This window comes from Archocentrus centrarchus, unplaced genomic scaffold (genome assembly GCF_007364275.1).
Source record: "Archocentrus centrarchus isolate MPI-CPG fArcCen1 unplaced genomic scaffold, fArcCen1 scaffold_41_ctg1, whole genome shotgun sequence".
Classification (NCBI taxonomy): Eukaryota; Metazoa; Chordata; class Actinopteri; order Cichliformes; family Cichlidae; genus Archocentrus; species Archocentrus centrarchus.
In genome coordinates, this window is record NW_022060267.1 from 1,292,526 (window position 1) to 1,364,614 (window position 72,089).

A 72,089-nucleotide genomic window follows, 5' to 3' on the forward strand; every position below is an offset into this window, starting at 1 on the left:
TGCTCCAGGAATGGAGGCATTTGGAGGCTGAAATCGGCTCTCTGGGACACTTTTTGTAGTGAACTGATGAAAGCTGTGTCTCACATGGAGTGGATGTTAGTCCAACACATCAGACATGAGCTCTGCAGCTGTCAGTTGATGTGAGCATCAATGATGTGTGTTTCCTCTGCAGGTGAAGGTAGAAAGTGTGTGTGAGCTGATGTGAATTCAGCAGCATGGATCAGTGTGAGGACAGAGAGGAGGGAGTCCCTCCCTCTAAAACCACTCTGTGTGGGGAACATGAGAGCCAGACCAAAGCTCAGAGGTGAGATGACCATCTCTAACTGTCCATGACTCTTCTCCATGTCACAGCTCAGCACTCACATCACTGCTGCATCATTATTCACAGGAAAAGACGAGGAACTAAACGTAAACACAAACCTGGACCTGGACCTGGACCTGGACCCAAACCTGGACCTGGACCCAGCTGTGTGTCCTTAAAGAGTGACCGGTCTAAAGGTGGCGTCCCTGATTTTAAAGGTCAGTGTGCGTCTGCTGCAGAGAGGTGAGCTGTCAGTAACATGAACTCTTTGATTTAACTGCTTGATGTTGTTGGATAGAAACTGCAGTGCAAACACGTCGTTCCCTCAATCCCATTGAAACTGTCTCTGAAAAACAAGCCTTTGGTTTCTAAAGAGCTGCAAATCCACTTCAGCAAACAGGAAGTGAAACCTGTTCCAGGTGGGCGGTCCCACCACCTGTCAGTCTCAGAAGACATCAGTCAGTTTAAGGCTCAGAGTCCAAACACTCTGTGCAGGAAGTGTTGGACTCTAACAGGAAGTGTGTGAGACGCCTCTGAGGGGCTTTGCTTGGTAAGGAAACACTTCACATCACAAATATTAATGGTGCAGAAAATGCACAGATCTGAGAACAGAAACATGTGAGATTGAGCCGCTCATTAAATGGAGACATTAACCTTCCAATGTGAACATTACAATAGTAGAAACAGATGTGAATCTGGTTTAAATGTGTGTAAACAGCAGCGTGAGTGAACATGAATGAATGAATGTGATTCAGAGTTCAGCTTCGTACCTGCCTGTTCATTTATGAAGCTACGAGGAGTTTTTGGTGCCAGTTTTCCTCCAATAAACTGTGATGATGATTTCAAAGGATTCATATGAAATCAGGGACGGCTGTGCTGGACTTCAGGAGGCGTTCCCAACAAACAGGAAGTAAAGACTGAGCTGAATATTTGCTCTGTAAAATCATTTCTTTGTTGTTGTTCTCTAACAGCACACAGCAGTCTTCTGTTGTGTTGTTGTTGGCACACAAAGCACCTGTGAGTTTACCTGCTGAGGCTCCAACACTAAAGAAGGATGCAGGTGGCCGCACTGATCTCAGTTATAGCAGCAACTCAGAGCAGCTGGATGTGAACTGAGTCTCAGGAGGAAGCAGAGCAGGAAACTGTGAAGGTTGTAGAGGAGGAGGGCAGACATGTCAATCATCTGTCAGAGGGAACATGTGGGAGGACATGATGACCTCTGAGTGAGGCTAGCCAACAGCTAATGTAGCTCATGCTCACTGCTGTCTGTGTGAATCTGTAACTGTGCAGCCTGCATGTTGTGTGCTTCTTGAAGGGTTAAGTTGTACTGATTGTGTTCTGGTTTGTGTGCAGTTGTGAGTCCTGGTTGGTGTTGTTAGCTGTAGTTGTGTTGAGGCCTACTCCTGCTACAGCTGCAGCTTCACATCATTCAGTTTCCTGCAGGTTCTCATCTTCTTGTAGCTTGGTAGCATCTCTTGTTAGCACACTGCATTGCCTTGTTTGGTAGGCTAGTGTGTCTGTGTGCGACTGTGACTGAATAAGGTGAGTCTTTCTTTGAGTTGTGGTCATGGTGTGTGATTTGGACAGGTCTGTGACAGATGCTGACACCAGTATGGTGCTGGTGTTCAGGCTCATTGGAGGAAAGAAGAACTGAGAGTTCAAATCATGAATGCTCTGGTTGAACAGGAGATACTGGCTGAAGAGTCTGATTGGCTCTGTGGATCAGGTGACTCAGCCACTGAAGGAGGAGAGAGAGCTGCAGCAGAGTGAAAGGACAGAGCTGGAGGATCCAAAGAGCTGCACCTCACTCTTACTCTGAGCTCTAGATGGTAAAGCTCTGGAGGCTCATTGATCACTGAGCTTAGAGCAGAGCTCAGACTCTCACAGTGTTGTTGAAGCTGCTGTCTCACCACTTTATGAGTTTGTGGCAGAAAAGTACAGGCAGCATTTTCATGGTGTCTCTAAAAGTGACCATCAATCTTCTGTGGAAGACGTGTGTCCACTAAACACAGAGAGAAACAAAGGCTGCAGGAAAAACCCTCCAGACCAAAGATATGTTCTCCTCTCTGGAAATCATTGTTCTTTGGAGGTGACAGTGCTAACCACTGATTCATGATCATTATTGAAGGTCAGGGCAAATTTAAAGGCATGAAGGCAGGCAGGAAATAAATGAGCTTCCACTGTGGCAGCGCCCCCTGGTGCAAACACAAGACATTATGCCTGGTATTCCTGCACACTCCTTGAGGGTGTTACCACCTGTGGCTGCATTAAGGACGTCATTGAAGGGGGTCCTGATTATAGTCATGGACCAGGCGAGGATCCCCCAGGGTCCTGTCATGGACCAGCTGCTGTAATTAGTGACTGTATCTATGTAACAGGGAAGGTTTTAGGACCCAGGGGAGAGCAGGGAGAGTATAAAAGGGGAAGTAGTAGTGGCTGCTGACCTTTCTTCTCTGTGCTGAAGTGCTGACAGATGAGTAGCTGCAGGATGCTGCAACACTGTGGTGAGCAGTATGGCAGCTAAAAACTTAAACTGCTCTGGTTGATAGTAGTGATGAGGAAATGAAGCTTTTGTGAACCACTTGGACCAATTGTTTTGAAAATAGGTTCATTACTGGAAGCTTCAATTATAGCGCCCTCTCCTGGAAAAGTGCAATGCTTTCAATTACACACCTGCACGCACACGCTCACACACCTCAATGATCTGAAGCATCTTTGCATTGTTTGAGGCACACAGGTTATGACCAATTATCATGATATCAGGTTCTATTACAAATAAAGATGGATGAATGTGTGTGTTGTGTTATTGAGCAGAGTGCTGGGAAAACATGGCATTAACTGGCTGTGCTTGTGTAACTACTGCTTTAGTGTTAATCTTGATACGACAGCGTCCGTCATCGGTTGAAAGGACGAGCCAGCAAAGACTGTCTTTAATTCATAACTCAGCAGTAACTGTTGGTCATAACAAGCTAAAACTGTGCGAGTATGAACCTGCTGACTGTCTCGCTCCTTCACTGGTAACCAGCGAATCACCTGAACCAGTCATGTGATTCATTCCATGAATGAAGCAGTTGCTGCTTCGGACGTCATGTGTCACGTGATTTTTTTCGCTCTGAAGCTTCGAAGCAGAGGTTCTCTGGAGATGTAAGCCCAGGGTTCGAAGCACGTATTAAAGCTTCAGTTTCACACGCTCATCACTAGTTGATAGCAGGAGTATTGCTCATGCCTTTTTTACTCTTAGGAGTGTGAAAAATAAGAGAGGTGGAGGATTTGGGTGTCACTCGTATACCATGGGAATATGCTGTCCACCATAACAATGAAGGTATGAACAGAATAATTCCAGCTTTTGAACTGAGTAAAATTTTTTACTGTCCCCTTTTCTTTCATTTTGTTATTTTTGATTTTGTTTTCTTCCCTCCTCCCATTTTTATTGCTGCTCCTCTCTAGTTGGGTTTTAGCTGCTTTTAGCCTGGTATTTTATCATCTATGTTATGTATATGGTTGTAGTGCAGTACTATCGGGCAATGTGCAGTCCCTGAGTGAAGGCTGCTAACTATTAAGAAGCTGATCTTTTAAAGGTGTGTGCACACTAACTTGTTGTGTATAAAAGTGGTTGCAGTGTGCCAGTTAGTTTTAGCAGGACACTTAGTGCGTGCAGTGTCCTTGTGGGGTTGTGTTCATAGCAGATTGGTTTTTAGGGATCCTTTGTTACGCCTCCTGTTGGTGAGATTGAGTCATTGCTCTCAGGTACTTGCTACTTGCCTGGTTTGGTTCACCACTGTAAGTACTTAGAAGTTGCTAGAGTCAGTGCCAGACTTTATTTTTATTATAAATTATTTTAAACAATAAAGCCTTGTTTATTTTTCTGAGACCGACCTCTTGTCCCGTTTATTCTGGACTTATTCCTGCATCATTGTATTTAGGGGTCGCACCAGTAGAATCCAGGCTTTAATTGCCGCAGTGCTTCTCTTTTGAATCACTACATCTATAAAAGTGAAAGCAGCGCCCTGTGGAATCAATTGTGTGTTAGGTTTTGGTCCGATCATGTATATTATAGCAAATAATCCTGATCTCAGTACTGAACAAAATAATGGTGGTTATCATTTTGGCCATAATGGTGCAGCTGTAGTTCCCAGAAAGTGGAGACTAAAGAGCAGCTCCAGGAGCTGATCCTTCTGGAAGAGCTGGAAAACCAAATGAATTGTTGTTATTGGAAGAAGCCACGTTGTAGCTGTCTGACCCAGTTTAGGTAAAAAGCAGGAAGCCTGACCTGTGGACCTGATTGTGTACAGTACCAACTCCTACTGCTGATGAAGAGGAGATGCCACGCTCCTCTGAGAGTCCTGACTCACAGTTTAAACTATTGACCCTCAGTGGCTTTGTAGCAGCTCACAGTCTGATCCAGGTCACATTTTGTGTTGCTCTTATCCAATGAAACCTTTGTGAGTGGTAATGCTTTAATACAGGGATGTGAAACCTCCTGATTGGTTGGTTTGGTCACAGGAGGGGAGAAGTCTGATCCTGGCAGTGACCTTGATGGTAAAAAGGTGTTCCTACACCCAGAGCATCAGACAGCTCTGTGGGGTCTGAACCAGGTAATCATATGGATTCAGCCTCTGTAGTGTAGCTGCCTCTGTCATGACAAACAGCTGAGACTTGAAGCTCTCACATACATGCATGGTTTACTATCAGGAAACAGCTGAATCAGAGCTAGTTAGCAGCTCTGTAGTCGAGTCCTGAAGGGCAGATGATGAAGTTTGGGAGCTAAAATCATCTCATTGATCTGAGGATGTTGAGCTGAGGGAGGAACTAATCACATCTCAGAGGGCTGAGTCTTCCTGAGCTAAATGATTTCCAGCTGTTGATGCTAAAGAGGACCTGTTAGCACTTCATTTGGGCTTTTCCTCATTCATAACTGGGCTTTTGCTCCCAATGATCCTGATTGGAATTCAGCTTTATGTCAAAGGTATTCCATCAAGTGCTCGAGGTTCTGTCTGTAAAACATCAGGTTTCCAACATGAGATTTTGAAGCTTTTGGCTCAGAAGTTGTTGATGCTCAGCAGAGCTCTGAGACTCAAAGCAGCACACTAAGCTGAGCTGTTGGTTCTCAGTGGGATCAGCTGGATGAAGAACATTTACAGCTACAGGGAGTCACTGAGTCACTGTTTCTGTCCAAATATCACTGACTGCATCTTTACCCTGTGCTTGAACTCATTCTTGATGGTTCCTCCACAGAGTGGACCAGCAGAGCTCAGAGGGTCCCAGTGGTCAGTCTGCCCAGCAGCATCAAACACAGCTGGACTCCATATTTATGGTCTGTACATGTACAACAACTACTGTTCCATCTATTCTGCTCACAGTCATCTCCATGCTGCTCTTTGGAGACCAGTGGACTGTCAGTGTGTCCAACATGGATCTGATGTTTGGCTCCATGATTTCAGTCTGATTGGCTCATTCATAAAGTTTTCTGTTCCAGCTGCTGGAGGACAACATCATCACTTTTGTGAAGGACGAGCTGAAGAAGATCCAGAAGATCCTGAGTCCAGATTACCCAGAATGCTTAGAGAGGGAGGATGAAGAGCAGAGGAGGAGCAGCAGAGAGGCATTAGTGAAGATCACAGTGGACTTCCTGAGGAGAATGAAGCAGGAGGAGCTGGCTGAGCGTCTGCAGAGCAGTAAGAGGATTTCTCTAAAGATTGAAGCTGCTGGATGAATGAGACATTTACTGAAGTTTAAAGAGATTAAACAGCATGGATTCAAACAGGCATTCTTTATGGAGATGAAAAAGTCACATCTATTTGGTAAAACATTAACCGATGTTCTTTATTCATTCAGAACGTCGTGCTGCAGTTTGTGGACGTGAACTTAAATCTGCTCTGAAGAAGAAGTTCCAGTGTGTGTTTGAGGGCATCGCTAAAGCAGGAAACCCAACCCTCCTGAATCAGATCTACACAGAGCTCTACATCACAGAGGGAGGGGCTGCAGAGGTCAATGAGGAACATGAGGTCAGACAGATTGAAACAGCATCCAGGAAACCAGACAGAGCACAAACAACAATCAGACAAGAAGACATCTTTAAAGGCTCACCTGGAAGAGATGAACCAATCAGAACAGTGCTGACAAAGGGAGTGGCTGGCATTGGGAAAACAGTCCTAACACAGAAATACACCCTCGACTGGGCTGAAGACAAAGCCAACCAGGACATCCAGTTGATGTTTCCATTGACTTTCAGAGAGCTGAATGTGCTGAAAGAGGAAAAGTTCAGCTTGGTGGAACTTGTTCATCACTTCTTCACTGAAACCAAAGAAGCAGGAATCTGCAGCTTTGAACACTTCCAGGTTGTGTACATCTTTGATGGTCTGGATGAGTGTCGACTTCCTCTGGACTTCCACAAAACTACAATCCTGACTGACCCTAGAAAGTCCACCTCAGTGGATGTGCTGCTGACAAACCTCATCAGGGGGAACCTGCTTCCCTCTGCTCGCCTCTGGATAACCACACGACCTGCAGCAGCCAATCAGATCCCTCCATGGTGTGTTAGCAGGGTAACAGAGGTCAGAGGGTTCACTGACCCTCAGAAGGAGGAGTACTTCAGGAAGAGATTCAGAGATGAGGAACAGGCCAGCAGGATCATCTCCCACATCAAGACATCACGAAGCCTCCACATCATTGCCACATCCCAGTCTTCTGCTGGATCACTGCTACAGTTCTGGAGGATGTGCTGAAGACCAGAGAGGGAGGAGAGCTGCCCAAGATCCTGACTGAGATGTACATCCACTTCCTGGTGGTTCAGGCCAAAGTGAAGAAGGTCAAGTATGATGGAGGAGCTGAGACAGATCCACACTGGAGTCCAGAGAGCAGGAAGATGATTGAGTCTCTGGGAAAACTGGCTTTGGATCAGCTGCAGAAAGGAAACCTGATCTTCTATGAATCAGACCTGACAGAGTGTGGCATCGATATCAGAGCAGCCTCAGTGTACTCAGGAGTGTTCACACAGAACTTTAAAGAGGAGAGAGGGCTGTACCAGGACAAGGTGTTCTGCTTCATCCATCTGAGTGTTCAGGAGTTTCTGGCTGCTCTTCATGTCCATCTGACCTTCATCAAGTCTGGAGTCAATCTGCTGGAAGAACAAACAACCTCCAAGAAGTCTCAATTATTTAATAAACCAAAGCTACAAGCTCTCCATCAGAGTGCTGTGAACAAGGCCTTACAGAGTCCAAATGGACACCTAGACTTGTTCCTCCGCTTCCTCCTGGGTCTTTCACTGCAGACAAATCAGAGTCTCCTACGAGGCCTGCTGACACAGACAGGAAGTAGCTCACAGACCAATCAGGAAACAGTCCAGTACATCAAGTGGAAGCTCAATGAGAATCTGTCTGCAGAATCTGTCTGAATGAACTGAATGATGGTTCTCTAGTGGAGAAAATCCAACAGTCCCTGAGATCAGGACGTCTCTCCACAGATGAACTGTCTCCTGCTCAGTGGTCAGCTCTGGTCTTCATCTTACTGTCATCAGAAGAAGATCTGGATGTGTTTGACCTGCAGAAATACTCTGCTTCAGAGGAGGCTCTGCTGAGGCTGCTGCCAGTGGTCAAAGCTTCCAACAAAGCTCTGTGAGTAAATATGTCATCATCCCTTTATTTCTATCATAAACAGTGTGATGGGTGCTGTTCTTTTAAAAACTTAAGAATATGAATTCAATGATCATCAGCTATAATCAAGCTTATGATACTTTTAATGTCCCAAAGCAGCAGAAAGTGTTTCTGAGACATTTGTGTGTCTAACTCTTATCAAAGTACCATCCAGACCCATAGGTCATTAACTCCCATCATTAATCTCTCAAAAACAAAAACCCATAATAAGAAAAATCTGTGGCATGTTCTGTTCATCCCAAAGGATCCAATCAATGTTCTTTCTGTACTGTTCTCTCTTCAGTTCTCAGTAACTCTGTATCATATACCCAGGCTCTGCAGCTGCTGCTGAGCTCAATCTTATTCCTTATGTTTCTTGTACCTTCATGTTGTCAAATCTCAGTCACTGGTTCATAAAAATGTCCTTGTCCACCCACTCAGTATAGATGACCTTCGGTTTGTCAGGCCCTCTGGCAGCTTTACTGGCCTCAGGTTGTTCACAGCAGACTGTAACTACATCTTCTTCTGATGTTGCTAATCCAAGCTCTGGCTTGTGTCCCACCTTCAGTGCAGTCCCTTATTTCCTCTGTAATCTCTGCTATGGCTGCTCTAATTGCATCCAGCATGGAGGACAAACTGGCTCCACTAAGGTTCCTGTTAGTTGTCAGAAAGCATGTCTTACTGTAAGGCTGCCATAACCAGAGTTCCCACAGAATTACATTTGACTCCCAGCTTTATCTTTGGGATTTCCTGAGTCAGCATTTCAGCTCATCTCCTTCACAGACACCTTTAACAGGAACACTGTTTTCTACAGCTAGTGTTTAAATCCAGTGTTCCTCACATTAAGCAGGTAATGAGGGGAATACTTCCCAAACAGAGACGTCCTGCTGTAATCTTTGTTGCTGTGGATGTTCCTGTTTCCACTGTCATATTCCAGAATCAGGCTCTAAAATGTACAGATGGATCTGAGAAGATCTGATTCCCGGTCATGAGACAGAAATCAGGTTTTTGGTAGGTTTACAGTTTTTCAGGATTCCTAAATCAGCAGGTGGATGTGGAGCTCACAATGACTGCTGCTCTTCAGCAGGCTTCATGAAACTAGCCAATCAGAAGAAAGTAGACTTTTAGGGAGGGTGACCTTAAAGGGGGAGGAGCTAAAGCAGCTTGTTTTAGTTAGAGGATAGAATGAGAGGCTACACCAGGGTCCAGTAATGTGATACATAAAGATTACTGTGAACTGCATTAAGCAACAATAATCAAAGATATTCAAACAGGCCTGTGCCAGCAGGGACTGAAATAATGTCATTAAATCTATCAGCTCTTCACTGGTTTCCATTTAAACATGTTGGTATAATTGTGTTTCTACTGAGCAAATTTAAAGTGCTTTATTTTTCCAGTCTTAACAGTTGTTTCTCATGAATTGTAGAGGGGACACACTTTTTTGTTGTGGTTTTTGTTGAGGTCCAACATATAAACTGATTTTCAGCTGATCACAAACATTATTTTTCAGACTGAGCAGCTGTAACCTCTCAGAGAGAAGCTGTGAAGCTCTGTCCTCAGTTCTCAGCTCCCAGTCCTCTAGTCTGAGAGAGCTGGACCTGAATAACAACAACCTGCAGGATTCTGGACTGAAGCTTCTGTCTGCTGGACTGCAGAGCCCACACTGCAAACTGGAAACTCTCAGGTCAGCATTCAGACTTTTACCCTGATGATTATTTAAAATCTGATTTTTATTATTGTACAAATAGCTAATCTTCATGGAACTGTTAAATGACCTTTTATTTATCTCCTGATGGATTATTAGTCTGAATTACTGTCTAAAGACTTATAGTCACATTTTTTTTAAAGGAAAATGTCATTTTTTCACTGGTTAGTTTAGATATTTAGGTCTGTTTTACTTCAATAACATAACCAATTTCTTTTCATACTGGCAGGATGAAAATGTCCAAATGACTTGTTTAGGCATCTGTAGGACATTAATGAAGATGACTGAATGACTGGGTATCTAATAAGATTTCAGGAAACTTATGATAGAAATGTCTTAATGTAGATGATCAGTTTAAGAGGTTATTGGTGATATTGGTTAACTGTTTGCTTTTCATTGCAATTGTTACGTTCCCCCCCGAAAAAGTCTAGGAAATTCGGGGTAAGTAACATACGATTAAAAAGAGGAAAACTCCACACTGCTAAAATCCAAAATGGAGATGCTATCTGTCCCGTTATGGGGCTAAAAGCAGGAAATGGCACTAAACCCCCCCCCCCCCCCCCCCCCCCACACACACACACACACACACACACACACACACCTCAAAGAAAACCCATTTCTCCGGATCCCCGGACCACGTTTGTTGTCGGCCAACAGATATGCCACCCTCCCACCGGGAGTAACACAACCCTCATACGGGCACTTGTCCGCGGCACCTGGCCCTCGCCACGCTTTTTCCCCTCCCCTTCCGCGTCTCGCATCCACCTCTTTATACCAGGTGTCCCTAATCGGAAGTGGACACACCTTGAGTTTGGCCTAGGCTGGAGAGAGAGACAGCGATCCCACGCACACCAACGCAACAGGGCACACAGCCGTAACACAATGAAGGAATTTTACACATATTTTAAAAGACAGATAAAGTGTTCCACTGTCTGTCCAGTAGTTATTATCCACAGCCATTCCCCATCACTACAGTCATCAGAATGAAACCTGCTTCAGTTGATGGAGGAATCCAATCTATTTTTTTTCTTCAGGTACATTAGTGTCTCACAGCTGGTTCGTGTGTTCTCCCTGTTCCTGTGTTGGTTCTCTGACTGTAACCTAATATAAATGGTCCATAGGTGTGAATGTGGCTGTGAGTGGTTGTCTCCCTGGTAGAGCTCTCTGTCTACGTCTACACTCAGTGTCACTGAGATAGGCTTCATAATGATGGACCAGCTGATCATTGATGAAAACAATCAACACAATAAACAAAGTGGAGCAGATCATGGAAATGAAAAGGTTTCCATTTCATGGCAGAACCTGCTGATAGATTTTTGAGTTTAACAACAGCTGAACTCTGAACATCCCTCACACAGTGAGAATGATTCGATTATCTGGATCTTTACCAAACATGTGACTGGGTGTTGTAGAACTGCAGCTGCATTGAATGCTTAAATGCTATTCACTGTAATATACTGGCCATTCAATACTGAGCTACTGTTTGGTTGCTTTGGGGTTTCTTAGTTTATCTTTGCTCATAGCTTTGATTTTCAGTCATTCTGAGCCTTCAGTTCTTGTTAGTTTTACTTCCTGTTTGTATTTGTGAGGTTTATTTAGTTCCCTCACTGCTCCTCTTCCTCTCTTTGCTAAGGTCACTCAGGTTTCTGTGTTTCAGTCATGCTTCCTCTTTTACTTTGGTAGGCATCGTCTCTGGTGTCTTAGGTTTAGTTTGACTTCCTCTCCTGTAGTTGTCTAATTATTTTCAGCTGTGTCTCGTTACCTGCTGTGTTCAGTTTCCTGATTACCTCAGGTGTATAAATATCCCTGTCCTTCCTCTCAGTCTGTGAGTGCTTCCCAATGATCCATTTTGCTGAGGAAGGTTCCTCACTGAGAGAAGTGGCCCAGAAATCTCTGCATGGAGGCCATAATAAGAGCAGTTTGAATTCTCCTGATACTCATCACTTTGACAAACACATTTTAATGAGCACTGACTCACTGTAATGTTTCCTCTCCACAATAATGAGTTAACACAATAAAACACATCTTTGAGCTTTTTATGGACTCTGAAACTGGACTTTTTTGGAGACCAGGGCCCTGCACTATGAAGCCAGCTCAGCATACCCAGGGTCTCTTTGGGGGATCTGGGTTCACTGAGCCTAACACTGGTGATCAGGATAAACCATGGTTATCAGGTTAAGTTAACCCAGGGTTTCTGCTGCAGGGTCACATGAAAGGGGCGGGGCTGGCAGCATCTAACCAATCTAACAGAGGCGTTTCACAGGTCACATGACTCTTCTTCCACAGACAATGATCCCTATGAGTGCCGCCTGCTCCTGAGACATTATCACATAAATGAGATAAAAATATCCCAGTAAAGTGGAACACTGCTGTGAAAAAGGACCCAGATTAATGCAGAGCAAATCATTAATGTGCTGATTCAGTGCACAGAGGCTAACATCAGCATTTTTATTGCTCTTAATTATTGTATTAGTGAGTGCACTCTGACTGCTGCTGAACATCAGAGCTGTGAAACTTTAAAGGGCAGCATTGAAACATTTGCTGTCCCACAGCCTGATAAAGGAGACGTAGGAATGGCTGCAGTTTGTCACAGATCAAAGTGAGATGAATGTGATTAACAGCTGTTCTTGGTGTGTCTTTGTGTTTCCATCAAAGAGACTCACAGCAGATCAGAATCAAGGAGAACAACATTTTCTACATTTGCTGAATCACCAAATGAATACACACACATTCCTGTGATGAGGCCACACACAGTTTGTGCTTCATTCAGGGTTTTAGTAGGTCCAGATTAACAAGCTGCACATATAAACGTGTTCCCAGCAGAGAGTCTGTACTGCACTTTAGACCTGCTTCAAAATGAATGTGTGAAATCGTGGAGCTTCCAGCTGATTATAAACTGAAACTGTGAACATAACCTGATTCACTGTAACAATCATAGACTTAGTGTAGTAACAATGTGATGAGTCAGCACAAAGGGTCAGTCTGAATGGAATAATGTAACAGAGTTTAGTGGACTGAAGCCTGTCTGAATGTAGTCTGTAGGAAATGAGAGCTGCAGTAACAGCTGAGATGAGCAGTTCCACTTTAACATGAACTAATGCTGAAGAAGCCACATGATGATGACTGAAACATCACTTTGACCTCTGTATGAGCTACCTGGATATTCTTTGGCTCTCTGACTGTGACCTCTGACCTCTGTGCTGGGGTCAGTGCCGCTGAGTCACGTGACTGCAGACAGCTAATCAGAGCAGAGCAGGGAGGAGGGGGCGGAGCAAAGAAGGCCAGTGTTTGCACAGACATGCCTGCTTTCTGATGAAGGGGAGAAACGCTCTGAACTTCCAGGAGACAAACAAACTGAAGCATCGATCTTATCGCGCTAGCATTGATCTGATATGATCGATATTTAGATCGATCCGCACACCACTGTAATTCTGACGGTGGAATGAAGCTTTTCACAGGCTGCTCTCCTTTAAATGAGCTGCATCAAACAGCAGGGGAAGAACACACTGTGCTGAAGGAAGATGTGGGTTTTGTAGTCCATCTTCTGCACATAGTAGTTCCAACACATCCAGCATCACGTTGTTAAGGAGAGACGAGTGTGAAGCGGTTCAGATTCTCAGCGCTCTTCTCTTTTCCTGAGTCCTTATTAATTCTCCTGCCACCTCCCAGCTTAGGAAAAGGAGATAGGAGACACTTTTAGGATGTCCACTTTGTCTCAGGCTCAGTTTGTCCTCCTCAGGTGCTGCCTGCCTCTCTGGATCCTACTTCTAGTTTTTCATGGCTTTTTCTTCTGCACTTTGTTTCCATCAAACTAATCAAAGGTTCAGTCAGTCTGCTTCTGCATCTGGATTTGGCTTCTCTCCTCCTCAACACTCCAGGACATGACAGGATACCAAGGCCAGATGTTGTTGTGCAGCACAAACACTTTTTCAAAGCTTTTTCCAAATGTTGAACTTGCTGTGGAAGCAGCTCCCAGTTTGAGTCCAGGAGACAGACCCCCTCTCTGCTTTAAGATCAGCTTCAAACTTTCCTTTTGGATCAAGCTTCTAGTTGGAGCTGGATCAGGTGACCCTGAAGCCTCCCTTAGTTCTGCTGCTATAGGCTCAGGCTGCTGCTGGACTTCCCATGATGCATTTCTTCTGCACTCCCCTCTTTTCCCTCCTGATGCTTTGATCTGCCACTACTGCAGCTCCTTAACTTTGCTCTTCTCTCTCCTTAGTTTGTGTTTGGTTCTTGTCTCTCTGAGCTCATCTCTGCTCTCTTCTCTTTGCCCTCACACTGAAACCAGTCATGGTCCGAGCTCCTCCTGGAGCCTGTTTTCATTGGAAGCATCTTTCTGTCAGAGGGAGTTCTTCCTTCCCACCATCACCAAGTGCTGCTCACAGTGGATTGTCTGATGGTTGGGGCTTTCTCTCTAAGATTGGAGGCTGTTACCTTACACTGTTACACAACCTGAGATGATGCTGTTGTCTGTTGGCAATTGTCACTTATAAATAAAGCTGCATTAAATTGAATGGATGGAAATGGATAGATGTTATTGTATGTGACAAACAGGAAATGATTGCTCACAGATGGATTGTTGTTTTGTGTGTCTGCAGTCTGTCAGGCTGTCTGATCACAGAGGAAGGCTGTACTTCTCTGGCCTCAGCTCTGAGCTCCAACCCCTCCCATCTGAGAGAGCTGGACCTGAGCTACAATCATCCAGGAGACTCAGGAATGAAGCTGCTGTCGGCCGCACTGAAGGATCCACGCTGGAGACTGGACACTCTCAGGTATGGAGAGGATGTCTGATAGAGGAGGAAGAGCTGGAAGCATTTCCTGTGTCCTTCACTCACTTCCTGTTTGTTTCATGCACATGTGACATCAACAATCACACATGCAGGAACATTTTTCCTTTGCTCACAACAAAAACACTCTTGGAAGTGAACAATAAGGGATATTAATGTAGGGGGTCTCCAAGGAGAACGTCTCCAGGAACAAGTTGTAGATATCTCAGGATATTTAACAGTGCAGGATTTTGGGAAAACTAATTTTTCCCTCTGAGCCTGATTCAGATCAGATGAATGTGTGCACAGAGAGGCCGAGGACATATTGATGCTAGCTTCCTACAAACACTGGAAGCAGGAAACTGTTAGCCTAGCTTGATCCAAAGAAGAACAAACTGATCAAAGTTTTCTAATCAGAGCTGTGGTAGAAGCTGACAGCTACAGGGAGATGTTTTCATTTAAAGGCAGCAGCCCTGCACAAATGCATTTCTGCATTTCTTTCAGAGACAAAGGTCACAGTGTGCTTTGAAAAGCCAACACACACTATAAAATAATGGAAGTGACAACAATGCAATAAATCAGTGCATTTAGAGAGGAGCCAGGTGCAGATCCAGAGGCAGGAAGGAAGTGAGAAAAAGGAGCGTTTATTGGGCCAAATGCAAAAGTCCAAAATGAGGAAACACAAAGTCCATCAAAGAGAAATCCAAAGCAGGCAGGAAAAGAGGACAGGATATCCACTGGGAGCTACCTGCAAACCAGAGACAGGTGGGAGCAAAGCACAGGTGCAGACGCTGAGAGACGAGCTGATTGGACGGTGTGTCCGTGTCAGGATTGGTGGGCTTTTGGAATTCTTCCTGGATGCTGTTGCTGCTGTCGCTTGTTCTTGGATGAAGGATTACACACTTGGGACTGTGAAGGAACGGTGGGAGGGGTCCTGACCCACAGCCTGGATAGGCCCGCTCTGGTACCCTTACCTGTTTCTGGAAGCTTCTGACCAGGGCCGCTGCTAGGCTCTGAAACATTGGGGGCGGAGCCTAAAAGTTTTTGCTCTCTCTTCTTCATGTCCGCCCCTGAGCTCCGCCCCTGAGCTCCACAGAGGAAGTTGTTCTTCTTGGTGTGATTATTCTGCGTGATGTAGTCTCAGATTTCAGAGCCAGTTTTCCATTTTGAGCTCATTTCCAGCTTCAAGTCTTTTAACAACCTTGTGCAGTTTGCAGATCTTCTAAGTTCTCAGCTGGAAGACAAAAGCTGCAAATTCCCTTCAATGAGTCATTTTGAATTGATGTTCAAATGAAGATTCAAATGTTGTTCCAGTGTGAAAACAATGTGTAACTGGAAGATCCTGTGAAGCACTGCTGAAAGACAAAGAGCCCAACACGTGGACATCCTCTGTTCTAACATCATTTCAGCTGTTGGGTTAAATCCTCTTGACTTTTGTGCCTTTCTGACTGTATAAAGGACACTTTGAGACAAAAACAGGAAAACAATCTGATGGTGCTGCAGACTAATCCACAGGATCTGATCTCCTTGATCCGTGGATCATTTTCCTATACTTGTCATATTCAAAGGTCAGACATCTTCAAGTGTGTGTGTGCCTCTGAAGCACAGCTGTGACTCTGTCACTTCTTTTCCTCTACTTAATGATGGAGAAGAAGGTTGATGAGCCCAGTGCTGCATTTGAATGCTTTCTTTCTCATCAACAACATCCAGACTGAAAGCTTCAAAGAATGAACTCCAAAGTGTTCAAACAGGCTCCCACTGGCCATCACTGCCTCTGCCTGTAGCCGGGTCAGACCTGCAGCTGCAGGGTTTTGATGCTGATCTGAGAACAGTTCAATGATGCGGTCATCCCTCGTGGTGCTCGCAGCTTCACTTTCATCGGCCCTAAAGGGAAATTAGCCGTGCGGCCGAGCCAGAACAAAAACATGTAGAAAACAGAGACGCAGACGCTCAGAGGAAGACAGGAAATAACCTCTGACCCCCCTCCTCCTTTCAGGGCGGAGCCTGCTGGAGTGCGATGGCTGATCCCAGGTCTGAGGAAGTGTAAGTGTGTTTTTAATGTGATTGATGAAAACAAAGCAGCACACATTCAACCATCTTCAAACTGTCACATCACTCATTCACATCTCTGATGTCAGGAGTCATCATCAAAGTGTCAATCAATGAACAGATGATGGATCAATAACTGCAGCTGGATTGTGTTTGTTCTCTCCATCAGATTCCTGTCAACTCACAATCGACACAAACACAGTGAACACACAGCTACAACTGTCTGACAACAACAGGAAGGTGACACATGTGAAGGAGGTTCAGTCATATCCAGATCATCCAGACAGGTTTGATTATTATCAGCTGCTGTGTAGAAATGGTCTGACTGGTCACTGTTACTGGGAGGTCGAGTGGAGAGGAAACATTTATATATCAGTGAGTTACAGAAGAATCAGAAGGAAAGGAGGCGGTGAAGACTGTTGGTTTGGAAGGAATGATCAGTCCTGGAGTCTGGACTGCTCTGATGATGGTCCTCGTTCTGTCTGTCACAATAACAGAGGAACATCCATCTCCTCCTCCTCCTCCTCCTCCATCTCCTTCTCCTCCTCCTCCTCCTCTGGCTCTAACAGAGTAGCAGTGTATGTGGACTGTCCTGCTGGCACTCTGTCCTTCTACAGAGTCTCCTCTGACACTCTGATCCACCTCCACACCTTCAACACCACATTCACTGAACCTCTTTATCCTGGGTTTAGGTTCTGGTCTCCTGGTTCCTCAGTGTGTGTGTGCTGAGCTGAGTGTAAAGAGCGTCCTCCTGTTAGAGAAACACTCTGACTGTTGAACAGATAGTTCAGTCTGTACATGTCTGTCTCTTTCACTCACAAACACGTTTTCACATTCATGGATTCAATCAGTTGATGTTTGAAACTGTTCTCAATGATTCCTTGTAAACTTCTTCCTCTTCAGTCCTTTAAAGATGGAAGCTGCCATTATTCCAGGATCCACATGTTGTTTTTCTGTCTTTTTCCACTCAAAGCTTCACAGTGAATATCAGGATGTTGTGTTTCTCTGAAGCTCACTTCACAACCAGCTCCTCTGCATTTTCAACAAGTCTGAGCGCATTCAAATCCATCCAAATCTTTGATTTCTCTTTCTTAATGCCATTTTTCCAACCTCTCCACATGCTCTTACTGTTGGACTCATTGATGGAAGCAGGACAGGAAGGAAGCTCTCAGCAGGAGCACCTTTTCACAATAAGAGCACATTTGCATGCTTTGTGCTTTTGAACAGACAGAAACATGAACTTCCATATTGATCAGATGTTGATGTGCAGCTCTGATGTCACTAACATCTCCTCCTCCCAGCACGTGAGGCTGGGGAAGAATGTCTCGGACTCCCGGACCATCAGCACCGGCACTCCTCAGGGCTGTGTCCTCTCTCCTCTGCTCTTCTCCCTGTACACCAACTGCTGCACCTCTGACCACCAGTCTGTCAAGCTTATTAAGTTTGCAGACGACATGACTCTCATCGGACTCATCTCAGACGGGGACGAGTCGGCCTACAGGATGGAGGTCAAACGTCTGGTGTCCTGGTGCAGCCACAATAACCTGGTACTGAACGCCCAGAAGACAGTGGAGATTATAGTGGACTTTAGGAAGCACACAGCCCCTCTACCCTCCATCATCCTGACTGGCACCCCCATCACCACAGTGGACTCTTTTCGCTTCCTGGGAACTACCATCACCCAGGACCTCAAGTGGGAGCCCACCATCACCTCTGTCATCAAAAAGGCCCAGCAGAGGATGTACTTCCTGCGGCAGTTGAAGAAATTCAACTTGCCAGCAAGGACCATGGTGCAGTTCTATACTGCCATCATCGAGTCCATCCTCACCTCCTCCATCACTGTGTGGTACGCTGGAGCCACCACTAGGGACAAACAGAGACTACAGCGCGTTGTGCACTCTGCTGAGAAGGTGATTGGCTGTAACCTCCCATCTCTCCAGGACCTGTACACCTCCAGGACACTGGGGCGTGCAGGTCGGATCACAGCCGACCACTCTCACCCTGGGCACAGACTTTTTGACCCTCTCCCCTCAGGCAGGAGGCTACGGTCCATACGGACCAGAACCTCCCGCCATAAGAACAGTTTCTTCCCCTCTGCTGTTGGACTCATGAACAATAACCCTAAGACTGGTACCACCACCCTCCACAAACGCTGATGACCCTATGTCTATGCACCTGTCTGATTGCACTGATGTACATATTACTGGACTATAGTTTACATTCTTTTATCTTTTAATTAGTCTCTGCACTGTATATTTTGTAGTTTTGTAATATTGTGTTATAGTTATAGCTCTAATATCTCTGTATATTTGCAATTTGTATACTTGTATATTGTCTTATAGTTTTTATACTTATTTGTTTTTTCTGTAAGCACGAAGTACCGCAGCAATTTCCTAATGCTGTGAACCTGTTCACCCATATGGCAATAAAAACCTTCTGATTCTGATTCTGATTGAAGTCTTCATTGATGGTGATTTGTGGCCCTCTGCTGGTGAGAAGATGAACTGCATGAAGTGTTTGAAATGAGCTTTTTCTAATTGGACTGCTGACTGCTGTTAACCACACTGAGACCAACACTGATGTCTTCAACACAAACACTGATGTGGATGAACAGTCACTAAAGACTATTAATGTCTATTTGTGTCTTTAACATGTTTGTGTTTGTCACAGAGAAACTCTGGATTGGATTTCTGGATCTTTGCTCTTTTCCCTGCAGTTCGTTCCCACAATGACTCCATGATGGAAATCTCTAATAAACTCATCAAATGAACAGCATGTCTCCCAGTGTTTGTGTGTCCTTTGTGCTCTTCTCCTTGTATCCAGTCTCTGCTGCTGTGTGCTGTGCTGCACTCACTCACAGATCAGAGTACATGTACAGTTATCCCAGCGACGCCGGCAGTTCACACCTAGGTGTGAAAAAAGCATTGCGCGTGCATGTGAGGTGCGTGTGTGTCCGTGCGTGTTTGCGCTGACGTGTGATAATGACGTACACGGTGTCCGATCAAAACAATGGAGCTCATTGTCTCTTTTTTTTTTTTATTAAAACCTTTATTCAAAATTATTTGGCAAACAAACAGCCACATCACTACAAAACACAAACAGCATAAATTCATATTACATAATCATCGTTACATTTGTTGTACATTTGTTTTTTATATCTTTAAAATATTCCAGGGAAGGGGGGGTGTTATTCATCTGTCCAATAGCTTTCCTCCTCCTCAGATCCACGATAATATTTCTAAAAACAACATCACTGTTAATCATTTTTTGTTCAATGACTGACTTGGCCCTTGTTTTCCAAATGTGGGTGTTGATAATGCACATAATTAACCAGAACAACTTTCTTTTGCTGTCGAGCATTTTTTCCTTAAATAATCCATAAATTACAGATCTCTCATTAATATCTACATCAAACCCGACATCAACCATTCTGCTTCTTATTTCTGTTGTTCGCTAACATCCAGGAGGAAATGCTGCAGGGTTTCATCTTCATCACAATTATTAGGACATTTCTTTGTGGTCACATAACAGCTCCACTGTACAATCGCTCTAACAGGAAGTCTGCCAGCAGAAATGAGCCACACAGGATCTCTTAAGTTTTCTGAAATTACTTTTTCATTTACATTTTTAATCATTTGAGAGATTTCATCATTATTTGCATATTTATATTTTATTGGTCCCCCATTGTTCTTTTCATTAATTATATTATAGATTTGCTTTGTACTTGAAGTATTCCAGTTTATATTTAAACAGTTTGCCATAAAATCTCCAAACATGAGTTTATAGAAGGGAACACCAGATCTTTGCTCTTCCTCTCAATTTATTCCACTGATTTTCAGTTCCTTTAATCCAAAATGCTCTTCTGTTCATTGCATTACAGATGTTTTTAATAAAAGGGATTTTAAGTACAATACTCAGATCTGTTGCTCCCAAACCACCATTTCTTTTATTTTTATATATCGTCATTCTTTGTGTTACCTCACGGTTTGTTCCCCATATCAGTTTTAAACACAATTTATTGAGTGTCATGATGACTTTCTGTGGGGGAGGAAACACAGTGGCAAGAAAAAGAAGTTTAGAAATGATGTGGGTTTTAACAATTTTAATGCGTGCTTTATAATTAGTGTTTTTATTTTCCCATTTTAAGACTTCTTCTTTAACCTCGCACTCCTTCTTTGACCAATTTGTGTGGCAACTATCATTTCCGGTAATCCATATTCCTAAACCTTTGATTTCATTCCTAACCTGGATGTCTATGGTGGGCCTGTTTAAGCTTCGTCCTATCCACACACCTGCAGTTTTGTCCTTGTTCAGCATGGCTCCAGATGCTGATTCGTACAGTTTGAGGAATCCATTTAATCTCTCTAGTTCTTCTTGATTTTTTATAATTACAGTGACATCATCTGCATAAGCCATGGCAATCACTTTATGTGTCTCATCAAGCATACAACCTTTAAAATGAGGATCTTTATGAATTATTTTTAGTAAAGGACTGATGGCTAATACATATAATGCTGCACTAAAGGACACCCTTGCTTCACTCCACGGGAAATCTCAAAGGTTCACTCAAGGTCCCGTTAACCTTTATTTGCACTATAGACCTTTTATATAACAGTTGGAGCATTTTAACAAAACCTTCAGGGATCCCATATTTCCTCATCACTGCCCACAGATATGTGTGTGAGACAAAGTCAAAGGCTTTCCTTTGGTCCAGACCGAGGATGTAAAAGTCTGTGTCTTTACTGGCGTATACAACCTCTCTCAAGGTGCACAAGTTATCCCACATTTGACGACCTCTAATGCCACAAGTTTGCTCTTTATCAATTATTTTATCTAATATATCATTGAATCTATTCATTATAATTTTTGCCAATATTTTATAATCGACCTTCATTAAAGTTAGTTGTCTATAATTATTTAAATCACATTTATCCCCTTTCTTATATAATAAACACATAATTCCTTGATAAAAGGAATCACTTAATTTTTCTTTTGCAAACCATCGTTTAGTGCTGAGGTTAAAAGGTTAATTACGTCTTCCAGATGTAGTTTATAAAATTCAGCAGGGAGGCCATCAGGGCCTGGAGATTTATTGATATTTAATTGATTAATGGCCGCTATAACTTCATCCTTCTTAATTTCTCCTATCAATGGAGAAAAGATTGTATCATCAAAGGGGGTGACCACTTCAAGCAAGGATTCAAAGGTTTTTTATCCGAGGGTAGTTCTGAAAACATGGACACACAGCTCTCCCTGATACTTTTATCATTTTCTTCATAAAATATTTTACCTGTAAGATCTTTAATAGCTGTGATAAAATTGCTGCTACGCCTCTTCTGACTAGAGGAAATTACATAATTGATGTTACAATTTTCATTACATCCAGTAGATTTTTGCATATTATATAATAATTCATTATTTATCAAATCTATATTATTCTTCAAATCATTCATCTCATGTTCCTCTTCTTCAGTTCTTATTTTTTACATTTCAGTTTTATATATTTATTAACATATTCGTTATATTCTAAATTTTTAACATTATTTATTTCCCGACACTTAAACTTGAAGAAATCTTTCAGTCTAGTTTTTAATAAGTCCCATAATTCCAGATCAGATTTGACCAAAACTCTTAATTGTAAAATCTTTTGAACTTCCACTTTTAAGTCTGTTATTAAATCCACATCCATAAGACATTTAGTATTTAATTTCCAATAATTTTTTAAATGGTTTGAGCGACACATAATCCTGACTTTGACCAGCATGTGGTCTGACCAATCAGAAAATATTGTTTCATAATGTGAAACTTGAATTTGGGAAGAAATATATTTTCTGTCTATTCTTGTTTTGGTTTTTGGGTCAAATCTGGTGAAATGTATACTGTGGGGATTTAAAATCCTGTACGTGTCTCTGAGGGAGGCTTCAGAGACACTTTGATTAAAAGGTTTCCTTCACCAGATGCTTTGAAAGGCGTAGCAGCAATTCTCTCTTTTTCCTCAGTTATAGTATTAAAATCACCACATAAAATTACATCATAACCAACCTCCAGTGTTTGCCTCAATTTCTTAAACAAAAACATTTTCTTGGTTCTCTCGGGGGCAGTGTACACATTAACAATACGAAGTTTTTGTCCACAATAAAAACAGTCCACTAGGAGGAGTCTCCCGGGGATAATGTCTCTTCTTTTGATGATGTTTACCTCCGAGTGTTTGAAGAAAATACCCACCCCATCAGCACTGCCCTCCCCAATGGAAACCACAGAACGCCCTTGCCCCCACATAAGTCTTACATCAGCTACATCACTGTCAGTTTTTAGCCTCAATTCCTGTAAGCACAGAATGTCAAAGTCCATTTTCAACAAAAACTCCACTTTCTTTTTCCGCAGTCTGTCCGATTGTAGACCTCTAACATTCCAAGTCACTACTTTGAGCAAAGCCATATAGAACCAAAGGAAGATGAAATAATGACTTACGTAGGACTGGGTCTGTTGTCTTTCCGTTTCACCTTACTGCAGGAAGAGGAGGAAACGGATCTCTTCCTGTTCACGCTGGGTAGATCATTTACTGGTTCTTCCATAGCGAGATGGTTCACGTTAGTGAAGATACGTCGAGATTCTGACACAGCAAAGGCAGCAGCGTGGGAGATCGTGGTACTTCCAGAGGAAGAAACTGATGTATTTCCGACGTCCTCACTGTCGCTGGCACTTTCATATTGGTCAGATGCACTTTCCTCATCTCTCTCCTTAACAGTAATGACTTCATTATCTTCGTTGTCCTCATAGCTGCTCTCCAAAAACAGCGGGGCTGTACCTTGTCCTGCATTATTATCAAGTTGTTCCTCCGGATTCTGCTCCAGATGTTTAATATGATGTTGTGACTCAGCTGCTCGATAGTCTCCATGTTCTCCTGCAGGCCGCTCACCCTCGTATGGAGTCTCTTCAATTTCCACTTGAGACGATCCTTGAGATTCAGTTGTTGGTTCTGATACTGCTGGTGTTGGTGTCACTGCAGCTTGAAGCTGGGTGTTTTCTCCAGTATTAGGCGTCTGTCCTGCTATCACTGTTGAGACCGTGGTGAGTAGCTGGGTCTGTTTAGTCATGTTGGTATATGACTTGGGGCATCCAAAGAAGGGATGTCCTTTAATTCCACAGAGAGAGCATTCACTCTCATTTTGGCAAATTTTGGCTTTGTGTCCTAAACTCCCACATTTCCAGCATTTGATAGTCGGGCACTCTTTGACTTGATGATCTGTTGCTTGACAAATGAAACATCTGGCCACTTGACCGGAGTAAATGATGCGGCCGTTGTACGGGCCCAAGGAGATGGAGTTTGGTATTTGGACAAAATGCCCATTGCTATCCTTCAGTCGGACTTTGAACTTCCTTATCCCATACCATAAGCCAAACTTGTCCACAGGTTTAACTGGGGGCTGTAGGATATCACAGTATCTTTTTAGGTACAGTTCAATGTCCTGGTCTGGTATTCGACCAGTCCAGAACTTAACCACCAAGGTTGTTATGTCAACTTGTAGGGGTGTTTCGATTGCCCATACCTTCCATTTCGGATCATCGCTTTTGGAAGACACGATTTCCAGGAAACGTCGAAGGGGGGGTTCTTGAAGGAAACACAGTTCAAAATCTCTCTTGTTTGGCAAGGAAATGAATGAGTAAATGTCACGGGGATTAACCCATGTAGTCTGGAAAAGCAGTTCCTCGGCTACATATTCCCGAGTAGGTGTTTCTCCATCACCGGTATATTTCAATCTAACCCATAAACTGCCAAACTTAGAGGCATAAGATGCAGGAACAAGTCGGGGCATAATAAATGCCAAGGGAGGGAAGGGCAAGGATAAACTTAGCGATTGCCGCCCTTTCCTCTTCCACTCATTTTTACTGGTCGGTCAGTAGATCGTGAATGGGATCGTGATGGAATAAACGTTCATAAAGCAGGAGTGATACACCGTTTTGTGTACGGGTTAAAAGTTATAGTTTTGTGTTCCAAAAAGAAAAAGGACTTTTCTGTGCTTACTTATCTTTTGTTCCCCACCTACAAAATGTGCAACTAACGATTCTTTTCACCTTTTCTTGTCACATTAAACACATCTGTTCATGTGTTTCATTAAAACTGTTACACAGGTAAAAAAAATTCATGATCTTCACTACAGAATAAACTTGTGGTTACAAACTAAGTGCACGAGCCATGTTTGATTACACCAAAATACGCGTGAATGTATCTTGTTAAATAAATGTTTTGAAATTGTTTCTTCAACTACATGAGCCTGGTATTGCTCTATCAGGTATGAAGTAAGTATGAAACCTGCAACCCTCGTGCAGCTGCATTATTTTTATTTAACTTAGCTTCAGATTCCACTTACCACTGATGTAGGCTCTGAAAATACGTGGCTAATTTACTCAATCATAGCTCATAGCTGTGTGAGTTAAACACATAGTTTAGCCGCTACAAAATTAAACATCAGACTGTAACTTTAAATCAAGCGCAGAACTGTTGGTATGGGGGGTGATGTGGGGGTAGTTCTGGCCTGATGGGGGAGAAGTGGTGATGATAGTCTGGTGGGGGTGTGATGGGGGGGGGGGTGTTACAACAGGGTGGGGGCTACTGTCTGTGTTGGTAGGATTTGTGGATGTGGGGTAGCTGCTGATCTGTGTGGATGAGGTTTTCTGAGTTATCTCCTTCAGTCTGTGGGATTTTGCACTGCTTAGAGTCCATTTTTGCTTAATCTGTGAACTTTATTGGTACAAAGCTTGTAAAGTGTGTATAAAGGACACTGAACCAATAATGCTTTCAGAGCGCTGAATGTTTTTGATTTTTGGATACATAAACATCACAACCTTGTGTGATGGTATTACTTTCACCTCATAGTTTTAAGTAATATAATTCAGTACAAATGATTTTACTCATAAAACAAAGCCTGGTAGATAATCCTAACTGATATTCACCCGTTTCATAGTAGCTGTGCGCAGTGCAGCGCTGTTTGAGTAAACTTTGAGCTTTTCTTTAAAGTGTGCTGCTAGAATATAGTTGCTGCTTTTCTCTCTCTTATACAGCTGCTTTAAACTGAAACCACAATAGGAGTGATATACAAACTGTGGAGATAAACAAAATACTTTGTGTGTCTACACGTTCACTAGTCCTGCGTGTCCAACATGGAGTTTGTGAAATGCTTGGTGTGATATATGAACATATAAAGTCTTTATGGATCAATCAGCAGTTGAATAGGTGGGTAATTATCTTAAGAATAATGTTGATAACAGCTGTGCTGAAGTACAAAGATGCTTTAACACCTTTAGGGTTTATGAGCAGAGTTGTGTGGACTTTTTTTTTTCCTTTGAAGCTCAATGACCCGACTGTAACACACGCTTGAAACACAAAAACATATAAATACATTATGTTTTGGTCTTTGTAGCATGGATCATAACTATACGATCCATCGAGTGTCTGATCAATACTCAGACAGGAGACAGTGTGCAGATTTGTGTATAAAAACGCTGCTGTGTCTCATCAGTACTGCATTACAAACTTTTATTTCAAACATCTTGTTGCAGACTTTGTGCATCAACAAACAGTGATATGATACTATGAAAAATACTTAAGTCCACTATAGTGATATCAAACTAAGGGGATATTTTAGCAAGGAAAGGATCCCTTGAGATTAAAAATCTCTTATTTTCATGGGTGTTCAGACTAAGATAATCAGCAGCAGAATATAATCATGTAAAACAGAAATACAAACGTCACATAGTTAAAATACATGTTCATAGACATAAAATAATTACAATTTTATAACATAAATTAAGTAAATCAAGTACAAACAATGGAATCAGCCAGAAAGTCTGCAGTTTCGATTTAAATGCACACAATGAAGTTAAATCCACAGATGATGCTTCTGGTTTATCACCTGGTCAACAGATGATCGTTTGACTCCGATAACGCTGTCCTCAAATTCAAAAAGCGCACGTTCAATATCTTTGACCTCTCTTAACTCGTGAAGATAAGCCTCCGTTGTGCCCATAAGTCTGTGTGTGTCCGGGGTGAAACCTTCCAAATGGAGAATTTGCATCAATATAGGGATAAAATGTCCATTCCAAAATCTTTGATAGGTGATCATAATACTTGAAAAAGTAGTGCCTCTCTAAAGGAGCCCCACAGGTGTGTCTTCTTTGTGAGGCTTCACATCCTGCACAAATCTGTCTTCTGTGTTTCTGAATAATCATGTTTAGAATGGACTTGATGGTAAGTTTCACAAAGTCGAGCACGACCGCGTGTAGCTGACACGTCTCCACAGGGAAGTTACCCACTTCCACCAGGTCGTACTCCTGTGACATTGTGAAATCCTCAACTCTGTGCAAACGCTGCAGGAACAGGCTTATAATCAGCTTCGGAGCTCACGACCTCACCCTACTGGTCATACACAGGTACTGCTGCTTTTAGGCACACAAATCACAGACGTATTCTGGATCAGTCACGGGGACCGTAGGCCGTTACCAACTACAGCCATCACGGTCACGGTGTTCCATTACTAGCTAGCCTCCATACCTGACAACGTGCGTAATTCACATCTCAAGCTAATAATATCGATGAGAGAGCAGCAAAACATAGCTGACAACATTGTAACTAAACACATAAACACTGAAATGAGAACTCCCATGATCCTTTGCGCCTTCATCTGAACAACACCAAAAATCACCGTGTCAGCCGATCACACTCTCATCGCTTCATGCTTGAAAAATTAGGTGATGTTCACAACTAAGAAACAGCCACGGCGCTGTGTTACTGATCACACAAAAGCTTACACAGAACGTGGAAAAAAGAAACCCACACAGAGAGAAAAAAAACAACAGTAAGCCCTGCTTTCTCCACAACATGGGGGAAATTCATAGATACAAAACCTACTTTAATCAACAAACACTTTAGTAATAGATATTTTATTAAATTATGCTTAAAACGGCCAGACTCATAAATAGATGAATATGGGAGTAAAACAGCTGTTTGAGTAGCTGCACATTCTGGGCTATGTTTGAGGTATTGGTGAAACATATAATAAATCGACCAAGATGTCTGCTGGTTATGATACACTACATGTCTGCTTAAGGACCCTAACAGCTATCATGAAACATACGGCCACGGTTCGGGCTGTGGCCAACAAGGTAGAGGTCCCCAGTGCAGGACTCGTAAGGCGAGGAGCTTAATATTCCAAAGTTTAATAGAGAAACAGATCAGTCGAGGGGGACACAACAAACAGGCTGAGGCTGAGTGATAGTTTAGTTTAGTGATGAGCGTGTGAAACCGAAGCTTTAATACGTGCTTCGAACCCTGGGCTTACATCTCCAGAGAACCTCTGCTTCAAAGCTTCAGAGCGAAAAAAATCACGTGACACATGACGTCCGAAGCAGCAACTGCTTCGTTCTCGGACTGAATCAGCTGACTGGTTCAGGTGATTCGCTGGTTACGAGTGAAGCAGTCAGCAGGTTCATACTCGCACAGTTTTAGCGTTATTATGACCAACAGTTACTGCTGAGTTATGAATTAAAGACAGTCTTTGCTGGCTCGTCCTTTCACCGTGATGACGGACGCTGTCGTATCAAGATTAACGCTAAAGCGGTAGTTACACAATCACAGCCAGTTAATGCCATGTTTTCCCAGCACTCTGCTCAATAACACAACACACACATTCATCCATCTTTATGTGTAATAGAACCTGATATCATGATAATTGGTCGTAACGTGTGCGCCTCAAACAATGCAAAGATGCTTCAGATCATTGAGGTGTGTGAGCGCGTGCGTGCAGGTGTGTCATTGAAAGCATTGCACTTTTCCAGGAGAGGGCGCTATAATTGAAGCTTTGAGTAATGAACCTATTTACAAACCATTTGGCTCAAGTGCTTCACAAAAGCTTCATTTTCTCATCACTAGTTTAGTTTAGTTTAGTTTAGTTTAGTTTAGTTTAGTTTAGTTTAGTTTAGTTTAGTTTAGTTTAGTTTAGTCACGCTATGACTACCACTAGCAATGAGACAATCTGGCATCAGCTTGAAGAAAGCTTCTCTTTTAAAGCCGGCGTCTCAATCAGCCCAACAGCCCACAGGTGAGTGACGAGGATGATGTGCAGCAGGTGTGTAACTGCAGAAACTACACCATGGAACCACCTACGATGGCACAGCCACGAAGCCTAAACACACACACACACACACACACACACACACAAAGAGAGGAGAGAAGGAGGAGTAGGCCGACCAGGTCGTGACAATACAAAAAAAAAGTCTTGCCCGGTAAAACAAATTATATCATGATGCTAATTTCATGGCGTAAATACGTCATATTTCAGTTTTTCTTTTTTAATAAATTTGCAAAAATTTCTACATTTCAGTTTTTTTCCATCAGGATGAGGAGCTGAGTGAACATTAATGAAAAATAAAATGAACTTTTTTGATTTTAGCAAACGGCTGAAATGAAACAAAGAGTGAGACATTTAAAGGGGTCTGAATACTTCCTGTACCCACTGTGTGTCTGTGGATTTACTGAGCTGGCTGAAATCCTGCTGACTGAAGGATGAAGTTTGTTCATTCAGTCTGGTTACATGTTTGTTATTTGCACAGAGTACTGGATGTACAACAGTACACACAGGAAGTACTTTGGTGAAGTCTGCTTCACTGCAGACTGGCTTTTTAAAGAAAGCTAAAAAATATCAAGATATTATTTTTGGTCCATAACACCAGCCCTAAACTGTGTGTTTGTTAGTAAATATGTCCAAGCAGAGACTGAAAGGGACAAAATTGCAGTCGACGTAATTGTGTGTGATTTGTGTTCTTATGAGAGCTCTTGAGTTATGTAACAGGAAGTAAGGTGGTTACATTTTCTTTTAGCAGTCATCAGCCTGTTGTCACAGTTAAGACACTAAACTGCTCTACATCTGTTTTCTCAGAGAGGGTCCAACACTTTGATCAGGGCAGACACACAACAGGAGGGGTCCTGCTTTATTACATCATCACTGTGAGTCGTCCAAATCAAGTTAATTAACATTAATGAAAACAAACAAAATAACAAAAACTGAAATTGAAAAAACATTTTCATTAACTGAAATAAATAAACATTATAATTAAAAGGAAAAAACAATAACTAACTAAAACTGTATTGTGGGTTTACGAAGCAAACTAAAACTAACTGAAATGATAGAAAACTGACCTTTGACCTCATTATTTTATTTAAAAGCCTTATGATTGATATGAAATCATTAATACTGCTCTAGCAGTTTAAGCTGGGAGCAACCGGCAGCTTTGTGTGTGTGTGTGTGTGTGTGTGTGTGTGTGTGTGTGTGTGTGTGTGTGTGTGTGTGTGTGTGTGTGTGTGTGTGTGTGTGTGTGTGTGCTCGTGTGTGTTCATCATGCTGGGCTGCAAAATAATGCTCGGCTAAGACAGCAGCAGAGTCTCATGTGGGTTCTTTGAGTACGATGGCACAGACAGAAACGAGTACAGTAAAAGCACTAATTTCTGCACTTCCTGATGTTAATTCCAATAAAATCATCTTGTAAATCGAATCATACAAGTTGGATTTTCACCTACCTCGGATGAAAAATCTGGTGCCATTGTAATACATTTCCAATTAAATGTGATCCATAAGTGGGATTGGTTTAGCGATAAAGCCCTCCTCGGCTCCGCCCACTTCCATGCATTCGTGCACACCTACACACACTAACAAGGCCTGGAGACGCTTGAGTGGCTGAGTGTTTGGATTGGCTGCACTGGGCGAATCAGTTCATTTCACTGGAGACCATCATGGCAGCAGGAGTCGAGCGTGAGCTACAAATTTGCACTTACAAGCAAAAATACAACATTATAAAATTTGTGGAAGCAGATTCAGGGATGAAGCAGAGCAACATTGCTGTGAAATTTGATATTAGACCCCAAACTGTTTTTGAAGAATCTGATTTATCCAACTTACACATAAGACAGATTTTCTTCAAGTGGGATAAAATTCCACGAGTCATTTGAACCTGACTGAGGCGGCGTTTACTGTATCTTATAGATGATGAAAAATATGCAGAATGTTTCTCAAGGGGAAAAACCACAAACCTCAGAAGCACAAAAGGCGGCTACAGAAACCACCTCTGATCCTACGCAGTAACCTACCAGGTAATCCAACCGGCAACTCCTAAGAAATGTAGCTACAAGGAGGGTCCACGCAGCCTACAGTGACTGTGATTAACCTGTTCAGCCCTGCCGAGTCCACTCGTGCGTTTCCGGCTGCTTTTCTGTCTGAATGTGTCAGTCAGAGAACAAAGATCAGGAATAATAATCAGAGCATCGATATAAGGACTCACAATGTCAGCACATTCCTGGAGGGAGACGCTGAAACTGTCGGGATGGACGTGAGGGAATGAACAAGGTGAAAAAAAAAAAAGGTCCCAGCCAGCAGCACATATAAAACATCAGCATGTGACCACAAAGTAACGAACACACACAATCCAGCTACACAAGAATAAATGTGACATGAGGTCGGACACTTTGTAGGCTGCAAAAACCCTGCACGTCTAATTAGAGCAGGTAACCAAGCAGCTCCAAAACAGACGCAGCTTCAGGTGGTGAGAACATCAGGATGCAGCTGGATTTGACCTCTGACCCCTGCAAAGAGTTCAGTTTGTTTTTGTCCAACATTCACTGTGTTCTGATGTTAGAAAACTCATGAGCTGCACTGATGCTGAAGTTTGTTGTAGAGTTTATTGAGTTTGCAGCTCATGTTTCTCATCATGTTTCTGCCTGCTGATGTTCATGTGTGTCTACAGCCCTTTGAGACCTAAAATAGAACATTTCAACTCACCGCACATCAGTAGAACCTTCAGAACCCGATTATAATAACATGGATGAAGGTAATCAACAGTAACTACAGCCCTTTGAGACCTAAAATAGAACATTTCAACTCACCGCACATCAGTAGAACCTTCAGAACCCGATTATAATAACATGGATGAAGGTAATCAACAGTAACTACAGTCACGGCCGGAAATGTTGGCACCCCTGGAAGTTTTATAGAAAACAAAGTATTTCTCTATTGCAGTTACACATCTTTTGTTATGCACTTGTTTGTTTCCTTTGTGTGTTTTGGAACAACACAAAAAAGAGAAAAAACAGCCAAAATTCATATAATTCTACGCAGAACTCACAGAGTTACTGGACCCTCAACTGAGTATTTGGCTCTCAGGTCCTCAGACAGGTCTCTTCTCCTCTTTCTGTTCTCCATGTTTAGTGTGACGCACACAGACACACAACGCAAACACTGAGTCAGCTTCTCTCCTTTTACCTGGGTTCAGGTGTTTGTATATTGCCCTCACCTGTTACTGTCACAGGTGAGTTTAAACACGCATCAAATGCTTGAAGCAAAGTTTTTCACCCACAGTTTTGAAAAGGTGCCAACAATTTTGTCCAGTTCATTTTTGGAGTTTAGCATCAAATGATCTGATTTTGGCTTTTTTCCTTCTTTTGTGTTGTTCCAGCACAGAGGAAATGAACATGTGCATAACAAACGTGTGACTGCAGTAATTTTCTGGGAGAAATAATCATTTTCTGGAAAATTTTCATGGGTGCCAACATTTTCGGCCATGAGTGTAACTGCAGACCTGCTGACATTGTGCGGTTAGTGTGGGACGCAGAAGGAGTCTGAGCTGGAAACATCTGTGTGTGTCAGCAGTGTTGCAGCAGGTATCAGGGCTGGAAGTGGAGAAGGGAGAGGAGTCTGTCCTGCTGCCCCATCAGTTTCCTCCTGCTTCAGTTGAAGACCAGGCTCTGGTGGAGACGTGACGATCTCAGATCTGAAATCATCGTGAAAGGAAGAGACGACCTGATCAATCAAACCCTCGTTACACCAACAGAACAGCAATGAGAGCTGATGCGCAGCAGACCTGGGACTGCAGAACCCCACATCCACTGACAGTGGAACCTACACCTGCACCCCCCGCATGGCTGGAAGAACCACAGTAAGACTGAAGTAGTACTGCTGCTCAGAGGTGAGGGATTCAGGTCAGAGGTCAATTAAAAGATGGTGGTCCTAGGATCAGAGCATTAGGGGGGCTCAGTCCCCAGTCATAATGCCATGGATACAGTGCACTGGGATTAATATTAATAGAAGATGTTGCTTGCAACAACAGTCAGCCTTTCACAGTGAATAGCTGCAGATTTCAGTAGCAGTGGATCCTTTAGTCATCAGATCTGAGGCAGTGGCTCAGTGATGTTGATCAGAACTTTCCAGAAGAAAGTTAAAGAAGTATTTGTAGCAAAGGAGAAAAACGCACATTATTCTTTCAGTCTCTATATTATTAATTTAGAATGTGAGTGATGACATCAGTCAAGTCATTCTTTAGGAAAGATGAGCTTCAGTGCGTTGGAAATGCTCCCAAATTTAAAGATAGCCACACCAGAGATAGAACAAAGCACAACGATGCTTTTCATCATCTCTGAGGTCTGTAATTATGACATGCATGAAAATAGTTCACAGCAAAAGTGGATAAACTGACAGATATTGTGATGAACTTAAAGAACTGCAAATTAATGCCAAGACATCTGGAAGATGCTGCACCTGAACTCCTGTAATTCCATAATGGGAGGTCTGATTCATCCCACACTGGGTGTGACAGTGGACAGGGACACTCACCTGTAGAGTCAATGAATTTAACTGAATCCTGTTTAGGAGACCCCCAGAGATGGGATGGGGCTGCACACAGACTACTTCATCCTGATCGCTGTGAAAGGGACGAGATATTCAATTCAGTACGTTTCAAATCACAACAAACGGTTGCCTGAAGGATAACGCTCCGCGCCACACAGGAAAAGAGGTCAGGAATAGTTTGAGGTGCTGACTTGACCTCTAAATTCTCCTGGGGCCTATTCCAGGAAGCAGGTTTAGCTCCAGCTCTGGTTTGTTAACCCTAAATGATTTTCAGTGAAAATATGTGGAGATTCATACTCTGAATTTCAGACAGCAGAACTTTAAAACAACGTCATTTAAATCCATTTAGTTCAGTTTGAAGTCTTCATCATTTCAGCCTCATCTTCACTCAGACATTCCCATCATCTCCAGGATCAGACATTTTTCCATCAGTGAGCTTTTCCAGCACGACAATGATGGATCATTGATCAGTGATCAGTGTGTCAGCAGCTTCATCCAGATCAGTGTGATGTAACAGTGATGCTGCAGTAACTACAGTAAATGTTTCAGAGGAACTGACTGACAGTCTGACAGCTGCAGCTGCCTCATTATAAATGCGTGACATCATCGCTGTCTCCGCCCTTACAGCCTGCTGACGAGTGAGCTGCTGAACTCTTGGTCCAAAGATGGAGCCGTGCTGTCATGTTGTTGATGCCAGATTCTGACCATTTGACTTTTACAGCACAAACTGAGACTCATCAGACCAGGTGACGTGTTTCCAGGTGTTCTTGATCTTCTGTTGTCCACGTCTGCTGAGCCTGTGTGAACTGTAGCCTCAGTTTCCTGTTCTTAGCTGACAGCAGGGGCACTCGCTGTGGTCTTCTGCTGCTGTAACCCACTTCAAAGCAGCCTGACCTTGACCTCTGACCTCTGTGTTAGAATGCAGCTGCACAGGTGTACCTAATAAAATGGCTAGTGAGTCTTCATAAAGGAGGAGTTACATGGATCATCTCTGCAACGGGAAGAGGAAATATGAGCGCACAGAATGAGCAGCGACTCACAATGTGACCAACACTGAATGTGACTTTCTGGGCTTCCTGCTCCTTCTTCTCTCCAATGACGGCCTCAGTGATGAAGGCAGATGTTCCTGCTGCTGCTCTGCTTTGATATGAGCTGCATGAAACAACACTGCAACAACACGCTGGACAAACATCTAAGAGTCCATCTGCAGGACTTTGGAGTTTCCTTCACTCTCCTTCACTCCTTTCCTTCACCTCATGACGTTTTCCATCCACATGAAGGTAAAGTGATGAGGAAAAGGAGGAAGGACGGATTTGGACTCACTTCTTTGGGAGCTCAGACTCGACTCTGGAGCGCCCCCTGCTGCGCTCCCGGCTCAATCGCAGCCACTTCCTGTTCAGTGGGATTGACCGGAAGTGGGATGTGTCTGCCGTGAAGCGCGCGGATCTGTGCTCGCTGACCTCTTTGTGTGTTTGGAAAGAGTTGCAGCTTCGTCCCACAGCTTGTCCTCTAAAGGTAAGCAGGAGCTAACTTTAATGTGAGCTCAGTTCATCTGGAGCTGAGCTCCTGAATGAGCTCTTCTGCTGCTCTCCTCGGTGTCTGTTCACTTTATTGTGAACACGCTGAGAGGAGAGTGAGAGAGTGTTTGGAGACCAACAGCAGCTAATCATTAGCTCAGCATGCTGGCAGAAGGTGGAGCACAAACTCTGTTTTTCTGCCTGCTCCAAACCTCTGCAGCCTCATTTCTATTGAAATAAATGAGAGCGATCTGCTGCAGGATCAGGGTCACAATAAACTATATTGTTCAGCTGCTGTGGATGAACACGTGAGAGGAAGTGAGCTCCTAAAATGATGTTCAGAGAGCAGCTGGGCGGTGAGGGGAGAGGAAAGAGGAGCATAGAGATCCCAGCAGCAACACACAGGACAAAACACAAAGAGCAGGAGACAAAAAGCTAAAGACACGCAGCAGCGGCCGCGCTCACTGCAGCTACACCTGGCTCCAAAATACTGTGCGCATCTACATCGTTATGTACGGTTCAGTGTGTGCAGGAAAGTGGGACTTCATGGTGCCTTTAGGTGCACCTCGGAAACTGAACAATCTCTGCAATAAAAGTCATGAAGTTTGTTTAAAATTCTTTTTAAGTTTACCTTTGTTCACAGAAACACACCTGTAGTCACTTTATCATTCCTTTTGATGCATCCTTTTAAATGTTTCAGTACAAACATTGTAACAGTAAAATAGGTTGCAGAAGTATATGTTTTATATTTATTTATAGTCTAATTATAGTTACATTTCTAGAAAGGCACAAGTCAGGTTATGGTGTAGAGTTTCAGTACGGTTTGTAGTTACCATATACCTACAGTACAAATTTAACACAGCAGTGTGTATCCATTGTTAAGCATGTGTATAGTTTGTGTACCTGTTGGCCCTTTTCCATTAGTGCCTACTCTGCTCAGTTTTTAGGGTTTTCCATCAGATGGTAGTACCTGGTATCAGGTAGTTTTTCAGCACCTACTCAGCCAGGGTTCCACTTGGTTTACTTCATCTAAAGATGTGATGTCAGTTGACTGCATGCCAGGCAGTGATGTCACTAGATGAGTCATGAGAGCGACTCTTTCACAAGAATCAAAACCAAGGGAGCAACGAGGGAATTGGCTCCACACTAACCAACACAGACTTTTTTGTGCTCGGTGGCTGACAGCAGAATCTAGAGCTAGCTAAATGAAGTCACCTTTGTGTTGGTGTCACACACAAATGAATCACAGGACTTTCAGGCTGCTTTGCTGAGGTGGTACTCAAATGTAATCGACAGTGAACAATACCAAGTCAAACTGAATTGTGCGGTGTAGATTGTTGTGGCAAAGAATGAAGCAGAACAGGAGGAGCTACTCGGCTGTGGTGTCTCCAGTTGTCTTTGTTCCCAGCAGAGTAGAATCCAAAGCTCACTCTCAGCTCTCCTTCCAGGAACGATGATGCTGATTTTCTGTTGTTTTTCACTTTGTGCATAAAGTTTCATGAGGTTCAAATGGAGCAGCAAACTGCAGTTTCTCAGCAGTGGAGGTGCAGCAGTGCAGTTTCTCAGCAACTGGAGACTGACAGACTGACTGAAGACATTTAGTCTGAGTGGATCTGAACTTTCCTTCTTGATGGTTTCCATCTTGCTTTGACTGCAGCTGTAGCAACACTGATTCCAGCAGGATGTGTACAAAACATGTTGACAGACACACAAAGCTGGACAGCTTTTGTTCTGAGGGTTTGGAGAGAGTCTGTCTCTGTGTGTGTTTCTGCGTTCACTTTGTTCCTCTAAGGCCTCTTTCCCAACAGGGTTCTGGAGTCGGTGCCTTTATTTGAACCGTTAGGCGGGTTTTCCACTGTGGAAGTACTCGGTGCTCGGCCAAAACACGGGTTCAATTTCAGCCCCGCAAACTAGCTGGTCTCGAACCAGGAATGCGTGATGAAAGCGGCAGAAAGGCGTGACTCTGCCATCTCAACATCAAGTCTTCTACCATATTACATGTGTATTACAGGAGAAAAGCGAAGCGATTTTCACGGCTGTGAATTAGGTTGGGCTCTAAGGCTGAACTTGCTGCTTTGTATCAGTTCATATCACAGATAAAAGGACACAAAGTGCGTACTTGTCGTCTTGCTCTAATCGCTGTCTGTGTTTCCCTCTGTGCTGCACACAGATGCTGCAGTAGTTTGTTTGGACCCTAAAAGGTATTTGCAGCACAGAAAGGGGAGCATGTTCTCCCACGTTTGTGCGCTTCGGCTTCGTGTCCAGACGAGGACCCGCCCACACTCATACGTAAAGGAGCAGTTCACAGAAAGGTGGTGGGAACGCGGGCTCGTTCTTAAGCGTTTCGCCGCTTCATTGGGAACAGCACCAGCACTGGCACGTGAACCGGTTCCTCGGTGGTGGGAAAGTAGCATCAGAGATGTCAGCACATGAACAGGGACTCCAACCACAAACCTGTGGGTTACTAGTCGGCTCTTCAGACCTTCTGTCTTTGTTTCAAACAAGTTTCCCACCTACTGTTTCTAGATGCCCACCCTAACATAGCCGGCTAGAACCAGCCCAGTAGCGGATGCTGGTCTTTCAAGGAGGGGAAGCTCAATTTCGGCCTACATCATAAAATGTGTCAGTTTATTTATACGTAAATTCTACCCTCCGTTCCTTTTCAAGAAGATGATCTGTGACCCTGTCGTACCAACAAGGCGTCTTTTCCAGGGACTTGTTGACTAGTGTCCTCTCAATGGCCAGCAGAGCTAGGCTGCTTGGCCCATGGTGTTTTGGGTGTAGGACTTGAGCCGCTTTAAACAGGACAAGCTCCTCTCTACACCTGCAGATGTAGCTCCAATCGTTGCCACTAATGACAATAGTTTGTACACCTGAAGCATTGCACTGTCCAACTCCATGTCTTTCAGAAACAGCAAGAAATCACATAGCTTTCCCCGGTTCCCCTGCTAGTCCTGGTTTGAATATAAGACTTGAAGTTCAGACCTCAGTCTCCCTGAATCAAAGAACTGGCCAAAACTTTTCAGGACACTCTGAAATGCCTCCTCTGGAAACACTTGTCTCATCTCATCAAATTTCCCTGGATTGACCAATTCCAAGAAGCGCAGACTTTCCAAATTTGCAAAATGCCGAGGTAGCTCAATGTCAAACACCACATCAGTCTCAGAGAAGACAGTGCTCACTATCCGTGATGTGAAATTCCATCGAGTAGGAGCATTTCTGGGCAACCTTGAGCAGCCTGCAGACTCAAGAAAAGATCCTCTTTGTGGATTTTGAGAAAAATGTGGCAAACCCAGAGAGTGATGCAAAAAATATTCTGCACTCAGATAAGCATTTAGCCCCCTGAGACAGAACCAGATTCAGTCTGTGTGCATAGCAATGCACAAACATTGCACTGGGGGCTATTGCTTTAACTTTGGCCTGCAAACCATTGAGAGCTGAAGCCATGACAGCAGCCCCATCATAGGTTTGCGCCACAAGTTTCTCCCTGAAATTGTAGCCCTGCATGTTCTCATTCAAGACTTCAAAAACAGACTGAGCATCTCTTCCCCCAGAAACATCAAAAACTCCAACAAAGCCCTCCTGAATTTGACCTGTCCTATCCACATAGCAAACAATGACAGAGAGTTGAGCATGGCAAGCTATATCAGTTGTTTCATCCACCTGCCATGCAAAAAAGGGAGCAGCCTGGATTTCATCCTTGATCTCATCAGAAACAGTGGCTGAAAGAGCAGAGATCAACTCATTTTGGATTGCATGGGACTAGGGTTTAATCCCGGGATCCGGGATTCCCGGGAAATGTGATCAGAACCATTTCCCGTTTCCTGGGAAACGTTAGACGGGAAACCGGGAAAAAAGTCGCGCGCGTTGATTTGACTTTCAGAAAGAAAAGAAAGCTTCAGAATGTTAAATTTAAGGAAATATTGAGAGAAGGGTTCGTTTAATGCGAAAAGCATTACTCTTCATTTCAGGCACGTTCAGCCTCCGTTTAAGGCTTCAGCTTCATCTCAAGCGTTTTAATAGAGGTATTACACAGTTGTGCTTTTTTCCTCTTTAATTTGTTGAAATCGTAGGCAATGTGTTTACCCTAAGGTATTTTGTATTATATAATTTTATATTATATATTGTTATATTGCATTATATAGCCTATAAAATATGCCTGCCCTGAACAATAAAGAAATATCTGTTTAACTTCGAGTGTTTCTTTTCCTCGTTTGCAGCCGCTTACTAACAATCATGAATTAGGATACGGGCCTAATGTGTGAAGAAATTATCATGAAATAGATTGCTTTAACATATTTCGCTTTTAAAATGGAGTTGAGTAAAATGTATATTTTTTAGGCTATAAGGATTGGCCAGTTTTTCAAAAGACGATTCACAGCGAACCTACTTTAACCCTCAGACACGGTGTTATAAATTTGCTGTTGCCAGAATGGCAATGACCAAGTCGTAGTGCATTACTCAAGGCCCTGTGTTATGTCATATTATAGTGTAGTACGGTAGTTAACTTTTCAATGACTATTACAGCGTTCCACTGGTGGAGATATAGCGCAACAGATGTCGCCACGACAGCGTGGCTGAGCCTTTATCAATGCTGTGGAGATGAACCGTATTGTTTTGCACCAGCAGTTGTAAAATAGCTTGGTATAATTCCATGTACAATGGAGGAATATTCGAATTATATTTGTTAAGGGAGTGTTGAGGAACGATACAACACCGCATAGCTCGAGCACTCCAATGTCGAGATGTAGGTTTTATTGCATTAATCAAGCCGACGTTACCCCCTACTGGGCATAACAGGACATAGCTGGAAAGCTACCTCTACAATATCACAATAGGTTAAGGCCGACACAGGCTACAGAAGGCCTAATTAAAATAAAAAAATAAATAAACTTTTTCCCGGGAAATGGCTCGTCATTTCCCGGGATTTGATTCATGTCATTTTCGGGAAAAATATTAAACCCTACATGGCACATACCAGAAAACACAGCTGATGACTGGAATTGTGTGCCCAGGACAGAGTCATATTTAGCTAATGTTTCATTAAACTCCCTGTAATTCCCCTTGTTGGATGATTCAACACTCTCATCATGCCCCCTAAATGACAGCTCCTGACGGCCGAGCAAGGAAGTCACATCAATAAGGCGGTTTAGGAAAGCTCTGTTTTGTTTAACTTCATTATGTTTTGCCACTTGAATGCGAGTGCCTTCATTGATTGCATGCTCAACCCTGACTCTGCCCAGGCAACTTAACCTTGCACATGCACTCACATGTTCATTGCTTTTTTCACGCCTTTTGTATGCCCTGTCAAAGTTGGACAGATGCCCAAAACCCACCTTTGACCAGACAACACATCCCTGAGATGGTTTAATCAAGAGGCATGGCCAACAGTACGTTTTATTTGTTACAGCACTTCCAGTCAGCCAGCTCACTTTGTCATACCAGAACAGCTGAAAAGACCTGTTACTTTTCCCCACCTTTTGCACCAAATTAATCTGAGGAGTTGATCTGCACTGCTGTTTAACTCTAAGTTTTTCTTCGTAAGGAAGACTATCAAATGGCTTCGCCAAAATCCGGTCCACGACACTCAAACTGTCTGCCATTATGTGCAGCTTGCTACCTAGCTAGCTCGCTAGCTGGGACTAGCGCGAGGCTAGTGTGAAGTGTGTCCGCCTGTGAGTGCTTTGTGACGGTGGAGGGGCTCAGCAGCACCCGCTGGACAGAAACTGCGATAGAGGTCAGGAAGAGTGATAGAAGTCAGTCTCCAAACACAAGCAGCTACAAAAAAACCACCAGAAATAGAAGCACGATTTGTCGCTAGTCGTTTTTAACAAAGAAAATGCCGCTAAGAGGATTCAACTCAGAACAGAATGAAAATCTAAAAATGCTCCCACGGATGTTTACACCCAAAGATTGCTGATTCGCTCATTTCGCTGTCAATCAAAAAGGGATTCAGCCTCAGACAGATCATCCAATCATCATGCAGAAGCCGAGCGTCCGGGCCGGCCGATGCCAGCCCCACTGCCCCATAGACCCCCAGAGAAGATGGGCGGGACAAAGCCCAGCATTTATCCAATGACTCGTCTCGTTTCGCTGCACTCTTTGCTTCGCTGTTGAACTCTGTTGACGCTCAGCGTCCACACTGTTTAAAGCACTGTGAAGCTGCAGGAATGAGTGAGAGGAAAGCCGCGTGGTTACCAGTGATAAGAAGCTGATTCTGAACAAAAGTTGAGTGCGTTGTAGCGCATATTTAGTCAATGACATGTACACACAACAGTATATATTTGATTACTAATTTTTTGACATTTTAGGGGAAGCTGAGCTTCCCTTGCAGTCTTAGAGCAATCGCCTCTGAACCGGCCGTATCCCACAAAAGTGTCTAAATCCAAATGCAGCCTTAAAGGGCTCATCCCCCCAAACAGTGCAGTGTGGTAGCTTCTAATAAAGATCTGTTCTCCTGCAGCTGATCATCAGGAGGAGGAGAGTCTGACGGAGCAGCAGAGGAACATTTTCAGCCTCTACAGAGGAAACAATGAGTTCAACACAACAGGTGAGAAAAATCTCAGTGTTACACTATTATTGAAACTGTGTGACTTCATCAGCTGCTGCTGGTTTGGTTTATTATGGTCCCAGTTAGCACTGAAGTTACAACCAGACCAAATAAAAAGGTCACATTTTAACAGGACACTGAAACAAAGACATTAATAATCAAGATTCAGATCAAACCCACAGTTTATCACACAATACATCATTTTCATTGAGCAGTATTTGATCTATAATGTCATTTTCATCACTGTTATAATTACACATTTCATATTTTCATAGCACTTTTCCACTCTCTCCTCATTAGATCTCATTGTTTTCCAACCAGTTTGATTCCAGTTCTTACTGGTTTGGAAATGCTGTCCCAGTAGCTGTTGATGTTGCTGTTGTGGTGATCCCCAGAGTCTCTCATCCTGTGGTTCAACCCACTCCAACTCCACTGTGTTGGACTGCAGCTGGTGGCAGTAGTCCTTGTTCTGCTCTGAAGATCTGCTTCAAGCTTTAGGGTCACTCTGAGCAGAAGCTGCAGAAGGTGGAGAGCTGCTTCATGTGCTGCTACACCAAACTCACAGAGGCTGCAGAGCAGAACAACAACTACATCACAAACTGCAGCTCAACACTGTGGAGTTTGTCTGTCAGTGTGATCAGAAACTCAGTGAGAGAGAGCTCATATTTGCTTTGTTATTTGTTAGAAAATATATGCATACAGTACTTGAAAAAGTGTGTTTGCTGTCCTTTTATGGCCTTCATGTGACCTGCAGTAGTCCTGTGAGGAATCTTGGATTCATCTTTGACCAGGATGTGTCTGTTAGCTCACAGATAAAACAAGTTTCCAGGATGGCTTTCATCCATTTGCAGTGTTGTCCCATCCTTTGGCATTTTGACATGTTATGATTCTTTATAACCAGGATGTCCAATTAATGCTTTGAAATCATTGTACATAAATTTATGTTTCCTCTTCTTTTCCCTTGTACATGGCTGCATGTAATGTGCTACTGTCACCAGTAGGTGGAGGTAATAGACCTAGTAGATCTTTGGAGGCTCCAAAAAAACTCTAATATTAATGGAGTTTGAAGTTTGTTCCACGACTGCATTTCACTCACTGCCTCTGTTTGTATCTCTGTCACTGCAGGACCAACATGGAGCGAGAAGTCAGGAGGCTGACAAACCTCACAGAAGGAAGAGAGGAAAACAATACACCTGTGATCAGTGTGGGAAGGATTTTACCTTGAAGACTCACCTAAAAAGACATCAAGTGATCCACACTGGAGAGAGACCGTTCAGCTGTGACTTGTGTGGAAAGTCTTTCAGCCAGGCTGGACACTTAAAAAGACACCAACTCATCCACAGTGGAGAGAAACCGTACAGCTGTGATCACTGTGGGAGAGCTTTTAATGACAGTAGCAGCTTAAAGAGGCATCAAGTTACCCACTCTGGAATTAAGGCATACAGCTGTGACTATTGTGGAAAAACTTTCAGTCAGATAGAGAGCAGAAATACACACCTACGCATTCACACTGGACATGATGTGTACTGCTGTGATCAGTGTGGCAAAAAGTTTGGAACAGACCCACAGTTACAACGCCACATGTTTACCCACACTGAGGAGAGACCTCATAAATGTGACCTGTGTGATAAGACTTTTAAAGCTCCACAGCACCTGAAAAGACACCAACAGATCCACAGCAGAGAGAGACTCTACAAGTGCAGTTACTGTGAGGTATGTGTTTTTATTTTGATCTTGTAACTTTAGCCTGACTGTTGGGAACAACTGTTCAGTTATGATTTTTGCTTCTATGATGATAAGAAACTAAATTATTACTTTTTGTGGTGACAAACATTTATATCACTGTATTATTTATGATACACCAGTTTCCTGGTATATCATGGTATTATTATTTCTGCATATATGGGTCTTTATGTTGGTTTACAGTGGCTCCTTCTTCAGTCACCTGTAAGCTTTGTTAGCACAGAGTAAACAGAGCCAAACTACAAACAGTTTAAATATTTGTCACAGGGAGTCGGTCCTTAACAGGCTGCCTGCTCTGCTGTTTGCTTGTGATGCCACTTTTTGTCGTATATTTGGCTCGTTTACGTTAATGTTTCCACAGCAGAGCTGGAAGTGGGCCTTTAAACCATTTACATTGTTTGTCTTTGACTCACCTGGTTTCCTGTTGCTGTGTGTGGGCGGAGCTTCCTGGGTGGTGTAACCTCTTCCTACCATATACAGGTCCATTTTACATTTGCCATTATGGCTGCTGGAGTTCTGGCTGCAAGTGTCCCTAAAGAACACAATCAGCTTAAATTCAAACTGATGACTCCTTCTAGAAGTGAGTCCTGTTACTTTGCAGCCATATTGAAACACACTGGAGCACTTACAGTTATTTTGAAGCATTATCTAAATTAACTTTCATTTCAAAGATCAACGGGACATAAAAACTTCATGCACAGAATATTCAGTCAGATCTGATAAAATCAGCTAAAAGTTTTCTTGTACACAAATCAGATTTTAACAGCTTCTCCCCTGGTAGTTATACTTCCTCCATCTTTCTCTCTAATATTTAGTCAGAGGTTTCAGCTCAGAGTTGAGCTCCATGTCTCTCTCTCATAATGTCTCTGCTGCTACCAGGACCTAACCTAGCAGTGACCGAGGATCCCACAGTCTGCCCTGCAGCAGTCCAACAGAGTTCATCACTGTAAACTGAACCACAACACTGCAAACTACCCAGTTTAGCTGCACTTACTGTCCACTATAAACTTTGAATAACATGAATTATCATTTCATTTGCTTTCAGAAAACTTTCTAGAAGATGAAACATCATGTACAGATCCAATATCTGACTAAAACTCTAAAATGAATGATAACGTTACCTGTAAGCTTTAAATTAGTAGTTTATCAAAGGACACTTGCTGAGCAGTCTTTACCTTAGAGAGAATCTCATCTTCCTCTCATGTCCTCTCTTTGTTCCACCGTTCTCCAGCTCACAGAGCCAAAGTGTGACGTGTTTGAAGGCTGCAGGAGAAAGTCTGTATGAAATGAGCGTATGAAAAATGAACAGACACAGCTGTGTCCAAAATCACTCACTGCTCACTTATAGTGAGTCCCACAGTTTGCTGAGCTCTATGAATGTACTCTGTATAGTATGATGGTGGTATATAGTATTTCATTAGCAGGATTGTAGTATTACTGTGGTATTCTGGTACTATCTACACATTATAGTATTACACCGATGTTATTGAACATTTACAGTGGTGGTAATGCAGTACTAAAATATTTGTATAGTGTGACATTATTCTTGTGCCACCACAGCATTAAGGTTATCATAGTATTAAATGAGTATTATTGTAGTATTCTGGTGGTAGTATTGTAGTTCTTGTATCCAGTAAGCTGAGTGTTGTAATGTAAACAGTAAAATGTAATTGGACGTTGGCAGAGATGCTCTTTATTCCAGGCGACGTCCAGGATAAAAATGTTGAAGGATTCCTGGACTTACACTGTCTTTGTGTCTTTGTGTAGAAGCAGAGCCACACAGATGGATCCAGTTCTCAGCCCTGTCATCGCTGTGGTGGTGGGAAAGCGTTTCTCTGTGACCTTTGTGGGAAAACTTTCAATCAGCAACAGAGCCTAAAAACACATCAGCGTAGACACACTGGACACAAACTGAAGTACTGCAAAGAATGTGGGAGGAGCTTCACCACAACAGGTGAATTAAAACAACATGAACTCATCCACAGTGGGGTTAAAAAGCACCTCTGTGACCAGTGTGGGTCATCCTTCACCACTGCAGGTCACCTTAAAGTGCATAAACGAGTCCACACAGGAGAGAAACCATACAAGTGCAGACACTGTGACAAAAGCTTCTCACGTTCAGGTCATCGTAACCGTCATGAAAGTACACACACTGAACACACTGAAGGGAACTACAGCTGTGACCAGTGTGACAAGAGCTTCAGGAATCTCACTTCATACTCTCGACACAAACGATCCCACGCTGCAAAGAAACTGTTTCACTGTTACCAATGTGCAAAAACATTCTCTTCATTATCTGCTCTGTGCAAACATCAGCATGATCATGCAGGCCTGAAATCATTCCCATCATTGGATCACAATGAATCTGCAGACACACAAAGATCCTCTTCTGGTCAAACTTACAAACCTTGAGATCCGGCTCCACAGAATTCCGATGGAATCTCCTGTAAAGATCTGATGAGGGAGCTGTGAAAGAAAATGTTAACATAGTTACATTTTTTCTAGAAATTAGTAGCATGCAGTTATTTGTATTTAGTTTTAGTATTTGTATTATAAAGTTGTGTTCAGGTGAGATTGCAGCAGTATTATAAGTTTGCCATCCAGTGGGCTGGATTGGACTAATTGAATATTTTGGTGGGCCTCAGGCCTTATGTTTGACAACCCTGAATGTAACACATCTGAGACAAAAGATCCATAAGATTGAAATGTTTGAGGAAACCTTCTTCCTGGATTTAAAGTGTTTTAGCTGTTAAGCTCATCACTAACATGAACTCTTTCTCCAGCAGTCAGATTAAAAATCAGTTCTTATCTTACATGTTAGTTTGTACTGAATCTGTTTTATCTTCATGTTGTTGCTGTTTTATTGTTCGTGTTGCAAATCCTGCAAAGGTTAAATAAAAATATTTAAAAATGAAAAAGAAATGGTTTAATAATGATTCATTTGAGCAATGATGTCACTTCCAGTCCAAATTTATTTATAAAGCATATTTAAAACAAGGTTGACCAAAGTGATGGACATGAAAAAATAAAATTACCAAGGACACACATCAATAAATATATGTAAGAAGTCCCAAAAATATCAAAGATAATATAAAAGCCTCAAATAGCTCTCACTGCAGCTTAAAGCCAAAGAATAAAAATGAGATTTAAGGCGTACGTTGTTCTTTTATTACCAGCTTCTCTTTAACTGACTGCCACTTTATTAGGTCCTCTGAGGTTTTGGTCCATATTGGCAGCATCACACAGTTGCTGCAGATTTGTTGGCTGCGTATCCATGATGAGACTCTCCTGTTCCTCCACATCCCAAAGGTGCTCTGTTGGATTGAGATCTGGTGACTGTGGAGGCCGTTTGACTGCAGTGAACTCAGAGTCAGGTTCAGTAAAGCAGTTTGAGATGATCTGAGCTTTGTGACACGGTGTGTTATCCTGCTGGAAGCAGCATCAGAAGATGGTACGCTGTGGTCATCAAGGGATGGACATGGTCAACAACAACACTCAGGTAGGCTGTGGTGTTTAAATGATGCTCAGCTGGTACTGAGGGGCCCAGAGGGTGCCAAGAAAATATCCCCACATCATCACACGAACACCAGCAGCCTGAACCTCTGATACAAGCAGGATGGATCCATGCTTTCATGTTACTGATGCCACAGTCTGACCCTACCATCTGAATGCTGCAGTACAAACAGACTCATCAGACCAGGAAACATTTTTCCAACCTTCTGTTGTCCACTTTTAGTGAGTCTGTGTGAACTGTAGCCTCAGTTTCCTGTTCTTCGCTGACAGCAGTGGTACCCGGTGTGGTCTTCTGCTGCTGCAGCCCGTCTGCTTCAATGTTTGACGTGTGCTCAGAGATGCTCTTCTGCATACCTTGGTTACAATGAGTGGTATTTGAATTACTGTTGACTTTATATCAGCTCAGAGCAGCCTGACGTTCACCTCTGACCTCTGGCATCAACAAGGTACATTCTCAGCACAACAGACACATTCTCAGACACAGCGTTGCTGTTTGGCTGCAGGTTTCTGCTCTTCAGTCACATGATCAGAGTTTACCCAGAGTTTCTGTCTGATTTCTCAGACTTTATCTGATTTAGTGCTCAGTTCAGATAAAATCATTATAGTGGGTGATTTTAACATCCATGCAGATGCTGAGAATGACAGCCTCAACACTACATTTAATCTACTGTTAGATTCAATTGGCTTCTCTCAAAATGTAAAGGAGCCCACCCACCACTTTAATCATACTCTGGATCTTGACCTGACATATGGCATAGAAACTGAAGACTTAACAGTATTCCCTGAATGCCCCCTCCTGTCTGATCATTTCTTAGTAACAGTTACATTTACTTTAATGGATTACACAGCAGTGGGGAATAAGTTTTATTACAGTAGAAGTCTTTCTGAAAGTGCTGTTGTCATGGTCCTGGGCCGGTGGCCCAGTATTCTATGTTCCGGTGATTTAGTTCTGTTTTATTATGGTTTCACTGTTTCTATTCCCTTGTGCTCTGTTGTGCTGGTGTCGGTTATCCTTCGGTGTCTGTATTCCCAGGTGTTCAGCCAGTGTGTACTCTGTTAGGTTCTTTCCTGTTTTATTTTGGTAGGTCTTTTGTCTGTGCGCTTTTGGTTTTATTGTGCTTCCTGTGTTTCCCTCCCAGCTGTTTCCCATTTGCCCATTACCTGCTGTGTTTATATTGTCGGTGTTTTCACTTTGTCCTCGTCGCGTCGTCGTCGTTCGCTCCCCTGCTGTGTTCCTCTGTGGTTCAGTTTTGTCCTGGTTTTGAGTTCTGGTTTTGTTCCTGGATTTGTCCTGCACTTTGCCAATTAAAGACTGTCTTTTCCATTTACCTCGTCTGCCTTGGGGTCCCCTTCTTTCCTGCCACACAGCTGATCCGTGACAGTACGACGCGACCACGAATGGACCCCGCAGACTCCGACCCCTACAGTGGCACTCGCCTGGCGCTGGGGGGACCTGCTTTTTGGAACGGTCCCCGGCGACGCCACTCACCTCCTCCTCCTAAGCCACGAGTTATCCGCACTGGCGGAATTTTTTTGTCTCCTGCCGCTCGCTCACCTGTCACTCCGCTCACTGGTCCCTCCCCTCCTCAGCGGGCGCCGCAGCCATGGCGGAAGGGGAATCCCTGGCAGCAGCTGCATGATTCGTCCCCGGAGCCGTGCGGTATGACGCCGCGGTTTTCCATGCCGCAGCCACGGAGGACGAGATCCCGGAGGAAGCAAAGAGACTTTTCGCCGGAGCCGCCGCCCGGAATGACTCCGGAGGAGTCATTTTTCCGATTCCTGGGACACAGGGGTCCCTGGCCTCCCAGCACTTCTGCTTCACCGCTGCCTGCTGCTGAGGAAGGAAGGCCAAGCTCCCGACAGCATCGTAGAGAATCGCCGCGGGAGCAGAGCGGGATAACGCCGCGGAGACGGTCACCACAGCCTCCAGATTCCACACAGCCGTCGCCGCTTCATACTCAGTCACCAGGTTCCGTGAGTAACTCTGTTGCCATGCCTGTTAATGTAAAGACTGAGTTCCTTGACATTGGGCTGAACAAAGGAGCCGCTAAAGGACATGTGTTTTTTGAGCAGGCTGTAAAACCCAGCCCCAAATTCCCTGTTTCACTGACAGCCAAGGATAAAGACGTTTCGTGTTTGTCTACAAAGAATGGTTTCCCTGCTGAGGGCTCCCGGTCGGATGTGTGTAACTTTGTTTATAAGCTGTGTGATCTGTGGCTTGAACTTCATTGTGAAAGGCAAAAGGAAGCTATAGTGCAGAGGCTACGTAATCTGTTGTCAGTACATCCCTGGCTTTTGGACTCTCTTCCTGCCCTAGTTAGGGCCTTTGTCATAGAGGTCTGTCATTCTGACACCCCTGAACTGGCTCCTAAGAAATTAGCCACAGAAAGCACTGGGGGTTCAAAGACTGATGGCTTCGTTCCTGTTTCGCGGGTGGAGGCAGCCACGGACGGGCTGTCCTCTGCACCCGTACCTGTTTCGCGGGGGGAGGCAGCCATGGACGGGCTGTCCTCTGCACCCGTTCCTGTTCCGCGGGTGGGGGCAGCCACGGACGGGCTGTCCTCTGCACCCGTACCTGTTTCGCGGGGGGAGGCAGCCACGGACGGGCTGTCCTCTGCACCCGTACCCGTTTCGCGGGGGGGGGCAGCCACGGACGGGCTGACCTCTGCACCCGTTCCTGTTCCGCGGGTGGGGGCAGCCACGGACGGGCTGACCTCTGCACCCGTTCCTGTTCCGCGGGTGGGGGCAGCCAAGGACGGGCTGACCTCTGCACCCGTTCCTGTTCCGCGGGTGGGGGCAGCCACGGACGGGCTGACCTCTGCACCCGTTCCTGTTCCGCGGGTGGGGGCAGCCACGGACGGGCTGACCTCTGCACCCGTTCCTGTTCCGCGGGTGGGGGCAGCCACGGACGGGCTGACCTCTGCACCCGTTCCTGTTCCGCGGGTGGGGGCAGCCAGGTCCAAGCCTTCACAGCAGTTTTCAGTGTCGTCCACAGTGCCTCTTCAGCCTGTCTCTCAGTCAGCTGTAGCTCCAGCCACCTCCCAGTCTCAGTCAGCTGTAGCTCCAGCCACCTCCCAGTCTCAGTCAGCTGTAGCTCCAGCCACCTCCCAGTCTCAGTCAGCTGTAGCTCCAGCCACCTCCCAGTCTCAGTCAGCCTCTGTAGCTCTCAGTCACCGCTCAGTCTCAGTCAGCCTCTGTAGCTCTCAGTCAGTCTCCACGCAGTCGGCTCTCCCTCAGTCCGCTCCCACGCAGCCAGCAGCTCTCCCTCGCCCTCAGTCAGCTCTAGCTCCAGTCGCTCTCCCTGCCCTCTCTAGCTCGCAGCCTGCTCCCACGCAGTCTGCCCTCTCTAGCTCGCAGTCTGCTCTTTCTGTCTCCCGGCCTGCTTCCACGCAGCCAGATCTCCCTAGCTCCCGGCCTGCTTCCACGCAGCCAGATCTCCCTAGCTCCCGGCCTGCTTCCACGCAGCCAGATCTCCCTAGCTCCCGGCCTGCTTCCACGCAGCCAGATCTCCCTAGCTCCCGGCCTGCTTCCACGCAGCCAGATCTCCCTAGCTCCCGGCCTGCTTCCACGCAGCCAGATCTCCCTAGCTCCCGGCCTGCTTCCACGCAGCCAGTCGTCTCCCGGCCTGCTTCCACGCAGCCAGTCGTCTCCCGGCCTGCTTCCACGCAGCCAGTCGTCTCCCGGCCTGCTTCCACGCAGCCAGTCGTCTCCCGGCCTGCTTCCACGCAGCCAGTCGTCTCCCGGCCTGCTTCCACGCAGCCAGTCGTCTCCCGGCCTGCTTCCACGCAGCCATCTTCTGACATACCCAAACTGTTCCCTGAGCAGCCCCTGCTGCCCAGGATGACGCCCACTCAGCCGGCACCATGGCCCTCTACAGTCCGCTCAGCTCCTGCTCCCTCTGTAATTTTGGTTCCCTTAGCTTCCCCAGTGTCAGCTTCCCCGATTCCAGTTCCTTTCCAGTCAGGTACCCAGTCAGTCTCAGCAGCGTCTCTGTCTCAGCCCCAGTCTCTCCCGTCGACTGCTGTAGAGTCCCTGGTCTCTGAGTCAGAGTCCCAGTCAGCTCCCCTGTCGCCATCAGACTCACCTAACCTATGCCCTGCAAAGCAGCCCCAGCCTGCGCATCCAGTGTTCGAGCATCCGGAGGATCCCGCTCAGTCGGAGCCGCCAGGGGGTCCCGCTCGGTCCGAGCGCCCGGAGCCAGAGGGTCCCGCGCCGGAGCCAGAGGGTCCCGCGCCAGAGCCAGGGGGTCCCGCTCGGTCCGAGCGCCCGGAGCCAGAGGGTCCCGCGCCGGAGCCAGGGGGTCCCGCTCAGTCCGAGCCGTTGGGGGTCTCCGCTCAGCACGAGCGTCCGGAGGGTCCCGAGGGTCCTGCGCCAGAGCCCGAGGGTTCCACGCCAGAGCCTGAGGTCACCCGTCTCCGCCACCGCATGCCCCGCGGCCGGCCTCCAGTGCCTGCTCCTCGTCGCCGCCGCCGCTGGGAGCGCGGTCGGCCTCCAGTGACTCCTCCTCCTCCTCGTCGTCGCCGCCGCCGCCGCTGGGAGCGCGGTCGGCCTCCAGTGACTCCTCCTCGTCGCCACCGCCGCCGCCGCTGGGAGCGCGGTCGGCCTCCAGTGACTCCTCCTCGCCGCCGCTGGGAGCGCGGTCGGTCTCCAGTGACTCCTCCTCATCGCCGCCGCCGCCGCTGGGAGCGCGGTCGGCCTCCAGTGCCTTCTCCTCGTCGTTGCCGCCGCTGCTGGGAGCGCGGTCAGCCTCCCTCGTTTGGACTCTGCTTTGTGGCCCTTGGCCTGTGTGGCCCCTGAACTGTGTTTTTTTTTGTTTTGGGATTTCCCAGTGGGTCCTCCTGGACACTATGTACTGTTTTCCTGGGCCCTGTGTTTTTGTTTTTCTGACCCCTATTTTGAGCGTTGGCGCTCTTCGGCCCTGTGCCATTGCCTTTTGTTTTGGTCCTGTTTTTTGTTTAGTTCCTGGACTGGTTTGTTTTGTTTTGTCTCCTGGGTTTTGTTTGGTTCGGTCCCTCCGTCCGGTTCCCCCTCCTCCCGCCCTGGTCCGGTTTTGGTTTTTCTTTGTTCTTGTTGTGGGCCGTCGGGAGCCGGCCCTTAAGGGGGGGGTACTGTCATGGTCCTGGGCCGGTGGCCCAGTATTCTATGTTCCGGTGATTTAGTTCTGTTTTATTATGGTTTCACTGTTTCTATTCCCTTGTGCTCTGTTGTGCTGGTGTCGGTTATCCTTCGGTGTCTGTATTCCCAGGTGTTCAGCCAGTGTGTACTCTGTTAGGTTCTTTCCTGTTTTATTTTGGTAGGTCTTTTGTCTGTGCGCTTTTGGTTTTATTGTGCTTCCTGTGTTTCCCTCCCAGCTGTTTCCCATTTGCCCATTACCTGCTGTGTTTATATTGTCGGTGTTTTCACTTTGTCCTCGTCGCGTCGTCGTCGTTCGCTCCCCTGCTGTGTTCCTCTGTGGTTCAGTTTTGTCCTGGTTTTGAGTTCTGGTTTTGTTCCTGGATTTGTCCTGCACTTTGCCAATTAAAGACTGTCTTTTCCATTTACCTCGTCTGCCTTGGGGTCCCCTTCTTTCCTGCCACACAGCTGATCCGTGACAGCTGTAACTAAGTTTAAGGATCTAATTCCTTCATTATTATGCTCTTCAGTGCCAACACAGTACAGAGCAGCTACCTAAACTCTGCTCCCAGTGAGGTTGATTATCTCGTCAATAGTTTTACATCCTCACTGCGTATAACTTTGGATACTGTGGCTCCTCTGAAAAGGAAAGCTTCAAATCAGAAGTGTCTGACTCCGTGGTATAATTCACAAACGCACAGCTTAAAGCAGAAAACCCGAAAGCTGGAGAGGGAATGGCGTAAAACAGTTGTAAAACAGCTAACTGATCATCTGCAGAGGAACGGTTTATTTGAAGAGTTTCAGTCAGGTTTCAGAATTCATCACAGTACAGAAACAGCATTAGGGTGGAGCTGCAGCGTTTTGCCCTCATTGGTAAGTATGTTCCATGACACAGACACAAACATGACACAGACACAAACGCCCACTCAATCACAACTCAACAAAATTGTTGGTGTGCATAACATGCTTTGTTAGTTTTGTTTTTCACACACAAATTTATTTTTGCAAGTATTGATAGTATTTTTTTTATATGTTAAAGTGATGAACTATCTGATTAATAGACTTGTGCTCTTTCCCCTTTTTTTTTTTTTTTTTTTTTTTTGCTCCCTTTCTCTCTCCCCTTTTCTTCTCTTTATTTTCCTCTTCTTCAGCCTGTCAGCTCTGGCTGTTACATAGTATGTGGAAAAATAACTCAGATAAATAAAATAAAGGGTTAAAACATCAACAAGAAGAGCCTATTGAGAACCTATAGAGCTCATCTTGAAATAGCAAATATGTTTGGCACAACAACGCATTCAGATCACAGTTCTGCTTGCAAGATCTACCAGACATGACAGGCTTAAAAAAAAAAAAAAAAAAAAAAAAAAAGAAACAGCATTAGTGAAGGTTACAAATGATCTTCTTACAGCCTCTGACAGTGGACTCATCTCTGTTCTTGTCCTGTTGGACCTCAGTGCAGCTTTGATACTGTTGACCATAACATTTTATTACAGAGATTAGAGCTTGCTATAGGTATTAAAGGTACTGCACTGCAGTGGTTTGAGTCATATTTATCTAATAGACTCCAATTTGTTCATGTAAATGGGGAGTCTTCTTCACACACTAAGGTTAATTATGGAGTTCCACAGGGTTCTGTGCTAGGACCAATTCTATTTACATTACATTATGCAGATGATACTCAGCTTTACCTATCAATAAAGCCAGATGACACACATCAATTAGTTAACCCCTTAACTGGCAAGGGCCCGGTGACGGGCCGTTTGTAGTCCCTTTTATATGGCAGGCTAGACCCTCCCATTTTTATTGACACGTCATTCGGCCAATCATGTAACTGGCTGCACCAAATCACCTGACAAAGCTACGTGACGCCCTCTGAGTATTATTGGCTCTGGGAAACCCATTTCTTGACATGATTGGCCGAATGAGGTGTCAGTCAAAATGGGCGGGTCTAGCCTGCCATATAAATGCACTTCATTCGGCCCGCGGACCAGACGCAGCCGATTAATAGGCTATGAAATGGGTTGTTCAGAGCCAATAATAACCAGAGGGTGTTATGTAGTTGTTTCAGGTGATTTTATTTGCTGCCAGTTAAGGGGTTAAACTGCAGGAATGTCTTAAAGACATTAAGGCCTGGATGACCTCTAATTTCCTGCTTCTAAATTCAGATAAAACTGAAGTTCTTGTTCTCGGCCCCACAAATCTTAGAAACATGGTGTCTAACCAGATACTTACTCTGGATGGCATTACTTTGGCCTCCAGTAACACTGTGAGAAATCTTGGAGTCATTTTTGACCAGGATATGTCCTTCAATGCACATATTAAACAAATATGTAGGACCGCTTTTTTGCATTTTCACAATATTTCTAAAATTAGAAACATCCTTTCTCAGAGTGATGCTGAAAAGCTCATTCATGCATTTATTACTTCTAGGGTGGACTATTGTAATTCATTATTATCAGGCTGTCCTAAAAGCTCCCTGAAAAGCCTTCAGCTGATCCAAAATGCTGCAGCTAGAGTACTGACAGGGACTAGAAAGAGAGAGCAGATTTCTCCCATATTGGCTTCTCTTCATTGGCTCCCTGTTAAATCTAGAATAGAATTTAAAATTCTTCTCCTCACATACAAGGTCTTGAATAATCAGGCACCATCTTATCTCAAAGACCTCATAGTCCCATATCACCCCAACAGAGCACTTTGCTCTCAGACTGCTGGCTTACTTGTGGTTCCTAGGATACTTAAGAGTAGAATGGGAGGCAGAGCCTTCAGCTTTCAGGCGCCTCTTCTGTGGAACCAGCTTCCAGCTTGGATTCGGGAGATAGACACCCTCTCTATTTTTAAGATTAGGCTTAAAACTTTCCTTTATGATAAAGCTTATAATTAGGGCTGGATCAGGTGACCCTGAACCATCCCTTAGTTATGCTGCTATAGGCCTAGTCTGCTGGGGGGTTCACATAATGCACTGTTTCTCATTCACCTTATTTACTTTGTTTATACTCCACTCTGCATTTAATCATCAATTGTTATTAATCTCTTCCACAGCATGTCTTTTCTCTCCCCTCAGCCCAACCGGTCGCGGCAGATGACCCCCCCTCCCTGAGCCTGGTTCTGCTGGAGGTTTCTTCCTCTTAAAGGGAGTTTTTCCTTCCCACTGTCACCAAGTGCTGCTCATAGGGGGTCATTTAGACTGTTGGGTTTTCTCTGTATTATTGTAGGGTCTTTACCCACAATACAAAGTGCCTTGAGGCGACTGTTTGTTGTGATTTGGCGCTATATAAATAAAATTGAATTGAATTGAATTGAATTGAAATGATCCTGAAACAGGACAGCTACACTGCTGACCTGAGATCAGATCCACACGCAGACTGATCCTGTGTTTGAATGCTGTTTTTAGACTGAATCTTTGCTCTGAGAGCTCACAGAGTCCAAACTTTAAACGGTTCACTGAGGCAGCTGACAGCCAGCTTCACTTGACTCCATGTTAGGTTAAATTAATCCAGCTAACAAAAACATAACCTATTCTGAACTCACTCTGCAGTCCAGGCCTCAGGTCCACCACCCCCGACCGAGTTCTCCCTTTTTCTCAGCTTCAGAGAGGTGAGGAGGCTCTGATCTGAAAGGCCTTTCACTACAAACAGACTCTGAGGCTTGATTCAGACTCTGCAGGGGGTCTTTGCAGAGCTTATGATTCCTGATATTGATGCTATGATTATGTTGGTGTGAAACAGGGAGCATAGCAGATAGAAAACAGGTGAAGGGGGTCAGAGGTCAGACTCCTTCATCCTTCTCCAGCGTGAGGCCGTCCTCAGACCCACAGGAGTTCTCTGCTCTGTTTGGGGTCAGATCCCCGTCTAGTAGCGCCCTCTGTCTGCGTTCCTGTCTCAGCCCTGTGCTGTTTTCACCTCTTCACTCTCCATCCAGCCACCAGGTGTCCTCACACTCTCCTCCTGCTTTCAGTCACCTGACTCCCACAGCACCCTCACCTGTTTGCATCCATCCTTTACATTACTGCCATCTTGTGGCCACAGTTGGCTATTGTCACTGAAGCTTCAGTGTGTGTGCTGTTAAGAAGCTGGAGGTGGCTGGAGCTTGTTGACAAACACAATCCAGCTGCAGTTATTGATCCATCATCTGTTCATTGATTGACACTTTGATGATGACTCCTGACATCAGAGATGTGAATGAGTGATGTGACAGTTTGAAGATGGTTGAATGTGTGCTGCTTTGTTTTCATCAATCACATTAAAAACACACTTACACTTCCTCAGACCTGGGCTCAGCCATCGCACTCCAGCAGGCTCCGCCCTGAAAGGAGGAGGGGGGTCAGAGGTTATTTCCTGTCTTCCTCTGAGCGTCTGCGTCTCTGTTTTCTACATGTTTTTGTTCTGGCTCGGCCGCACGGCTAATTTCCCTTTAGGGCCGATGAAAGCGAAGCTGCGAGCACCACGAGGGATGACCGCATCATTGAACTGTTCTCAGATCAGCATCAAAACCCTGCAGCTGCAGGTCTGACCCGGCTACAGGCAGAGGCAGTGATGGCCAGTGGGAGCCTGTTTGAACACTTTGGAGTTCATTCTTTGAAGCTTTCAGTCTGGATGTTGTTGATGAGAAAGATAGCATTCAAATGCAGCACTGGTCTCATCAAACTTCTTCTCCATCATTAAGTAGAGGAAAAGAAGTGACAGAGTCACAGCTGTGCTTCAGAGGCACACACACACTTGAAGATGTCTGACCTTTGAATATGACAAGTATAGGAAAATGATCCACGGATCAAGGAGATCAGATCCTGTGGATTAGTCTGCAGCACCATCAGATTGTTTTCCTGTTTTTGTCTCAAAGTGTCCTTTATACAGTCAGAAAGGCACAAAAGTCAAGAGGATTTAACCCAACAGCTGAAATGATGTTAGAACAGAGGATGTCCACGTGTTGGGCTCTTTGTCTTTCAGCAGTGCTTCACAGGATCTTCCAGTTACACATTGTTTTCACACTGGAACAACATTTGAATCTTCAGCACGATACAGCACGATAAGCGGGGCTTATCACGCAGTGCCCCGCGCTGCACTCGGCCTCTCTGACCACGACATGATCCACCTGATCCCCGCGTACAGACAGAGGCTGAAGCTCTCAAAACCTGTGGTGAGGACAACAAAGCAGTGGACCCGTGAGGCTGTGGAGGAGCTCCGCACATGCTTCGAAACTACAGACTGGGACTCAATGAGGGCTGCCTGTGACAGTCTGGATGACTACACGGACACTGTAACCTCGTATATCCACTTCTGCGAGGACAGCATTGTGCCATCACGCACCAGGGTGTGTTATAACAGTGACAAACCCTGGTTTACTCCCAAACTGAAGCAGCTGTGGATAGAGAAGAGGGAGGCTTTTAAAAGTGGGGACAAAGACTGCTACAAAGAGGCCAAGTACAGGTTTAGCAAGGAAGTGGCCACTGCTAGATCACATCACTCTGAGAATATACAGCAGCAGATCTCAGAGAACGACGCGGCCTCTGTATGGAAAGGTTTTAGGCAGATTACCAACTACAAGCCTAAAACCCCCCACTCCACAGACGACCTACAAACTGCAAATAGACTGAACGAGTTCTATTGTCGTTTTGATGGTCAGTTCAGCAGCCTTCACACCTCCACCAGTCCCAACTACAATACAGCCAACACAAATATTCACCCCCCAACCTCCCCCACTCCCCACACCTCAGAGAAGCCCACATCATCAAGGACTCCCACCCCCTCCTCCCCCTCCTCCCCCACCCCCACAGTCTTTTGTATTCAGGAGGACCAGGTGCTAAAGCAGTTCAGGAGTGTCAAAGCTCGCAAAGCTCCAGGTCCAGATGGTGTCTCACCTGCCACACTGAGACACTGTGCTAACGAGCTTGCCCCATTGTTCACGAACATCTTCAACTCCTCACTGGAGGCTTGCCACGTGCCTGTCTGCTTTAAAACCGCTACCATTGTTCCTGTCCCCAAGAAGCCAAGGATCACTGGACTAAATGACTACAGACCTGTGGCACTGACTTCTGTGGTCATGAAGTCATTTGAGCGTCTGGTGCTGTCCCACCTCAAGTCCCTCACAGCCCCCCTTCTGGACCCCCTGCAGTTTGCCTACAGAGCCAACAGGTCTGTGGACGACGCCATCAACCTGACTCTGCACTTCATCCTACAGCATCTGGACTCCCAGGGAACCTACGCCAGGATCCTGTTTGTGGACTTCAGCTCTGCCTTCAACACCATCATCCCTGATCTCCTCCAAGAAAAGCTGTCCCAGATGAACGTGCCTGATCCCATCTGCAGGTGGATCACTGACTTCCTGACGAACAGGAAGCAGCACGTGAGGCTGGGGAAGAATGTCTCGGACTCCCGGACCATCAGCACTGGCACTCCTCAGGGCTGTGTCCTCTCTCCTCTGCTCTTCTCCCTGTATACCAACTGCTGCACCTCTGACCACCAGTCTGTCAAGCTTATTAAGTTTGCAGACGACATGACTCTCATCGGACTTATCTCAGACGGGGACGAGTCGGCCTACAGGATGGAGGTCAAATGTCTGGCGTCCTGGTGCAGCCACAATAACCTGGTACTGAACGCCCAGAAGACAGTGGAGATTATAGTGGACTTTAGGAAGCACACAGCCCCTCTACCCTCCATCATCCTGACTGACACCCCCATCACCACAGTGGACTCTTTTCGCTTCCTGGGAACTACCATCACCCAGGACCTCAAGTGGGAGCCCACCATCACCTCTGTCGTCAAAAAGGCCCAGCAGAGGATGTACTTCCTGCGGCAGTTGAAGAAATTCAACTTGCCAGCAAGGACCATGGTGCAGTTCTATACTGCCATCATTGAGTCCATCCTTACCTCCTCCATCACTGTGTGGTACGCTGGAGCCACCACTAGGGACAAACAGAGACTACAGCGCGTTGTGCACTCTGCTGAGAAGGTGATTGGCTGTAACCTCCCATCTCTCCAGGACCTGTACACCTCCAGGACACTGGGGCGTGCAGGTCGGATCACAGCCGACCACTCTCACCCTGGGCACAGACTTTTTGACCCTCTCCCCTCAGGCAGGAGGCTACGGTCCATACGGACCAGAACCTCCCGCCATAAGAACAGTTTCTTCCCCTCTGCTGTTGGACTCATGAACAATTACCCTAAGACTGTTACTACCACCCTCCACAAACGCTGATGACCCTATGTCTATGCACCTGTCTGACTGCACTGATGTACATATTAGTGGAATATAGTCTACATTCTTCTATCTTTTAATTAGTCTCTGCACTGTATATTTTGTAATTTTGTAATATTGTGCTATAGTTATAGCTCTAATATCTCTGTATATTTGCAATTTGTATACTTGTATATTGTCTTATAGTTTTTATACTTATTTGTTTCTTTCTGTAAGCACGAAGTACCGCAGCAATTTCCTAATGCTGTGAACCTGTTCACCCATATGGCAATAAAAACCTTCTGATTCTGATTCTGATTCTGATTCATTTGAACATCAATTCAAAATGACTCATTGAAGGGAATTTGCAGCTTTTGTCTTCCAGCTGAGAACTTAGAAGATCTGCAAACTGCACAAGGTTGTTAAAAGACTTGAAGCTGGAAATGAGCTCAAAATGGAAAACTGGCTCTGAAATCTGAGACTACATCACGCAGAATAATCACACCAAGAAGAACAACTTCCTCTGTGGAGCTCAGGGGCGGAGCTCAGGGGTGGAGCTCAGGGCTGGCTCCGCCTTCTTGTCTGCAGCAGATCTGTATCTCTATCACATCTGTATCAACCTGTGGCTCGTATTCTTCTTCTTCACCAAATCCATGGACCTACTCTGAGGTCTTCCTCTTGTTTCTCCTGCCTAGCAGCTCCAATGGATCCCCTCTCCCTGCTCAGCACGTCCAAACCATCTCATCTCAGCCTCTTTGGTCTCCAAACCTGACCTTTCCCTCTGATGGACTCAGTTCTCTTCCTGTCCATTCTGGTCACTCCCAGTGAAGATCTTAACCTCTTGACCTCTGCCTGCAGTCTTTCTGTCAATGTCTGTCTCCAAACCATCCATCTTGCTGCTCTCCTCCTGTCACAGATCCACTCTCTCCTTCACCTCTCTTGGGCGCTGCCATCCACCATGGAAGGCTGACCCCGCCTCCCTAAACTGATGTGTGTTAGCGCGTGTCCACTCTGATGAACTTCACATGAATTTTGGATGAACAAAATGTGTCAGTAAACACGTCAAAGCGGCGACTTTACAGAAAGTGAAGGAACGAAGCTTTAATGCATGAAAGAAGATTTGCTGAGAAAAATAAAAACAGAGGTCAAAGTTCAGAGCAGAGCCGTCCCTGCTACTTCTGTGCTCTTTAAGCACTGCTACAACACAACACTGACAAACTGTGTTAGACATCCTCATTCCAAAAGCATCAGAGTTTGTGTTCAGAGGCTGCATCACTGCAGGAACAGTGAATCTACAAGAACATGATCCTAAAGATGAACTTCGGCCTTGATGCAGTGAAATCAATGAAACAGATGATTTTGGATCTGAAAATGTAAAAAGTATTTATCAAAAAAAGCTGAGCTCATTTTCCCCGGACACGGTGCAGAGACTTTGAGGTGCATTTGAAATGCAATAAGTCTCCTCATCATCATCATCAACTTTCCTTTGAGAGCAGCTACAAGCCTTTAAATAATGTCAGTGTCAAGTTTATTTCTATAGCACATTTAAAAGCAACAGTTTACCAAAGTGCTTCACAAGTTGACTGCAAAATAAGCAAGATAGATCTATAAGGCAATAAAATAGATGGAGCAATAATGACAGCAACAAACAAATACAATAAATATGACTAATGACAAGCTAAAAACAAGAAACAGCACAACATGAAACCTGATGGGACTCAAACTGAACTTGAATTAAAAGCCAAGGTAAAAAGGTGAGTTTTTAGTGAGGATTTCAATGACTGTACAGACTCTGCAGTACGAATATGAAATGGCAGATTATTCCAGAGCCTGGGTGCTGCGACTGCAAAAGCCCGATCCCCTCTATGTTTAAAACCAGACCTCGGCTGCACTAAGAGCTTCTGGCCAGCTGATCTCCATCATAGGTACACTTCAACTATGAGAGGCAAAATGAGGAAAAGAGCCAGGAAATCACATTGTAGGATTTTTAAAGAATTATTTGTAAATCATGGTGGAAAATAAAGAACAAATAAAGCTCCTGTAACGAAGGTCTTCATCACATGTTTAGGGTGGAATATGCACAAATGGGTTTAGCAGACAAAGGAATGCAGCCACATTAAAGGTTTAATGTTTTATTTGTGTTGTAGATCCCTGTTTGCAGTCTCCCAGCTGGTACTGGTGAAGGTCTGCCTAGGAACAAATGTTTTACTATGGCAGGTTTGGTAAATCAGCAGGAACTACATCTTAACCTTTATGGAATTAATGTTTTAATGGTTGGCATTTATTGATATTTTTAAAAAAGGTAAACAGTTAAATTGAGACGGCTTACCTGTGCTCTCTCCAAAAGGTGTTCCAGCTAAAAGAGTCCCCAGGTTCCTGAGAGCCTTTTAAAGGTTCCAGGTTATACCAAGGAATTGAAAAGGGGATTGAATAAGCAATTGCCAGTTTGATTTGTATATTTTGCATGGTGGGTCTATGGGAGGAGTATTTTATGTAATAGATTTTGTGTGTTGGAATATGGCTTCAATGTTAATAAAGTTAATTGGTTAAGTTGTGTGTTTAGTTTGTTAGTGTAGTTTTTGTGTACCCCAGAGAATGGTTAGGCTCAAGTGGTGAATTAGCAGCAGTCTGTAAAAGGCTGCCAGTTAGGATCAGATGGGGGGTGACCCTGCTCACTAGTGATGAGAGAATGAAGCTTTTGTGAAGCACTTGAACAATTGTTTCAGAAATAGGTTCATTACTGGAAGCTTCAATTATAGCGCCCTCTCCTGGAAAAGTGCAATGCTTTCAATTACACACCTGCACGCACACGCTCACACAACTCAATGATCTGAAGCATCTTTGCATTGTTTGAGGCGCACATTATGCCCAGATATTGTGATATCAGGTTACACATAAAGATGGATGAATGTGTGTGTTGTGTTACTGAGCAGAGTGCTGGGAAAACATGGCATTAACTGGCTGTGATTGTGTAACTACTGCTTTAGCGTTAATCTTGATACGACAGCGTCCGTCATCACGGTGAAAGGACGAGCCAGCAAAGACTGTCTTTAATTCATAACTCAGCAGTAACTGTTGGTCATAACAAGCTAAAACTGTGCGAGTATGAACCTGCTGACTGCTTCACTCGTAACCAGCGAATCACCTGAACCAGTCACGTGATTCATTCCAAAATCGAAGCAGTTGCTGCTTCGGACGTCATGTGTCACGTGATTTCTTTCGCTCTGAAGCTTTGAAGCAGAGGCTCTCTGGAGATGTAAGCCCAGGGTTCGAAGCACGTATCGAAGCTTCGGTTTCACACGCTCATCACTACTGCTCACCATTGTGCAGTACTGTTTGGTTTTAGTTTTTGTGGTATAAATGTTGGTGAATGAAACACCTGTGGGTCAGCACGTCACCTCTGCCTCAAGCCTCCTATTTTAATTCAGCCGCTACGGTCATCCTAACAGCTCCTCAGCTTTGACGCAGCCACAGTCAGACTGTTATCTGAACATTTCTACTGCAGAGCTTCAAATGTTCAGCAGCCTGTGTCTCTGTGTACAGTCCACTAGATCCAGTCAGAGCAGCAGCTGCTCCAGTGATCCAGAAGGAACCATGTGACCTCAGCAGCAGCTCTCAGAGACTGAACATAAAGTTTTGGGGCACGTGGGGTGATGGTTTAATGGATTAACGATAAAATGCAGGACAAGTAAAAAGGGACACAAATATTGATGACTTTCAGTGCTAATAATTACCTTCATGTTTATCTTTCAGATATAAACCTCTGAGAAACACTGGACAGAGATGCTTCTGTAGCAAGGAGGGCAAGAAATGCCACAGCAGGTGTTACAGTGGAGGTGCAGCGGTACATGACTGACCCACCACTGGAAAGATCAGATGTGGAGAAGCTGTGAGCAAGAACAGGTGTGCTGATGGATGACTGGAAACAGTGGGAACACACTGAGGCCACCAACAGGGAAGGTGGGGAACAGCAGGGATCTGAAACCATCTGAGATGTTAGTGAGAACTTAGAAAAAAGGTCCTTCAGATGCTCTAAGTGATCAAAGTTGATGTCAACCAGAAGATAAATCCACTGATTGTTTGTAAAGTTCATCTGCTGCTCACATGAATCCTGTGATCAAAGCTTGATTTGATTGAAGCTTCTTCAAAGCACATTTGAACATGTTGAGCTCATCAATGAAAGTGCAGACTGAGAGTGGATCACATGATCTTGAAGGAGGGTCAAACATGTTCAGTATTGTCACACAGGTCTAGATGGTCCCTGATATCATAGCTGCTCAAACACTGATGATCATATTTGAAGAATTATTACTGATGGCAGCAAAGTTTGAATGGAGCTCTCTGTCTGTGCTGATTTGTCGCCCTCTGGAGGTGCAAACACAAACTGCACGATGTCACTTTAATGAACACAGCTGACACGAAGTGTTTTGAAACGAGCGACACGTCGCAGCATCCAGTTTGTCCCAGTAAAACGAGCTCCTGCAGCAGTGGATAAACTGTGTGCTGCTCACAGTGACCAGAGACACATCTGGAATCAACATCAGCCATTCAAAGCTCTTCTTCTTCTTTGCTCCTCCAAGTCTGCAGCTCATATCTCTGTGATGATCACCTTGTTGCTGCACAAAGACTATTAGATGTGTGTCAAACTGTGTTATCTTTGGTATGTTTCATGGATCCAACCAAAGAAATGGGAACAAATGATGTGTGTGTGTAACAGGCTGCTGGTAACAAAGTGTCTAAAGCTTCAGATGTTTTCAGCGCTCTGGTTTGTTTAAAGCTGGATCAGCATCACGTCTTCATTCAGCTGCTGACTCCTGAGGGAACATTTAGCATCTTTAGTGAGTTTAGTGGAAATGTGCCTCACAAAGATGACATGCTGCTAATGAGGATTCAAATGCAGCTCTGATAGAAACACTCTCACTTTGTCTACTGTGAGAAACAGCTTCAAGTTCCTGAAGAAGAAATGATGATGTGGGAAATAATCCGCTGCAGTTTGTTCCAGCGGCTCATTGCAGGGACGCTGCAGACGCAGAGACTCTGTCACAGCCCGTCAAACGGTTGTGACCTTTGACACCTTGATTCATGTTCCAGGACACACATTTGTTGACTGTTCTAATCAGTGATAACAGAACATTTCTTGATAGAACGCTTCGAACAATGGATGGTGGCATTTTCTTTGCTCAGCAGTTGAGTTTGAGTACATGAGAAGGTCATATCAGCTGTTCTTTACCATGCGGTGTGTGAGGTATGAGTATGTGTGTTCATGTGTGATGTGTGTGTGTGTGTGTGTGTGAGTGAGCCTTTGAGCACGGCCGTTTGTGTGTTTGACAGAGAGAAGGGAATGGTTGCTCAGTTTTAGCACGTGTGTGTGTGTTTCCATCTGATCTTTGTGTGTGTGGGACAGAGTTACAACTTTTTTTGTTACCTTTCTTCTTTCCTTTTCTTTTTTGGGCAGATATTTTGGTTGATGAGAGGATGTGAGGGTTAAAAGTGCTCAGGAGGAGGTTTTTGCTTCTGATACAAAGGATTAGATGAGCCAATCAAAGGTGGACAAAGGACAAAAAAAGAACAATAGAAATACAAAAAAAGGGACAGTCAGGAGTACGTTGTTGTTTATTGAGTTTTTCTAAAACAAAGCAAGTATAATGGACTAATGCCTTGAAAATCCCAATTTTTCCAGAAGATTGTTGTTAAATTTGAAGAAAGAGTTTCTAAAAGAAGCCAAGTTATACTGAAAAGTTTCAAAGTAAAACTAAGTTAAGAGGTGATGATGTCACTAACAAAATTTTTTCAGTCTCATTTCAACAGAGTCTGAACATCAAGAAACTCTGGTGCAGTTCAGGGCGCTCAAGGTCATATCAAGCTCCCGCAGACAGACTCACAGACCTGAAGATGGGAGAACAAGACTGCTGTCACCAGAAGAAGACCAAACATCTGGCAAAGGCAAAACGGGTGAACTGTGAGTACCTGAACCCATGACCTCGGTGTAAAGCCTGGGCCCAGGGAAATGTCAACAATATGTGTGTTTCTGACGTGGGGGATGGTAGGCACAGGCCCATCCAGTCACAGGGTTCCAGTGAAGAAGGAACACATTAGAGGTCACAGGGGTCAAGGAACTGCACGGAAAGAAGAGAACTGATGGCAATGTTTCTATTCCAGTTATACTATTTTTTGTAGTCTGACTCATAATCACTTTCATATTTGTCTATAACGTATAAATTGTAGTTTACCATAACTAGGGTACCCCTACAGGGGCCAGAATTTTGTGGTTTCAGGAGTATAATTTCTTTAATGTTTCCTCCAACACTAACTATTGTTTTTTTTTCTGTTATAAATTCCCATGAGGCCTCAGGGGGACACGCCCTGATTTCAGTTTGATGCCCAAAGATAACAAGTCTGCAGTGAGCTGCATGTAAGGTCAACAAAGTGGTGTTATGAGTATGACCTCTGACCCTAAAAGTATCTACATTTTGATTCAATAGTTTGTCCATAACATTTTTATTTTTATTTTTGTTTGTTTTGTGGTGAAACCCACTACAGGGGGTTTAGATTTAAAAACAGAACTACACAGGGAGAGATCAGAAACAAAAATCTCTTATTTCACTGGCAAAGAGGTAAAAACTGCTGATGATTTTTAGGTCAAGGTTTTGCTTTTTTCCCCTCCATAATTTAGCAATGTGAAGTTTTTAAAGCCATATTTTGTGGGCTACAGTGATGCTTTTTGGGTACAGACCCTCACAGAATAAAGATAATTTTGAGTCCAGTATAATCCTGTGAAAAGATTTTAATTGTTGATTTTTTTTAAGAGATTTTATTGGTCCAGATCTTCACATGCAATGGAGTCAGATTTGAAGAGTAATTTTACAGATATTTTACAGGTTAACCACGAGCTATTTAAAATTGGAGAACTTTAAAATGATTATTTTTAGAGATTTTGAGCTTTATCCCATGTTTTGGTTTTCTTGTGTGCTTTTTGTTCCATTCTAACTTGCATAGAAAGTGTGTCCAAATGTAATTGAGGACATTAATTTGTATTTTATATTTCCTGATGAGTTTGAGACCAAAATGCAAAAATGAACTTTACAGTTGGATGAAAGATGAGCCAGCTGACTCTGACCTTGTAGACAGAGAAAAAAACACACACTTGCATTGAAGAAGCAGCTCACACTCACAGACTTAATGTCTCTCATTAGTGTCCTGCTTTAAAGGCATTTGACAACCAACTCTGGGTGCATGAGAACAGATTCACTTTTGGTGGATTGATCCTAACTTAGTAAAACTAGTGGTTTATTAAAACTGTAAGATCATTTCTCAGCATGAGAAACAAACAAGAGATTTACAATGAAAAGCCATTGAATAAATAGATCTCTAAAATATATATTGTGGGCACCTTGGTGTCCTGTGAAACTATAGTCCTAGCTGTTTGTGTAAATGTAATTATTGACCCATAAGGCCTGCAGTTCATGACTCAATTTGTTTAATTGATGGGGAAGAATTGTAACTTTATCTCACTGGACTTTTTCCACAGGTGCCTGAGACCACACCTGAGACATTATGTGCCTTTCACAGGAAACTGACCAGGATGACGGCCATATATGGACAGTGTTTGTCCAAGAGGTGCAGGAATACATCTGCAGTGATAAATCGCTGACTACTGTGGTTTGAACATCTATGGTTCAGTGAATATAAGCACTGTCAGATCTGATGTGTTGAAGGCTGCATATTTAACTGCTACCTGTGCGTTGGTCCAGTCGATCATTTCTCTGTATGTTTGGAGTAAGAGCTTCTTAGAGTTGGACTTTGATTGGACCCTAGGATAGATGCAGTCAACATATATTTAATGAACTTCAGGCCAAAGTTTAGATAATAACTGAATCAGAGTCAGTGTTTGCCCTGTGGGCCAATTTCTATGAAGAATCTCGATTGGACGGACTGATTTTAAAGCTAATACACTTCACAAGAGCATCACACAGAAGACACGATCAATTATTGGTATCAATAATCCTCGGTCACCAGCTTATGGGGAGGTGAAATAAATAGGTTTGTTCTGATTTATGTGTGTAATGGTGATCTTATATCTCATGCTTAAATCCACTAATGCTTGTTTTATTTTTGTTTTAATGCCATGAAAAAAATAACAGAAAGGAGGGAAATACATAAATATGACATTATTAAACCCTGTTTAAAACTTGCTGACAAAGACTGACAACCACAATATATCAGACTACTTTTCACAAATGGGCCTCTCCTGGCTCTTAACAACGATCTGGCTGAGCACCTCAGATCAGGCCGGTGAAGTTGACCTCAGAGATGTCAGAGGTCAAAAGGGGGACTGAAGGAAGGAGTGTGAAGAAGCTGCACAGTAGACAGACCATAAATACAACAATTTAAATAGAACTGTAGCATCAAGTAGCATATCACAGCATTAATCTTCACAACAAGGTGAAGGTGTTGAAATAACACTGCACAGGAGACTGAAATGAGACAGCAGAGCAGAGAAACAGCAAAATCACATGCTGATGAGTTACCGGGAAAGAATGTGTGTTTTGGTCTGATGTTTTGTGTGTAGAGGATCCAGATGAGGCCGTTAACAGGCGACAGTGAAGGGCACAGAAGGAGGAACTGATGAGCTGCTACACGTCCCCACCGTACAAGGCAACATCCTACATATTTCAATAACTGTGTAACAGAGTTGTTGAACGCTGTGTATAAAAAGTGGACTAAGATAGAGAGCGGTGTCAGACTTGTGTGAAGCTGCCCCGACTGACTGTGTTAAGCAGTTTCGACAATTGTGAACCAGATGAATCTGTAAACCTGTTTGAAATGGCTTTATTAAATGTAGTAATTGACTCCTTATCCCATGTGCTGTGTGAAATCTTTCCGATTAAAGAACAAGAGGAACCTGAAAGGATGAAGGTGGTTTTCAGGTTCCTTCAACACTCAGGCTGATGTTTCAAAGATCAAGTCTGTAATTAGTTTGTCATTTTTACATTGACAGAAATGTTCTTCATCTATTTGAGCCACATACAGTAGTGAGGACAGCTCAGTTTGTACAGACTCAGGTCCTCACTCTGCTCTTCTTCAGCTCTTTAAACGACTCACACTGAGAACAGGGAGAGGGTTTTTAGTGGATCCATTCTACAGAAAAACGTGGAAATATTCCAGTTTGAACTGTCCAAATATGAACATTCATAACAATGTGATAGGTACGGGTCTCAACAGATATAAACAGTACGTGACACAAACTTCTTATGGTCCAGCATAAGAGCCATGGCTGCAGCAGATTCCTCCGGCCTGACCCAATGTTTGTGGGCCGCTACTTTACAGGAGCTCTAAAACTCGCTGTGTGCATCAGACTGTTGGTCTGCTCTGCTGTGAAATGAGTGATGTGTGGCTCTGATGAGCAACAATGTTTCTTTATGCCGTAGAAACTGTGTTAATGAGAAAAGTATAGAAGTATGCTTTATGGCCAGTGTGTCACTTTGACTTGCAAACAAAAGGATTTTTATTAAAGCAAACACATCATGACCGAGAACGAGAAGAAGATCAGGCTCAGTTTTAGTGAGGAGCAGAAAAACAGTGTTTTAAGTTGTGATGTTTCCACCGTGTCTTTCTGTTCTGACTTTAGACTCTTTCTGTTGGCAGCAGTTAGAGGATATAAGCTCTGGTGCTGAAAGCTGGTACAGATCCTTTCAGGAAAAATAAAACCCATGATCATCCTAATTTAGTGAAGTTTAGGTTTATTTATCCTACACAAAGATAGGCTTAACCATCAAACTGTGGAGAAACTAAAGTAGCTCAGACCCTGATAGTTAGGATGCTCAGTGTGTTTGTGACTGTGAGGCCTTTTCTTTATGAATAAAAACATTTTACACCTCACATGACAGAGACTTTGTTTTTTTAGCTGATTATTAGGCTGCACACTATACAGGTGATACTATTCTTAACCTGTGATGTTTTAAAGCTGCTTCACTTTATGTTCTGACTTTATTGAGTCAAACTTATAACACACTTAGAAAAGGATGTGAAGAAGCTGCTGGAATAATGCTTTCACAGAGCCAAAGGGATCATTGAATAGAAACAAGCAGGATATTCAGGAGTTTTAACTTTGGACTTTAAAATACAAACTAAAGTAGCTCAGACTCTGATACTGGGTTGATTGTCAAAGTGTATGTGTGGCTGTGGGGACTTCTATCACCTAATGGAGCTCATGTGAGTGCCCATCCCTTTGGTCTCTTTGTTTTTGTGACTGCAAAATAGTGTCAGCTGCTGTTTGAAGGAAATGCAGACGTGATAACAGAAATACAGGAGAGCTGTAAGAACTCTTTGGTCCCCTTAGAGAGGAAAATACACTCCTACTGCTTTAACCACAGATTTGCTTGGATATAGCAGGTAAGTGTTGTTTTGAATGATAAGGTGATTAAATATATATTTTGAAGAGACACAGTCTCCTTTAGTAGGATGTGATGGGGCATCTGTAAAGCAATGCACACTTTTGTAAAGCTCTGACTGTGAGTCTCATACATGCAAAAGTTACAAGAAATATTTGCGTACAGTGGATACGGAAAGTATTCAGACCCCTTTAAATGTTTCACTCTTTGTTTCATTGCAGCCATTTGCTAAAATCAAAAAAGTTCATTTTATTTCTCATTAATTTTCACTCAGCACCCCCATCCTGACAGATGAAGGGATTTAAATAATAAGTGTGTGAGTTTGTTCCTGTTTAAGCCTTTAGGTTTTTGCGTGTTCGTTTATCGACAAGAATGACACAAAACAATCAGAATAAGGAGTCCAATTATTAAATGTAATAAAGCCATTTCATACAGTTCAGATATCTGGGTCAGACTGCATGCTGACATGAAGTACTGGCACTTTCTAATTAAACTTACAGTTTCATATAGTCACAGCATATCAGTCCTGATTACATCATTTACAAAACAGAATGTGGAAAACAGAGAATTTCAACAACAGGGTGACCTCGAAGTCTCCATTTCTATCATTGTGTAGTCTTCATCAGTGTGGCTCATTGTAGTCTTCATCAGTGTGGCTCATTGTAGTCTTCATCAGTGTGGTTCATTGTAGTCTTCATCAGTGTGGCTCATTGTAGTCTTCATCAGTGTGGCTCATTGTAGTCTTCATCAGTGTGGTTCATTGTAGTCTTCATCAGTGTGGTTCATTGTAGTCTTCATCAGTGTGGCTCATTGTAGTCTTCATCAGTGTGGTTCATTGTAGTCTTCATCAGTGTGGTTCATTGTAGTCTTCATCAGTGTGGTTCATTGTAGTCTTCATCAGTGTGGGTCATTGTAGTCTTCATCAGTGTGGTTCATTGTAGTCGTCATCAGTGTGGCTCATTGTAGTCTTCATCAGTGTGGCTCATTGTAGTCTTCATCAGTGTGGTTCATTGTAGTCTTCATCAGTGTGGCTCATTGTAGTCTTCATCAGTGTGGCTCATTGTAGTCTTCATCAGTGTGGTTCATTGTAGTCTTCATCAGTGTGGCTCATTGTAGTCTTCATCAGTGTGGCTCATTGTAGTCTTCATCAGTGTGGCTCATTGTAGTCGTCATCAGTGTGGTTCATTGTAGTCTTCATCAGTGTGGCTCATTGTAGTCTTCATCAGTGTGGTTCATTGTATTCTTCATCAGTGTGGCTCATTGTAGTCTTCATCAGTGTGGCTCATTGTAGTCTTCATCAGTGTGGTTCATTGTAGTCTTCATCAGTGTGGCTCATTGTAGTCTTCATCAGTGTGGCTCATTGTAGTCTTCATCAGTGTGGCTCATTGTAGTCTTCATCAGTGTGGTTCATTGTAGTCTTCATCAGTGTGGTTCATTGTAGTCTTCATCAGTGTGGCTCATTGTAGTCTTCATCAGTGTGGCTCATTGTAGTCTTCATCAGTGTGGTTCATTGTACAGTCAGAACACAAAGTTCATGATGACACAGAACATTATAAGCTCCTGTATTTTTAATCATTATGTTATTTTCCAAACAAATTTCTCAGGGAAGTAAATGTATGTAAGATATATATGTGGCATATATCATGAATATCCCAACACAGAAAAAAACAGAAATGTAGACATTTTTGCAAATATATTAAAAAAGAAAAGCTGAATTATCACATGGTCATAAGTATTCAGACCCTTTGCTCAGTATTGAGTAGAAGCACCTTTTGAGCTCGTACAGCCATGAGTCTTCTTGGGAATGATACAAGTTTTCCACACCTGGATTTGGGATCCTCTGCCATTCGTCCTTGGAGATCCTCTCCAGTTCTTCAGGTTGGATGGTGAACGTTGGTGGACGGCCATTTTCAGGTTTGTCCAGAGATGCTAAATTGGATTTAGGTCAGGGCTCTGGCTGGGCCAGTCAGGAATGGTCACAGAGGTGTTCTGAAGCCACTCCTTTGTTATTGTAGCTGTGTACTTAGGGTCATTGTCTTGTTGGAAGGTGAACCTTCGGTCCAGTCTGAGCTCCTGAGCCCTCTGGAAGAGGTTTTCTTCCAGGATATCTCTGTACTTGGCTGCATTCATCTTTCCTTCAATTGTAACCAGTCGTCCTGTCCCTGCAGCTGAAAAACACCCCCACAGCATGATGCTGCCCCCACCATGTTTCACTGTTGGGATTGTATTGTGCAGGTGATGAGCAGTGCCTGGTTTTTTTCCACACATACGTTTAGAATTAAAGTGAGAAAGTTCAATCTTCGTGTCATCAGACCAGAGAATCTTTTTTCTCATACTCTGACTACTTATGACAATGTGATATTTGACTTTTTCTTTTTTAATACATTTGCAAATATATCTACATTTCTGTTTTTTTCTGTCAAGATGTGGTGCTGAGTGAACATTAATGAGAACTAAAATAAACTTTTTTGATTTTGGTTAGCACTGCTGCCTCACAGTTAGATTACCATCTGGAAGGCCTGGGTTCGATTCCACCTTGGCCCAGGCCTCTCCCTCTCTCTGTGTGGAGTTTGTGTGTCCCTGTGCTTGCGTGGGTTTCCTCCCACAGTCCAAAGACATGCACTTACTGGGGTTAGAGGTTAATTGGCTACTCTAAATTGCCCATAGGTGTGAATGAGAGTGTGAAAGGTTGTTTGTCTCTGTGTGTTGGCCCTGTGACAGGCTGGCGACCTGTTCAAGGTGTACCCTGCCTCTCACCCTGTGTCAGCTGGGATAGGCTCCAGCCCCCCCACGAACAGGATAAGCTGAAGCGAATGGATGGATGGATGGATATATTAGGGGTGGGACTCGATTAAAAAAATTAATTGAATTAATTAGAGGCTTTGTAATTAATTAATAGAAACTAATCGCATTTTAATCACATTTAAATATTTAACATGATTAATATGTAAGTTTGGTTGATGAATGAATC

The 72,089-nt window shown here is 44.0% G+C and overlaps 1 pseudogene; it reads left to right on the forward strand.

Moving 5' to 3' along the window:
* The first annotated feature begins 5,771 nt into the window (after positions 1–5,771).
* LOC115776955 (protein NLRC3-like) lies at positions 5,772–7,918 on the forward strand (annotated as a pseudogene).
* Positions 7,919–72,089: the final 64,171 nt, after the last annotated feature.